This window comes from Anolis sagrei, chromosome 5 (genome assembly GCF_037176765.1).
Source record: "Anolis sagrei isolate rAnoSag1 chromosome 5, rAnoSag1.mat, whole genome shotgun sequence".
Lineage (NCBI taxonomy): Eukaryota > Metazoa > Chordata > Lepidosauria > Squamata > Dactyloidae > Anolis > Anolis sagrei.
In genome coordinates this window covers 1,323,469-1,395,557 of record NC_090025.1, presented here as the reverse complement: position 1 = coordinate 1,395,557, position 72,089 = coordinate 1,323,469, and the positions used below count along the sequence as shown (strand labels likewise).

The 72,089-nt window shown below is 42.8% G+C and overlaps 2 protein-coding genes and 1 pseudogene across 2 annotated transcripts in view; 2 read left to right on the top strand and 1 right to left on the bottom strand.

The window, feature by feature from the left end:
• The window catches only part of PAIP2B (poly(A) binding protein interacting protein 2B), a 52,819-nt gene extending 46,446 nt beyond the window's left edge, over positions 1 to 6,373 (top strand). The window contains exons 3-4 of the mRNA XM_060779527.2: positions 3,522 to 3,707; positions 6,262 to 6,373. Coding sequence (XP_060635510.1) covers positions 3,522 to 3,707; positions 6,262 to 6,318 — 243 coding nt within the window. The 3' untranslated portion in view covers positions 6,319 to 6,373. The remainder of the gene's footprint in view (positions 1 to 3,521; positions 3,708 to 6,261) is intronic.
• Positions 6,374 to 16,168: 9,795 nt separating this feature from the next.
• NAGK (N-acetylglucosamine kinase) lies at positions 16,169 to 50,317 on the bottom strand. The gene is made up of 10 exons (XM_067468428.1): positions 50,218 to 50,317; positions 42,409 to 42,493; positions 38,425 to 38,523; positions 34,620 to 34,761; positions 32,510 to 32,620; positions 31,371 to 31,483; positions 29,703 to 29,790; positions 27,331 to 27,428; positions 23,504 to 23,582; positions 16,169 to 18,799 (listed from the first exon to the last, which is right to left on the bottom strand). The coding sequence occupies exons 1-10, from the start codon at positions 50,244 to 50,246 to the stop codon at positions 18,600 to 18,602; spliced, it is 1,044 nt and encodes a 347-aa protein (XP_067324529.1). The 5' UTR covers positions 50,247 to 50,317; the 3' UTR covers positions 16,169 to 18,599.
• Positions 50,318 to 57,044: 6,727 nt separating this feature from the next.
• On the top strand, positions 57,045 to 69,018 carry LOC137097113 (zinc finger protein 420-like; annotated as a pseudogene).
• Positions 69,019 to 72,089: the final 3,071 nt, after the last annotated feature.

The window sequence follows — 72,089 nt, the reverse complement described above, 5'->3', positions numbered from 1 at the left end:
CCTCCACCACACTCCCTCCGGGGCAGAGAGTTCCACTGCTGAACGACTCTCACAGTCAGGAAGTTATAGAATCCTAGAGTTGGAAGAGACCTCATGGGCCATCCAGTCCAACCCCATTCTGCCAGCCTGTGTTTCAAAGCTTCCAAAGAAGGAGCCTCCACCACACTCCGGGGCAGAGAGTTCCACTGCTGAACGGCTCTCACAGTCAGGAAGTTCTTCCTCATGTTCAGGTGGAATCTCCTCTCTTGTAGTTTGAAGCCATTGTTCCATTGCGTCCTAGTCTCCAGGGAAGCAGAAAACAAGCTTGCTCCCTCCTCCTCCCTGTGGCTTCCTCTCACATATTTATACATGGCCCTCATCATATCTCCTCTCAGCCTTCTCTTCTTCAGGCTAAACATGCCCAGTTCCCTAAGCCGCTCCTCATAGGGCTTGTTCTCCAGACCCTTGATCATTTTAGTTGCCCTCCTCTGGACACATTCCAGCTTAGAGTCAATATCTCTCTTGAATTGTGGTGCCCAGAATTGGACACAGTATTCCAGGTAAAGTGGTCTAACCAAAGCAGAATAGAGCATGGGGAGCATTACTTCCTTAGATCTAGACACTATGCTCCTATTGATGCAGGACAAAATCCCATTGTTCCTTGCCTTGTTGCTTCCCCATCTCATCTAGGGCAGGTATTCTTTAACTGGCGCTATGTGTTTTTGCTGCCTGGGATCTGGGAAGTCTGGAATTATTTAAGGGCTTCCTCCAAGCTTTTGCTGACTGCTGGAGCAGCTTCTCCACTCATTTCCCAGACCTCTCTCTGGCTGCCAAACTTGGCATGCATGTGGCAGACCTTGTGGTCAGCGGGTGGGGGAACCTTTCCCGGCCAAAACAGAGCGGCCTTCTGGGTCTCCCTTTGCCTGAAGAGGCTTGGGCTGGAACACAGATTCTGGAGAGGAAAAGCCAGCCTCCTCCCACTGCCTCCCTGAATTGGCTTCTGCAGAGACCATTGGAACAGGGAACAGGGCCCCACTTCCCCTCCCAGAACGAAATCACCATAGGATCGGAGCAGAAGAGCACCCCAGCCATGCCTCCCTCGTTCCCAGACTCTTGGTTAGGATCTGAATCCCAAGTGGCCCCAAACTCCACTTGCTGACTCCTGGGAGGCTGAGAAGCCCCTGAATGGTAGTATTATTTCTCTAGGAAGGGCATTCCAGAGGCGAGGGGCCACCACCAAGAAGGCCCTCTCTCTTGTCCCCAACAACCATGCTTGAGATGGTGGTGGGAGCGAGAGGAGGGCCTCTCCGGAAGATTGATTTATTTATTTACTTTATTTATTTATTTACTTTGCTTCTATACGGCTGTATCTCAAGCCCGAAGGCGACTCACGGCGGTTCACAAACAGTAAAAACAGTAGAAACAGCAGTGGTTCCATACAAGATATAACAATTGACTTAACACATTATCCATAAATTACCAATAAGCCATTACAATGCACAATTATTGCAAAAAACAACCGTACCCAACCTTCTCATCATCCAAGCGTAGTCCAGGTTCGTCGTCCATTGTTCCATTCCTATGTTCCATTACCAGATTGCACTAAATTACTCAAACGCCTGCACAAACATCCAGGTCTTCACCTTTTTGCGGAAAACCATTAGAGATGGTGCTAGTCTAATGTCCGTAGGAAGGGCGTCCCACAGCCGAGGAGCCACCACCGAGAAGGCCCTATCTCTCGTCCCCGCCAGCCGAGCTTGAGAAGCAGGCGGGATCGAGAGCAGGGCCTCCCCGGAAGATCTCAAAGTCCTGGTGGGTTCATAGGCAGAGATGCGGTCAGATCTTCACGTTCACGCCGGTTCATACAGGGGGATGCGATCATGAAGATAGACGGGACCGAACCATTTAGGGCAGTGGTTCTCCACCTTCCTAATGCCACGACCCCTTAGTACAGGTCCTCATGTTGTGGTGACCCCCAACCATAATGGCTTACATGAGGCCAAGCCCAAATGACAATTACAATAAAGAAAAACCAACACAAACCGAAAAACGCAAACAATAAACAATAAACAATAACATCATAGTTACATAAAACATATGAATACATCTATATAAATAAAAATGTAATGTTCATTTGTGGTATTCACAGAACTCAAAAACCACTGGGGGAATTGACACCAAATTTGGACACGATACACCTAACAACCCAATTTATGTGCTTCACTCAAAAAATTGATGTTGTCATTTGGGAGTTGTAGTTGCTGGGATTTATAGTTCACCTAGAATCAAAGAGCATTCTGAACCCCCCCCCCCCCCCAAACGATGGAATTGGATGAAACTTGGCACACAGTTCTCCCATGACCAACAGAAAATACTGGAAGGGTTTGGTGGGCAGTGTCCTTGGGTTTTGGAGTTGTAGTTCACCTACATCCAGAGATGACTGTGGACTCAAACAATGATGGATTTGGACCAAACTCTACATGAAGACTCAGTATGCCCAAATGTGAACACTGGTGGAGTTTGGGGGAAATAGAATCTTGACATTTTGGAGTTGTAGTTGTTGGAATTTATAGTTCATCTACAATCACAGAGCATTCTGAACCCCACCAACGATAGAATTGGGCCAAACCTCCCACACAGAACCCCCATGTGTGCCACAGCAACGTGTGGCAGGGGACGGCTAGTAACCAAATAAAAATTACAATATGCACAGGCACAGTAATAATGGGTGGGCTACATGAAATGATTAAAAGACAAACTGATTAAAACTAATTAAAAACTCGGGCGAGATAAAGGAGAGAAGCAGGTAATTTACGGAGGAGGGAGTTGTGGAATCAAGCTTTCCCATGTGGGGAGGACATATACTTCAATGACAAGTAAATGTTTACCTTTTTAAACCTTACCCGAGCCTTATCCTGTGTATTTTCTCTCCTGCTTCGTACCATGAGCTCATCCATAGCACTGGCTGCACTACACTCATAGAATTAAAAATCCTAGAGTTGGAAAAGACCTGGTGGGCCATCCAATCCAACCCCATTCTGCCAAGAAGCAGGTCAATCGCATTCAAAGCACCCCCAACAGATGGCCACTCAGCCTCTGTTTAAAAGTCTCCATAGAATGAGTTTCCACCACACTTCGGGGTAGAGAGTTCCACTGGTGAACAGCGCTCACAGTCAGGAAATTTTTCCTAATGTTTATTTATTTGTTTATTTATTTGGGGTTCTTTTACCCCGCCTTTCTCACCCCGAAGGGGACTCAGGGCGGCTTACAAAAGCAAAGGCACAATTTGATACCTGCATCATAAAAACAATGTTTAGGTGAAATCTCTTTTCCTATACTTTCCTCAATTCTGCCAAACCTGTGCCAAGTATTCCTACTCCCTTCTTGTGAGCAAGCGAAGGGGCTCCTGGCTCTGGATTCCTGGCTAGACCCAAGGGCGTTGGAGGCCAGTGACCCCTACTTTGCATGCCGCAGGAGCTTTCTTTCCTGCCTCAGGAGGCTGGTCTGAATGACACACGGATTCCCCTCTTTTTCTCTCCCAGGTGGAGGAAGAGCTGCAGGAGCAAGAGTTCCTGGACCGCTGCTTCCAGGAGATGTTGGACGAGGAGGACCAGGACTGGTTCATTCCCTCCCGCGACCTGCCCCAGGGCATCGGGCAGCTCCAGCAGCAGCTGAACGGGCTCTCGGTCAGCGACGGCACCCACAGCCACGTTTCGGAAGACATTTTGGTAAGCGGAAGGGCAAGGGGGCAGAAAGAGAACCTGGAGCTAAGCATCTCCCATTGGGGGAGGGAGGCAGGCACCTTGGGGTGGTATTCATTCACTTTGGTTTTAATAATAATAATAATAATAATAATAATAACAACAACACTTCATTTGTACCCTGCTAACATCTCCCCAAGGGACTCGGTGCGGCTTACATGAGGCCGAGCCCAAACACAACAATACAAGCAATAATCACAACAATACAAGCAATAATCACAACAATACAAGCAATTAAAATAAAAACATGGACAATAAAATATTATGTTATCCCTTTGCATTGCAGGTCTTATAACTGTTTGGTTCCATTTTTCACCTCTTTTACACAAAACACTCCCCTGAATCCTCTAAGGGGGCCATAATATTAAAACAGAGTTTATACAAATTATTGGAAAGATATTATTTGTGTTAGTAAAGAATCCAAATCTTGTGGCTCCTGGGTTCCACGGGGGGTGACTATCGAAATGGGAGGCCGCTGTATTCAGTAACCTTTCAGGACACCTTTTTACAAGTCAGAGGTTAAATAGCAATCAAAAGGAATGGCTTCAAGTCAGGGTAGAAACAAACATTGAATCCATTTTCCTTAGCTGAGGGAATTTTGTCTTGAACACAGTGAGCCCCTTGCCAGGTTTATTTATTTATCGTGTCAGGAGCAAGCCAAACAGTTGTATTGCATTTTTTAACAAACAAACAAACAAAACACAAAGTTTGCAAGCTTGGTAGCTGATTAAGTGTCCTTTGACCAGTATCTGGCCCCTTGGAGTGCCTCTGGTGTTGCCGCAAGGAAGTCCTCCCTTGTGCACGTGGCAGGGCTCAGGGTTCATTGCAGCAGGTGGTCAGTGGTTTGCCCTTCTCCTCACTCGCATGTCGTGGATTCCACTTTGTAGCCCCATTTCTTGAGGTTGGCTCTGCATCTCATGGTGCCAGAGCGCAGTCTGTTCAGCACCTTCCAAGTCGCCCCGTCTTCTGTGTTCCCAGGGGAGAGTCTCTCATTTGCCATCAGCCATTGATTGAGGTTCCAGGTTTGAGCCTGCCACTTTTGGACTCTCGCTTGCTGAGGTGTTCCAGCGAGTGTCTCTGTAGATCTTAGAAAACTATTTCTTGCTTTCAGTTGTTGACATGCTGGCTGATACCCAAACAGGGGATGGGCTGGAGATGTCTCTGCCTTGGTCCTTTCACTATTGGCTGCCACTTCCTGGCGGATGTCAGGTGGTGCAATGCCGGCTAGACAGTGCAATTTCTCCAGTGGTGTAGGGCGCAGACACCCTGTGAGAATGAGGCATGTCTCATTCAGAGCCACATCTACTGCATAGCATGTCACCCTGGGAATGAGTATGTGTTAAATGGGGTGCCCTGGCCAAGGGGGCCTTATAACTGTGTGGCACCATAACCTCATTGCTACCTGTCTAGTAGAGAGGAAACCCTGGGAACAGGAAAAGGAATGGAAAGAGGTCTCAAGGGGCTCACTGGGCTCACTGGAAATGGCTGTTTTATTACAGAAAAATCCCAATGCTCTTTGGGGTGTGTGTACACATACACACACACACACAAACATATATATATATATGAACACAGACACACACACACACATATATATATATGCACACATATACACATATACACATGTTAATTTTCCTTATTATATGTGTTTTGTTGTTATGTTTGAGTACTAAATGTTGGCCTTTTATGATTGGAATCTGCCCTAAATCCCTTTGGGGGAGATAGGGCGGAATATAAATAATATACACACACACCTTATTTATCTGGTTCTAAGATTGTGAGACACACACTACTTTCAGTATTGCCAACAGGAAGGTGTGAACACTTTATTAAGGTTTCACACCACCTCTGAAGAAAAGTCATAAATACATCCCACCATTTCTTTGTGGCAGGCAGATGGTATTATTATTATTAATAATAATAATAATATTATAGAGGGGGTCTGTGTAATTTCCTCCCCTTATGAACCATCGAGGACTTTAAGATCGTCTGGGGAGGCCCTGCTCTCGGACCCGTCTTTGTCACAAGTACATTTGGTGGGGACGAGAGACAGGGCCTTCTCAGTGGTGGCCCCTCGGCTAGGGAGATCGGATCTTCTCCCTCTCTTAACATTTCGGAAGCAAGTTAAAACATGGCTGTTTGAGCAAGCGTTTACAAATGCAGAGTAGCTAATATAGGAAATCGAACGATTTGACAATGGAACTGGACAATGCTTGATAATAAGGAGACTCTAATGATGTTGTTTTTATTGCTCTTGTGGTGTTTTATACTGTTTAATGTTTTAATCTAAGAACTGTAAATAATAAATAAATCTATATTATGTTTTTATGTGTACTGATTTATTGGAAACTGCCTTGAGTTGCCGGTTGGCTGAGAAAGGCAGTATACAAATCTAGTACATAAATAAATAAATGCGCAAGAGAGGAGAGTTTGGGGGTAGAAGGAGAGGGGTTTGACTGTGGGTCTGTCCTGCCACCCAGGCCGCTCTGACTCTGCTTCTGTTCTCCTTCTCCTTTTCCAGAGCAAAAGCACCTTAAACCCGGACGCCAAGGAGTTTGTCCCCGGAGTGAAGTACTGAGCCTTCCAAGGGAGCTTCACAGAGACTCTTGTTTTCTGCCCTGGAGGGGCGGGCGGGCGGGTGGGGCGGGGTGGGTGATTTGGGCTGGGGTGGGGGGTCATTGCGGGTGAGTGGGGGGGGAGCGAGCGGTGCCTGCAATCCGCGGTGAGAAAGAGACGCTTTGGGGCAAACGGGCGGGCCTCCTAAGCTGCTACGCCGCCCCCCTCTTTTCTTGCCGCCGCATCGGGACATTTTTGGGGAAACAAGAACTGACACAACAAGAAGAACTCATACCCATCCCACCAGACCGGGGGAGGGCGCGCGTGGGGGGGGTGCTCCTCCTCCTCCTCATTTCCGTTTTTGTTCCGTTAGAGCGCAGAGTCCGGCCTGCCTCCTTTCCCTCCTTCCTTCCTCCCTTCCTTCCTTCCTTCTTCTGGGTGTGCTTTGGACACTTTGCCCAGCGGAAGCAGCGCTGCCGGATCTCCCATCTTCTCCTCCTCTTCCTTCTTCTCCAAGCTTGGCAGCCCCCGCTCTGCCCCCAGCCAGGCACCCACTGCTGCTGCTGCTTCTCCTCCTTCGTCTTCCTCTTCCTCCTCTTCCTGGCTCTGGAGCAGCGTTTCCCTTGTTCCTTCTGGTTGGGGACATGGGACACCTTGCAAGCGACTGCCTCCCCTTGATATGTATGGGAGGGAGAGCCTGCCTGGTCCACCAGCTCCTCCTTTCAGTTGCAAACTCAAGGCAGGGGTTGCTCTTCCTGGCTCTGGAGCAGCTTCTCCCCTGTTCCTTCTGGTTGGGGACATGGGACACCTTGCAAGTGACTGCCTCCCCTTGATATGTATGGGAGGGAGAGCCTGCTTGGTCCACCAGCTCCTCCTTCCAGAGGGCTCAATGGCAGCCAGGGCTTGTTTTGCAAGGAAGTGGGGTGCACAGCCATCTTGGGCATGAATAATCTCCTACCCATCCCTCCCCTCCCCTTTTGGTGCCCATTCCTCTCCTTTTTCGTTCTCCCATCACTACAATACCAAGGCCTTCCTCTGCATCTCTGCATGACAACAGCTTGATCGAAACCAAGTGAGCATCTCTCTCCTGGGAAGGAGTTGCACAAACATTATTGGGCTGCCTCTCCCTATGGGCTCCAGCCAGGGGTGAGCAAGGATGGGAGTTGAAGTCCAAGCCCTTTTGGCTGGGATGGAGGGAGGACACAGTCTCTCAGTCACGGCCTGTGCTCAGCATCCCAATCACGCTGATGGCTGCACCAGCCAAGGGAAGAAGGCAGAGAGAGGACCTCTCTGACGCAAAGAGAGCATGGAGCACCAGCCTCTGTGGCTTGGCCTCTCCTGGCTGAGGAGCATTTCCTCCCAAAGCTCCCAAACCCTTTGTTTCTTGCATGTTGGTTTTGGGTCCTGCTCAGTCCTTTCTTCTCTTTGCTTGGAGAAGAAAGGCCTTAACCGTACACGACCCTCCTCTCTTTGGCTTTCCAATCGGGGATTTAATTATCACCAGGGAAAGGGGTTGCTGGCATGGGGAGGGGGTTAGGTGGGAGAACATGGCCCCTAAAACACCTGGGGCCCGCTTTGGTGGCTCATCTGCCATCCCCGAGGGCATGATGCCTTGATGAGGTGGCCCTTCCCCGGGAATTGCATCAAGATCCCTCGGAATGGCGTGCAGAGGCACCACAAGCCTTGCTTAGGAAAAGAAAGACCCAAACTCTGCATTCTGGAGGGGAAAAGGGTCCTTTGGGCTTGCTGGGCTCCCATAACCGTCTCCGGTCTCCTTCCAGCGCCATTGGGGGCCAATTGGGGGTCTTTCCTTCCCGGAAGCAATGGCCCTTAAAGAGAAAGCATTGCAAGAACCCCGCTCTTTGCAGCCGCAGTTCACCCTTGGCCCCATTCCTGGGGGGCTTCCCCTTGGGCCAGCTGGGGGTCTTTTCCTTCCCGGAAGCAATTGCCCTTAAAGAGAAAGCATTGCAAGAACCCCGCTCTTTGCAGCCGCAGTTCACCCTTGGCCCCAGTCTTATCAGGAGGGCTTCCAAAGGCACCCTGCCTCCTTCCTGTCTTCCTTCCCGTAGTGTTGAAATCAGGACATGAGGCCTGAGGTGGTCCAGACCCAAGCCCTGCTCTTCCACCTGGAGAATGGGATGGTAGCAAATCCCTTAGGACAACTCGTGGGGCTTCCTCAAAAATGGCCCTTCCTTCCTTCCTTCCTTCCTTCCTTCCTTCCTTCCTTCCTTCCTTCCTTCCTTCCTTCCTTCTCTCTTCTCTTCCTGCAAAAGGGAAGAGGAGCAGGAAGGACTCTCTTGGCTGGGACCTGGGATCTGCTACTTCCCATTCTCCTTTCTGAAACGAGAACCTGAGGTCCAGGTGTCTTCCTTCCTTCCTTTCCTTCCCTTTGGCCATGTTACAGTGCTTTCTCCTGGGTGTGTTGGGCCGCCCCTCCCATCATCCTGGATGCTTGGTGGGGGTGGGATTTGTAACTTTTGGGGGTTCTTCCCGGAGGGGTCCCGAGATGAAGGAGCCTGCCGGGGAGGTGGCCGGAGCGTCTTCCTTCCTCTCCTTCCCCTTCCCACCCCTCTTCTGCCATCTCTGGTTCCTTTGGGAGGAAGTCTTTGCAATTATGTGCTGTCCATTTTTACAACGATGCATTCTTAAATAAATGAGTTTTGAGCTGGGTAGAGATTCGCAGCGTGGAGTTCTGGAGCCCACAAGCGCACCTGGCATTGGTTAAGCGAACGAACCCAGAGGGTGATTCTCCCCAAGGCTTCCTCCTCTGCATCCTGGAAAGAAGTCATCATCATCATCATATTTAATTACCTATTAACCACCCTCCATCTGAGATGCTCTAGGCAATTTACAAGCTAAATTGTAAAAGATAAAAATACATACATACAAAAATGAATAGTGACGAGTGGAGTGCCATCCGCAGGGTTCCGTCCTGAGACCGGTCCTGGTCAGGATCTCCATTCATGACTCTTAGACGAAGGGTTCAAAGGCAGGATCATCGTTTGCAGACAACAACAAATTGGGAGGGATAGCCAGGACTCTAGAAGTTAAAATGAAGTTCAGCAATGACAAACACAAGAGGCTCCACTTAGGCAGAAAAAAGGAAATGCATTTTTTTTTTCATGTCAGGAGCAACTTGTGAAACCGCAGGTTGTTTCTGGTGTGAGAGAATTGGCCATCTGCAAGGACGTTGCCCAGGGGACACCTAGATGTGTTGCCATCCTGTGGGAAGCTTTTCTCATGTCACTCCACGAGAAGCTTCGTTCTTCGCCAAAGCTGACAAATGGGAGCTCCCCCCACTCCCCGGATTTGAACCGCTGACCTTTTGGTCAGCAGTCCTGCTGGCACAGGAGTAACCCTTTGCGCCACCAGAGGCTCCAGGGCATAGCACTGAACTGTGCTCATTAAATTAGAGGTGACATTCATAGAATCCTAGAATCCAAGAGTTGGAAGAGACCTCATGGGACATCCAGTCCAACCCCATTCTGCCAAGAAGCAGGAATATTGCATTCAAATCACCCTTGACAGGTGACCTCTGTTTAAAAGCTTCCAAAGAAGGAGCTTCCACCACACTCCGGGGCAGAGAGTTCCACTGCTGAACGGCTCTCACAGTCAGGAAGTTCTTCCTAATGTTCAGATGGAATCTCCTTTCCTGTAGAATCCTAGAATCCAAGAGTTGGAAGAGACCTCATGGGACATCCAGTCCAACCCCATTCTGCCAAGAAGCAGGAATATTGCATTCAAATCACCCTTGACAGGTGACCTCTGTTTAAAAGCTTCCAAAGAAGGAGCTTCCACCACACTCCGGGGCAGAGAGTTCCACTGCTGAACGGCTCTCACAGTCAGGAAGTTCTTCCTAATGTTCAGATGGAATCTCCTTTCCTGTAGAATCCTAGAATCCAAGAGTTGGAAGAGACCTCATGGGCCATCCAGTCCAACCCCATTCTGCCAAGAAGCAGGAATATTGCATTCAAATCACCCTTGACAGATGGCCATCCAGCCTCTGTTTAAAAGCTTCCAAAGAAGGAGCCTCCACCACACTCCGGGGCAGAGAGTTCCACTGCTGAACGGCTCTCACAATCAGGAAGTTCTTCCTCATGTTCAGGTGGAATCTCCTCTCTTGTAGTTTGAAGCCATTGTTCCATTGCGTCCTAGTCTCCAAGGAAGCAGAAAACAAGCTTGCTCCCTCCTCCTCTCTGTGGCTGCCTCTCACATATTTATACATGGCTATCATATCTCCTCTCATCCTTCTCTTCTTCAGGCTAAACATGCTCAGCTCCTTAAGCCGCTCCTCATAGGGCTTGTTCTCCAGACCCTTGATCATTTTAGTCTCCCTCCTCTGGACACAGTATTCCAGCTTAGAGTCAATATCTCTCTTGAATTGTGGTGCCCAGAATTGGACACAATATTCCAGGTGTGGTCTAACCAAAGCAGAACAGAGCATGAGGAGCATGACTTCCTTAGATCTAGACACTAGGCTCCTATTGATGCAAAAGGTCAGTGGTTCAATTCCTCAAAGAGGAGCTTCAGGTGTTGCTGAAGTTGCTTCCCTTTTAGCTTTGGCTAGAACTAAGATGACTATATGGCACACCTTAATTTTAGCAAGGTAATTAAGCCAAAAACAGGTGAGCAATAGAGTAAATACAATATTTTATTGGAGAGGAGGTCCCATTCAGGAGACGTGATGGTGAGCTGCTGAGCAGTGGAATACAAGCTGCCTTGGAGTGCAGCAGAACCTCCTTCTCTGGAGGTTTTGAAGCAGAGGGTGGATGGCTGTCTGTTGATGGTGCTTTGATGGTGCCCTGCCTGGGAGAGAGGGGTTCAACTGGGTGGTTGTCCCTTGACCCAAGGCGCTTGTTTACATCTTGAGATGTTCTGGACACCACCCCACCCTTGGCTGTCTCACCATTGTTTATCTTGCACCTGTCTCCAGAGTCAGACCCCTGGTGTGTTATCTCAGGTAGCTGGCAACCAAACCAAGGAGACGGTGGTGCAGTTAAACCACTGATCTGCTGAGCTTTTTGACCAAGAGGTTGTAGGTTTGAATCCGGGGAGTGGGGTGAGCTTCCGCTGTTAGCCCCAGCTTCTGCCAACCTAGCAGTTCAAAAACATGCAATGGTGAATAGATCAATAGGTACCACTCTGACGGGAAGATGACAGCACTCCATGAAGCCATGCTGGCCACATGATCTTGTAGACGTCTATGGACAACGCCGTCTCCACTTAGACATGGAGATGAGCTCCACAGTCCCAGAGTCAGACACGATTAGACTTACTGTCAGGGGAAAACCTTTACTAGCATCTTATAAAGAAGAGAAGGCTGAGAGGAGACATGATAGCCATATATAAATATGTGAGAGGGAGCTATAGGGAGGAGGGAGCAAGCTTGTTTTCTGCTTCCCTGGAGACTTGGACGTGGAACAATGGCTTCAAACTACAAGAGAGGAGATTCCATCTGAACATGAGGAAGAACTTCCTGACTGTGAGAGCCATTCAGCATTGGAACTCTCTGCCCCGGAGTGTGGTGGAGGCTCCTTCTTTGGAAGCTTTTAAGCAGAGGCTGGATGGCCATCTGTCAGGGGTGCTTTGAATGCAATATTCCTGCTTCTTGGCAGAATGAGGTTGGACTGGATGGCCCAGGAGGTCTCTTCCAACTTTTTGATTCTATGATTTTATGAATACAATATTCCTGCTTCTTGGCAGAATGAGGTTGGACTGGATGGCCCAGGAGGTCTCTTCCAACTTTTTGATTCTATGATTTTATGAATACAATATTCCTGCTTCTTGGCAGAATGGGGTTGGACTGGATGTCCCATAAGGTCTCTTCTCAACTCTAGGATTCTATGCAGCGTGGCCTTGAACTCAATGTCCTGACAAACAAAAATACTCGAGTCTGTTGTGCTTTTTTAAAATAATAATGATAACAGTAGGTTCAAATCTGGAGAGTAGGGTGAGCTTCTGCTGTCAGCCCCAGCTCCTGCCAACTTAGCAATTCGAAAACATGCAAATGTGAGTAGATCAATAGGTACCACTCTGGCAGGAAGGTAACAGCGCTCCATAAAGCCATGCTAGCCACATGATCTTGGAGATGCCTATGGACAACGCCGTCTCTTCAGCTTAAACTGTCCCAGAGTCGGACACAATTAGACTTAAATGTCAGTGGAAAACCTTTACCTTTTCCTATGAAGGGATCTGTAAACAGCTCAGAGAGACATGGAAGAATATTGAGTAGAGATCTGCAATCCATTTTAAAAGATGGCTCAAAAGTCATTACAAAACTGGGGGCGCCGGCATTTCATTTCTAACATGTTGTCATATTTTGGTGGTGGATGCTGCTGGTTTTCCCCCACTTCTTGATTCTTGTTGGAGTCTTGGAGCTCCTCCAGCCTGTTGTTGTTCATTCGTTCAGTCGCCTCCGACTCTTCATGACCTCATGGACCAGCCCACGCCAGAGCTCCCTGTCGGCCGTCACCACCCCCAGCTCCTTCAAGGTCAGTCCAGTCACTTCAAGGATGCCATCCATGCCTCCAGCCTAGCTTCTATTTTATTCAAAGCCTCACGTACGCTTTGCAGTTTTTTCTGCATCTCATCTTCCCCTGGATTACATTTTATCTTGCAAGCCTCCCAAAACAAACACAAGCAGAACTGGGTGAGTTTGACTCTGTGGGCGAGAAAAGTATTCTGTCACGTTGCCAGGGCTCTGCCTTATTTAGGTAGAGATGAACCAAACTCCCGGTTTTATCAAACAGTTTAATAAAAACAGCACTTGCTGGCTGTTTTAATAGACCAAAATATAAAACATAAAGATAGCCACAGAATAAACAAAAACTGATAGCAAAAACTCCTCAGTCAAAAGGGTCCAGTCCAGTGGTCAAACGCCAAGAGTTCAATAAGAGAGTCCAGGGATCAAGAGTCTATACCATAGTCAAAAGCCGTTCCAAGATTACAAGAGACAGATCAGGATACTGAAAATCCAACAGACCTGGGGGAAAAACCAGCAGCATCCACCACCAAAATATGACACGTGCTTCTAAAGTATACCTTCGAAACACGTGTCATATTTTGGTGGTGGACGCTGCTGGTTTTCCCCCCAGGTCTGTTGGATTTTCAGTATCCTGATCCGTGAAAAATCCAGGAGTAACAAAATGTCATTACTATTTCGATACAGTAATTGGGCATAATTACTATTAATTGGGGAAACTTCAGGGCATTTCTGCCTCATTTTTAAAGCTATTGGAGTGAAACTTGCTACAATGGTAGAATGCACTGACCACTGTGAGCCCACCAAATTTCAGAACATTTCACTTATCCATGGATTTTGGGGGAGTTTTCAATTTTTATAAACGACATTTTAGAAAAAGTACAAGAGCGATCTCCTTGGATTTTATACACAATGCACAGGATAACCAGGGCATCCATTCCCAGAAGTTTCAGAAAGACCCACATATCGATTTTTAGGGATTTTTAAAGACAAAAACAATGTATTCCCCCCCCACCACCACCACCACCACAAAAAAAAAACAGCAATTCCCTTAAATGCCTGTCTTAGTGTGTGTTAGGCATGCGCAATCCATGGTTCCAAAGTACTTACAAAACTAAAGTTCTGGTGGTGAAAACTAGGGGGCGCTGGTGCTTTGCTTCTACAGTTCTGGTGGTGAAAATTTCAGAACTCGTAACAAAACTTTTAAAATTTTGTTATAAATGGCAGTTCCTAATTGGTTCTGTTATAGAAATCATCAATAATGAAATAATAATGAAATTTTGAAAGTTTTGTTAGAGTTCTGAAATTTTCACCACCAGAACTTTAGTAACACTGTAGAAGCAAAGCACCAGCTCCCCCTAGTTTTGTAAGTAATTTAGAACCATGGTTCTGTCAAAAAATTGCCAATAATGAAATAGCAATGAAATTTTGAACGCTTTTTAGAGTTCTGAAATTTTCACCACCAGAACTTTAGCAACACTGTAGAAGCAAAGCACCAGCTCCCCCTAGTTTTGTAAGTACTTTAGAACCATTTAGAACCATGGTTCTGTCAAAAAATTGCCAATGATGAAATAGCAATGTAATTTTGAAAGTTTTGTTAAAGTTCTGAAATTTTCACCACCAGAACTTTCAAAATTTTGTTATAAACGGCAGTTTCTAATTGGTTTGCTCATAAAAATTGCCAATAATGAAATAGTAATGAAATTTTGAAAGTTTTGTTAGAGTTCTGAAATTTTCACCACCAGAACTTTAGCAACACTGTAGAAGGAAAGCACCAGCTCCCCCTAGTTTTGTAAGTACTTTAGAACCTTTTAGAACCATGGTTCTGTCAAAAATTTGCCAATAATGAAATAGTAATGAAATTTTGAAAGTTTTGTTAGCGTTCTGAAATTTTCACCACCAGAACTTTCAAAATTTTGTTATAAATGGCAGTTTCTAATTGGTTTGCTCATAAAAAATGCCAATAATGAAATAGTAATGAAATTTTGAAAGTTTTGTTAAGAGTTCTGAAATTTTCACCACCAGAACTTTAGCAAGACTGTAGAAGCAAAGCACCGGCACCCCCTAGTTTTATAAGTACTTTAGAACCATGGATTGCCCATGCCTAGTGTGTGTAGATAACACACAATTAACCACATGATTTCAACTCAGCACATGTTTATACTATGACTTACATACTTTGCAGATTCAATCATTTTATTTATTATTATTAGACTGATGCTGAGCACTGCATTCTGGGAAATGTAGTTGACAGTAGTTGGCCTTTTCCATTCTCTGCCTCCCAAATTCCTTTTCCCAGAATGCTGTTCTCAGTCTACTGCCCATTAACTTTACGAGTCTCGCCCCCAGCGCCTTTGCTTATGCCGATCGGGCCAAACAAAAAGGATTCGTTTCTCAAGCACTTGATGTTCTCTTGGCTTGAACAAAGTTGCACACTGAAAATTAAACTGACCTTGGGAGGCTACAGAATCTTAACGAAATCTTAACGAATCTTAACGAAATCTTAATGAATCTTACAGAATGCTACAGAACCTTAACGAAAATGATTGGGGAGTGTTTTGATTCTTCAGTGTGGTCACTGTGAAATCCACACCTGTGGTATTTCCTGCGTCCACACAGCTGATTCGGATCCTTATTGAAAAGCTTTTGCCAAATCAGGGACTCCAGCCCCGCCCATCCACTCCATTAATAAAGCCAGGCAGCGGAGCTTGAGGCCTTAGTTCCTTTTGTCCGCGAAAGCAGCAACAACTCGGTATTCTCTCCTAAAACAACTATTGATTTGACTCAAGGACTCCAGTTTGACTATGCTCATTCCACTCAAGCAGTGGCAGCCTCTGTGGCATTTTTGCATGGGGTGCCACTGGATGACATTTGTCGGCTGTTGTAGGTTTCTCGAGCTATTTGGCCATGTTCAGGAAGCATTCTCTCCTGACCTTTTGCCTCCTCACAATCTCTGAGGATGCTTGTCATAGATGCAGGTGAATTTAACTTTTCTGGCCGCCGGGGCACTGTCGCTTTCATCATCCATCTGCGACACTGATGATGTACTTCCACATTGGGTTGTTGTAGGTTTTTTCGGGCTATATGGCCATGTTCTAGAGGCATTCTCTCCTGATGTTTCGCCTGCATCTATGGCAAGCATCCTCAGAGGTAGTGAGGTCTGTTTTTCGTGTGTCTTGGAATAGTTTCACCCCGCAGAGATGTTCAATGTATTATCGAAGGCTTTCATGCAGGCGAAACATCAGGGGGGAATGCCTCTAGAACATGGCCATATAACCCAAAAAAACCTACAACAACCCAGTGATTTCAGCCATGAAAGCCTTCGACAATACATTTGTTGCAACCCAGAGCAGGAAACTGGACCCTCACACAGCAATCCACCACATTTGACTTCAGGAAGAACAATCCTTTTTTATTGATAAAAGATGAATACAAAATAGAAGAAATATGCAAATGTAAAAAGTCATAGTAAAAATCAGGAACAAGAAATGTCCACAAACAAGATCATGAAATCCACAGCAAAACTGCTGAATCCTGGAACCTGTTAGCAATCTACTAACCATACTAGAAACAACTAGAAAACCTCCGAGGAACAAAGCCACTTGAATCAGGAGACCTGGAAAAGCTTGCACATGAATCTGGAACGATGCCTGGTCTGAAGTTGCATTCAGGCCAGGCATATTTAAGGCCAAGAAATCTATTGTGAGACATGCCTGAAGTTTTTGTTTGCATTTCTTTCAATCTGGCTGACCTACGTAAACTTTGTGCTTCACCCCGGCTCTGCCAAATCTGCCCCCGCTTATCCTCATTAGGGAGACCAGGTGTCAGATTCTCTGGAGAACTAAGACTGGGAGGAAAAGGGAGTGAAACGTCTCCATTCGGCTCGGAATGCATGTTCTCATGGGAATTCTGACTTTCACTTTCCAAGGCTGTAGGATTTTCACTACTCAAACCATCATAATCTAAATTGGCCTCAGAATTCACATTGACATCTACATTGGCATCAGGAAATACAATCAGAACCCCAAAAACACTGAACATCTCTATGGGGAGAAACTGTTCTAAGACACACAAAAAACAGACCTCACTACCTCTGAGGATGCTTGCCATAGATGCAGGCAAAACGTCAGGAGAGAATGCCTCTAGAACAGTGGTTCTCAACCTGGGGGTCGGGACCCCTGAAGGGGTCACGAGGGAGTGTCAGAGGGGTCACTAGAGACCACCAAAAAACACAGTATTTTCTGTTGGTCATGGGGGTTCTATGTGGGAAGTTTGGCCAATTCTGTTGGTGGGGTTCAGAATGCTCTTAGATTGTAGGTGAACTACAAATCCCAGCAACTACAACTCCCAAAATGTCAAGGACTATTTTCCCCAAACTCCACCAGTGTTGAAATTTGGGCATATAGAGTATTCGTGCCAAGTTTCATCCAGATCCATCATCGTTTGAGTCCACTCTCTGGATGTAGGTGAACTACAACTTCAAAACTCAAGGTCATGCCCACCAATGCCCACCCTTCCAGTATACACCCACATTTGAATACTGGTAGGGTTGAGGGAAGGATTGATTTTGTCATTTGGGAGTTATGGTTGCTGGGATTTATAGTTCACCTGCAATCAAAGAGCATTCTGAACTTCACCGATGATGAAATTGAACCAATTTTGCCACACAGAACTCCCATGACCAACAGAAAATACTGGAAGGGTTTGGTGGGCATTGACCTTGAGTTTGGGAGTTGTAGTTCGCCTACATCCAGAGAGCACTGTGGACTCAAACAATGATAGATCTGGACCAAACTTGGCACAAATACTCAATATGCCCAAATTTCAACACTGGTGGAGTTTGGGGAAAATAGTCCTTGAGATTTTGGGAGTTGTAGTTGCTGGGATTTGTGCCAAATTTGGTCCAGTGAATGAAAATACATCCTGCATATCAGATATTTACATTACGATTGATAACAGGAGCAAAATGATAGTTATGAAGAAGGGAGGAAAATAATTTTATGGTTGGGGGTCACCACCACATGAGGAATTGTATAAATATGTGAGAGGAAGCCACAGGAAGGAGGAGGGAGCAAGCTTCCTTTCTGCTTCCTTGGAGACTAGGATGTGGAACAATGGCTTCAAACTACAAGAGAGGAGATTCCATCTGAACATTAGGAAGAACTTCCTGACTGTGAGAGCCGTTCAGCAGTGGAACTCTCTGCCCCGGAGTGTGGTGGAGGCTCCTTCTTTGGAGGCTTTTAAACAGAGGCTGGATGGCCATCTGTCAGGGGTGATTTGAATGCAATATTCCTGCTTCTTGGCAGAATGGGGTTGGACTGGATGGCCCAGGAGGTCTCTTCCAACTCTTGGATTCTAGGATTCTATGATTCTATGATTCTATGAATTGTATTAAGGGGTCGCAGCATGAGGAAGGTTGAGAACCACTGCTCTAGAACATGGCCATATAGCCCGAAAAAACCTACAACAACCCAGTGATTCCGGCCATGAAAGCCTTCGACAATTGTGCATAATGTCGTTTTTAGTTCGTATTTCGGATAAAATTCGTAGAATTCGTGCATACGAATCAATATTCAAAATGTGCAGGAAAAACCTACAACATCCCAGAAATTATGCACACCCCTCATAACTAGTCCTCGAACCACCATCTTTTTGAGATGATCAAAGGTTGCTCCAGTTCTACGGTTCTCCCTTGTTCCGGAACAGAGCGGAGTGTTGTGGTGTGATTTCGATTCGCGAACGAATGCTACAAAACATACAAAAAGTCCAAGACTAAAAAGCGCCTTGCGATGGCGGTACAAAATGCCAGGAAAGAGGGCCATCTAGATCCCGGGGAGGAAGGAGTGTGTGTAGAAGGCTTCCACGTTGGCCGCATAGTCGAGGGGCAGGGCTTGCCCGATGTGCCTGGCCCCCAGGCTGGCTCCCCCCAGTGCCGAGGACTGCTTCAGCTTCAGGAGGCTGAACCGCGAGAAGGCGCTGACCGGGCGCTCGCTCTGAGCCTGGTCGAGAACCCCGAGGAACCCTGCAAGGGAAGGAGAAGGGAGAAAAGAAAGAAAAAAAGCATGTCATCTTGCAATGTTGTGTGTTTTGACTGTCCTGTCACCCACCCCCATTATTATTATTATTCACATTGGGGTGTTGTGCGTTGACTGTATGGCCAAAGTCTTCCAGCAGCATTTTCTCCTGACGTTTCGCCTGCAAATGCTGCTAGGAGTAAACGCTGCTCGTACACAGCCATACATAATGGCCATATATAATCTATATAAATAAAAACGTCATGTTCGTTTGTGCGTTGACTGTATGGCTAAAGTCTTCCGGCAGCATTTTCTCCTGACGTTTCGCCAGTGGATGCTGCTAGGAGAAAACGCTGCTAGAACACAGCCATACGTAATGGCCATACATAATAAATGCATCAAATAAATAAATAAAAGAAATACATAATCTATATAAATAAAAACGTCATGTTCGTTTGTGCGTTGACTGTATGGCTAAAGTCTTCCAGCAGCATTTTCTCCTTACGTTTCGCCTGCAAATGCTGCTAGGAGAAAACGCTGCTCGTACACAGCCATACATAATGGCCATACATAATCTATATAAATAAAAACGTCATGTTCGTTTGTGCGTTGACCGTATGGCTAAAGTCTTCCGGCAGCATTTTCTCCTGACGTTTCGCCAGTGGATGCTGCTAGGAGAAAACGCTGCTAGAACACAGCCATACATAATGGCCATACATAATAAATGCATCAAATAAATAAATAAAAGAAATACATAATCTATATAAATAAAAACGTCATGTTCGTTTGTGCGTTGACTGTATGGCTAAAGTCTTCCGGCAGCATTTTCTCCTGACGTTTCGCCAGTGGATGCTGCTAGGAGAAAACGCTGCTAGAACACAGCCATACGTAATGGCCATACATAATAAATGCATCAAATAAATAAATAAAAGAAATACATAATCTATATAAATAAAAAGTCATGTTCGTTTGTGCGTTGACTGTATGGCTAAAGTCTTCCAGCAGCATTTTCTCCTTACGTTTCGCCTGCAAATGCTGCTAGGAGAAAACGCTGCTCGTACACAGCCATACATAATGGCCATACATAATCTATATAAATAAAAACGTCATGTTCGTTTGTGCGTTGACCGTATGGCTAAAGTCTTCCGGCAGCATTTTCTCCTGACGTTTCGCCAGTGGATGCTGCTAGGAGAAAACGCTGCTAGAACACAGCCATACGTAATGGCCATACATAATAAATGCATCAAATAAATAAATAAAAGAAATACATAATCTATATAAATAAAAACGTCATGTTCGTTTGTGCGTTGACTGTATGGCTAAAGTCTTCCAGCAGCATTTTCTCCTTACGTTTCGCCTGCAAATGCTGCTAGGAGAAAACGCTGCTCGTACACAGCCATACATAATGGCCATACATAATCTATATAAATAAAAACGTCATGTTCGTTTGTGCGTTGACCGTATGGCTAAAGTCTTCCGGCAGCATTTTCTCCTGACGTTTCGCCAGTGGATGCTGCTAGGAGAAAACGCTGCTAGAACACAGCCATACGTAATGGCCATACATAATAAATGCATCAAATAAATAAATAAAAGAAATACATAATCTATATAAATAAAAACGTCATGTTCGTTTGTGCGTTGACTGTATGGCTAAAGTCTTCCAGCAGCATTTTCTCCTTACGTTTCGCCTGCAAATGCTGCTAGGAGAAAACGCTGCTCGTACACAGCCATACATAATGGCCATACATAATCTATATAAATAAAAACGTCATGTTCGTTTGTGCGTTGACCGTATGGCTAAAGTCTTCCGGCAGCATTTTCTCCTGACGTTTCGCCAGTGGATGCTGCTAGGAGAAAACGCTGCTAGAACACAGCCATACGTAATGGCCATACATAATAAATGCATCAAATAAATAAATAAAAGAAATACATAATCTATATAAATAAAAACGTCATGTTCGTTTGTGCGTTGACTGTATGGCTAAAGTCTTCCAGCAGCATTTTCTCCTTACGTTTTGCCTGCAAATGCTGCTAGGAGAAAACGCTGCTCGTACACAGCCATACATAATGGCCATACATAATCTATATAAATAAAAACGTCATGTTCGTTTGTGCGTTGACCGTATGGCTAAAGTCTTCCAGCAGCATTTTCTCCTGACGTTTTGCCAATGGATGCTGCTAGGAGAAAACGCTGCTAGAACACAGCCATACATAATGGCCATACATAATCTATATAAATAAAAATGTCATGTTCATTTGTGGGATTCACAGAACTCAAAAACCACTGGGGGAATTGACACCAAATTTGGACACAAGGCACCTCTCAGGCCAACAAGTGACCATCATTCATAAAAATACTGAAAAACACAGAAGGGACTTAAAAAATAAATATATTAGAATGCATGCATGTGTATACATGTGGTTTTGCTGTACCCGCCACACGTTGCTGTGGCCAACCTTCCCTCCTTCTTTCTCTCCTTCTTTCCCTCCTTCCCTTTTCTTCTTTCCTTTTCTCCTTCCTTCCTTCCTTCTCTACCTCTTTCCTTCCTCCCTTTTTCTTTTCCTTCCCTTTCTCTTTCTTTCTTCTCTGCCTCTTTCCTTCCTTCGCTTTTTGCTTCCATCCTTCCTTTTGTCTTTCCTTCCCTCCCTCTTTCTCTTTCTTCTTCTTCCTTCGCTCCCTTTCCTTTTTTTCTTTCCTTCCTTCTCTACCCATTTCTTTCCATCTCCCCCGCTTCTTTTCCCCTTTCTCTCCTTTCTTCCTTCTCTACCGCTTTCCTTCCTTCGCTCGTTGCTTCCATGCTTCCTTCTCTTTCCTTCCTTCTTTCTTTTTTTTCTCCTTCCTTCCCTCCCTTTTTTCTGTATGTAATTTATCTTTTCGTCATTTATCTTTTGGGGGAGGGGGTTAAATTCATTTCCATTTTCTTTTGGAGGGTTTTTATGAGGGATGCTCATTCATTGGTCTGTTAGGAGTGTTGAGCCCACATTTCGTGTCATTTTGCCCAGTGGTTTTTGAGTTCTGCTAATCCCACAAACTAACATTACATTTTTATTTATATGGATACTACCCGTCCCCTGCCACGCGTTGCTGTGGCCCACTCTGGTGGTCATGGGGGTTCTGTGTGGGAGGTTTGGCCCAATTCTATTGTTGGTGGGGTTCAGAATGCTCTTTGATTGTAGATGAACTATAAATCCCAGCAACTGCAACTCCCAAATGTCAAGATTCTATTTTCCCCAAACTCCACCAGTGTTCACATTTGGGCATATTGAGTATTCGTGTAGAGTTTGGTCCAGATCCATCATTGTTTGAGTCCAGTGATCTCTGAATGTAGGTGAACTACAACTCCAAAACCAAAGGACACTGCCCACCAAACCTTTTCAGTATTTTCTGTTGGTTGTGGGAGTTCTGTGTGCCACATCTGGTTCAATTCCATCGTTGGTGGGGTTCAGAATGCTCTTTGATTGTTTTTGAGTTGTGTTAATCCCACAAACGAACATTACATTTTTATTTATATAGACTAGCCGTCCCCTGCCACGTGTTGCTGTGGCCCACATGGGGGTTCTGTGTGGGAGGTTTGGCCCAATTCTATTGTTGGTGGGGTTCAGAATGCTCTGTGATTGTAGATGAACTATAAATCCCAACAACTGCAACTCCCAAATGTCAAGATTCTATTTCCCCCAAGCCCCACTAGTGTTTACATTTGGGTGTATTGAGAATTCGTGCCAAGTTTGGTCCAGATCCATCATTGTTTGAGTCCACAGTGCTCTCTGGATGTAGGTGAACTACAACTCCCAAACTCAAGGTCAATGCCCACCAAACCCTTCCAGTATTTTCTGTTGGTCATGGAAGAAATGTTTGCCAAGTTTGGTTCAGTTCCATTGTTGGTGGGGTTCAGAATGCTCTTTGATTGTAAGTGAACTATAAATCCCAGGAACTACAACTCCCAAATGACAAAATCAATTTCTTTGAATGAAGGATATACATTGGGTTGTTATGTGTCTTGTGTCCAAATTTGGTGTCCATTCGCCCAGTGGTTTTTGAGTTCTGTTAATCCCACAAACGAACATTACATTTTTATTTATATTGATACAGAAATATATACTCACAACACATACACAGACTGGGCCACAGCAACGCGTGGCAGGGGATGGCTAGTATATAATAACACAATAAATAAATATATAACAATAATATATAATATGTAGGAATATATAATAACTATACCTATAAAGAATGTATTATAATAATATTTAATTTATTATTCATTTTATTTATTTATTTACTTTATTTGTATACCGCTCTTCTCAGCCTTTAGGCGACTCAGAGCGGTTAAGCAGTTATATATTAGGTTTGTCATATTTATTAAGCAGGATACAGAGCTGTTTGGCCAAAACTTTAACAGGTTGAACTCCCCATTGAGTACAACACTTTGGTGCAAACACGGAAGGTCAAGAAAAGCCACGAAAGCCACGTTTGAAGACGTGAAAGGGTGTTTTCTGCGGCTCCAAAGACCAGGACTCGACGGAGCAAGAGATTCCATCTCAACATTAGGAAGAACTTCCTGACCATAAGAGCTGTTTCATAGCGGAATAGATGGCTATGGAGCCTCCTCCTCTGGAGGTTTCCAAGTAGAGGAGCCTGGCTGGCTGGCCATCTGTCTGGAGGGCTTAGGCCACATTTCCTCCAACCCCTGGCTCTCAAACCTGCCACTCACCTTCTTTCATAATTTCCCAGCTGTTCCAGACGGATCCAACACACACAATGGGCAAGCCCAGCTCCCCTTGGAAGAGGCTCTGCAAGAATAACAACAACAACAAGAATAACAACAACAAGGCTCTGCAAGAATTACAGCAAGTAGCAGTTAAAACAATACCTAAAGGCACAGAGAAGAGATGTAGTTGTCATGGGCAATTTCAACTATCCCGATATTTGCTGGAAAACAAACTCAGCCAAGAGTACAAAGTCCAACAAATTCCTCGCTTGCCTTTGCAAATAGTGCCAACAAAGAGAAAAAAGAGAAAAAAAAGGACAAGTGCAAAGAAGCCAGAATGGATGTCCAAAGAACTTTTAACTGTGCTAAGACACAAAAGAGACATGCACAAGAAGTGGAAAAAGGGAGAAATCACCAAAGAAGAATTCAAACAAATAGCCAACACCTGTAGGGAAAAGGTCCGCAAGAATAACAACAACAACAACAACAACAACAAGTTTTATTCGTGTCCCATCCCCTCTCCTCTCCTAGAAGGGTCTCGGGGCAGCTTACAGCAAGTAGCAGTTAAAACAATACCTAAAGGCACAGAGAAGAGATGTAGTAGTTATGGGCGATTTCAACTATCCCGATTATTTGCTGGAAAACAAACTCGGCCAAGAGTACAAAGTCCAACAAACTCCTCGCTTGCCTTGCAGACAATTTCATGGTCCAGAAGGTAGAAGAGGCAACAAGGGGATTGGCTACTCTTGATCTCATCCTAACAAATGCGGAGGACCTGATCGATGCGGTCGAAGTGGTAGGATCCTTAGGGGCAAGTGACCATGTGCTCCTGCAATTTGAGGTACAAAGGAAGGCCGAAACTAAGACAAGTCAAACCCGCATTTTGGACTTTAGGAGAGCTGATTTCCAAAAAATGAAGGAAACGCTGAGCAGCATTCCGTGGACACAGATACTAAAAGACAAGGGAGTTAGGGATGGATGAGAATTTCTCAAGAGTGAAATACTCAAGGCGCAATTGCAAACCGTGCCAACAAAGAGAAAAAATAGGACAAGTGCAAAGAAGCCAGAATGGATGTCCAAAGAACTTCTAACTGTGCTAAGACACAAAAGAGACATGCACAAGAAGTGGAAAAAGGGAGAAATCACCAAAGAAGAATTCAAACAAATATGCAACACCTGTAGGGAAAAGGTCCGCAAGAATAACAGCAGCAGCAGCAACAACAAGTTTTATTCATGTTCCGTCCCCTCTCCTCTCCTAGAAGGGTCTCGGGGCAGCTTACAGCAAGTAGCAGTTAAAACAATACCTAAAGGCACAGAGAAGAGACGTAGTAGTCATGGGCGATTTCAACTATCCCGATATTTGCTGGAAAGCAAACTCGGCCAAGAGTACAAGGTCCAACAAATTCCTCGCTTGCCTTGCAGACAATTTCATGGTCCAGAAGGTAGAAGAGGCAACAAGGGGATTGGCTACTCTTGATCTCATCCTAACAAATGCGGAGGACCTGATCGATGCGGTCGAAGTGGTAGGATCCTTAGGGGCAAGTGACCATGTGCTCCTGCAATTTGAGGTACAAAGGAAGGCCGAAACTAAGACAAGTCAAACCCGCATTTTGGACTTTAGGAGAGCTGGTTTCCGAAAAATGAAGGAAACGCTGAGCAGCATTCCATGGACACAGATACTAAAAGACAAGGGAGTTACGGATGGATGGGAGTTTCTCAAGAGTGAAATACTCAAGGTACAATTGCAATAGTTATGAAGTAGCAATGGAAATAATTTTATGGTTGGGGGTCAACACAACATGAGCAACTGTATTAAGGGGTCGCGGCATTAGGAAGGTTGAGAACCACTGGCCTAAAGAGAACTAAACTAGATCCACACAGTGAAGGAACAACCTGCAAGAGAAAAAGAAGGCAACTGGACTTCCCTGGCTTGATACACACTTCTCGAGTTGGGTTGTTGTAGGTTTTTTCGGGCTATATGGCCATGTTCCCAAGGTGCAATTGCAAACCGTGCCAACAAAGAGAAAAAATAGGATAAGTGCAAAGAAGCCAGAATGGATGTCCAAAGAACTTCTAACTGTGCTAAGACACAAAAGAGACATGCACAAGAAGTGGAAAAAGGGAGAAATCACCAAAGAAGAATTCAAACAAATAGCCAACACCTGTAGGGAAAAGGTCCGCAAGAATAACAACAACAACAACAACAAGTTTTATTCATGTCCTGTCCCCTCTCCTCTCCTAGAAGGGTCTCGGGGCAGCTTACAGCAAGTAACAGTTAAAACAATACATAAAGATTGGGTTGTTGTAGGTTTTTTGGAGGGGGAGAAGGAGAAGGAGAAGGAGAGGAATAAGTAGTTTATTTTTCTACCCCGCCTCCATCTCTCCGAAGGGACTCGGGGCAGTTTACATGGGGCCCAGGCTCAAGGCAGAATGCAATTAAAAACAAAGCAAAAACAATGAAGACAGCATAAAACAACGTAAAACAACATAGCAATAATAGCTAGCAACAACAATAACAGCAGACTAATTTTGGAGGGGAGGAGGAAGGACCATATACATGAACTAGTTAAAGGATTAGTGGTTTAGTAAGGTGGACAACAATGCATTCCAACAGCCATCTCTTCTCCTGACACACAAGCAGAGAGAGATCTCAAAGCACACAGCACACACTCTCCATAACTAAAGTGTAAGAAGGCAAGTACCCATTTTTCAACAACCAATCAGAATGCAAGCAGAAACCGCGAGGAGAGAAGAAATTAAATACAATGCAACTGTCATATAAAAGACATAGGAGAAGGAAAACCCTAGCCTATTCTAAGCTAACTAAACTGTTCCTCATTGAAGACTTGAGATTTAGGCAATGTGGGGTTGAATCCCAACACCGGAAACAAACAGGACCCAAGTTGGCCCATGCCTGCTTCATAAGGCAGAGAAAAGCTCCCCCCTCGCCTCCATGCGCTTCTGTCTCCGCTCAATGCGCCACCATTGTTGGGACTCAGCCTGTGTTTGAGCCTGAATCTGTTCTAGTGTTTCCCCATTCTGAGTCTGACTTGGATAGTGAACCTGATGTGATCAATGGCAATGAGGATGAGGTGCAAAATGGAGACATTCTGGACAATAAGGTTACTACAGACTCTTATCAAGAAGAGTCAGTGGAAAGGTTAAGTTCTCATGAGAAAGTTCCTGCCACAGGAAGGCAGGAAAGTTTACTCCCTTCTCCAGGCTCGAGTCTGCAAGATAGTTCCACACCTGCTGCAGCTAATGAGGAGATAGAAAGGACCAGTCACCGTCTGGAAATCAGCCAGAACCGTAGAGAGGCCCAAAGTTTACATAGGTCAGAAAGAATTCAGCAGTTAAGGTCAAAGACTGGGGGGAGTAGGAACCAGTTTCTGGGACTTAAATTGAGCTTTTAGGGAATTTCCTTTAGACCAGGCATTGTTTGGTTTCAAGTCAAGTCTCCTGGATATTCTTGTTTCGTGTGGCCTCGTCTCCAAGGTTTCCTGGCTTTTCAAGTGGATTAGCAGTGGCTAAGTTCATGGTTTTATATTGAAGGCTTTTGGTATGTCATTGCATCTGGATTCTTACAGCAAGCTTTTGGGACTTTGCTATTATTCCTGTGTTTGGATACTGTTTATGTTTGCTGCTTATTTGGCTTTTTGCTTTTGGACGTTTATCAACTTTATATTCGTCTCCAATTATTCTTTATATAAAGACAACTCTTCTTTCATCCAAGGTGTGGTGTAACTAATGATTAGAGGGTCCTGTTCCTGCTCTAGGGTGCAACAACCATCACCTTCAACAGAGCAGATTCACCTGGATCCAGGTCTTACCTTGTCGACTTTGGGCAACACGGCAAGGATGTGCCTGGCCAGGACTTCCCCAGCCCTGTTGAACACGTAGCGGCAAAGGGGGTCCCCTGCGTCGGCTCCTGCGGGGAGGAAAGATGGAAGGAGATGACATTTCTATTTCTATGGGGCTTTCAAGTCAAGAAGGCAATGCTCTCGGGGGGCTTCTCCTCCTGTCCTGTGACAACATACTGCAGTTTGATGCACATGGACTCAAGTTGTTAGGTTTGAGAAATACAGTGTTCCCTCACTTATCGCGGGTGTTACATTCCAGGACCACCCGCGAAAAGTGAAAATCCACAAAGTAGGGATGCAAGAGCCTGGAAGAGGTGGCCAGGCTCCTGCCCCCACTGTTGCCTTTCCGGCCCTCCCTCGCTTGCTCACCTGTCCTTCCTCGCTCACTCACTACTCACCAGGCCGGGTCCCGGTGGCAGAACCAGGACTTGGCCCGGTGAGTAGCAAGGAAGGAAAACCACGAAACAGCGAGTCTGCAACAAGCGAACCGCGAAGTAGCAAGGGAACACTGTACACATATATAGGCAAACATTCCATGCCTTGTATACAGTGAACAATGACATACAATACACAAGCAAAGGCAAAGATTTCCCTTTCCATCTCTGGCATCTGGAGGTGATGCTCAACTCTGGCCATGGGGAGATTTATTTACTGTATTTGTATACCGCCCCTCTCAGTCTGCCGGAGCTGTCTTCATAGACCTGTCAGCAGCCTATGATACTGTGAACCACCGCCTCCTCCTGAGAAAAATGTATAGTATCACAAAGGACGACCACCTCACCCGCCTCATAGGAAACCTGCTACAAAACAGGAGCTTCTTTGTTGAGTTCCAGGGCCAGAGAAGCAGATGGCGGAAACAGAAGAACGGCCTGCCTCAGGGGAGCGTGCTTGCTCCATCCATGTTCAGCATCTACACAAATGACCAGCCACTGCCAGAAGGCACAGAGGGCTTCATCTATGCTGATGATCATGCCATCACCGCTCAAGCAGGGAGCTTTGAGGTGGTTGAACAGAAGCTCTCCAAAGCTCTAGGTGCTCTTACTGCCTATGACAGGGAAAACCAGCGGATCCCCAACCCATCTAAAACACAGGCGTGTGCTTTTCATTTCAAGAACAGACAGGCATCCCGACCTCTGAGGATTATTACCTGGGAAGGAACCTCACTGGAGCATTGCAGCAGACCCAAATACCTGGGAGTCTCTCTGGACCGTGCTCTGACGTACAAGAAGCACTGCCTGAACATCAAGCAAAAAGTGGGTGCTAGAACGACAACTTCGACAACTGAACCGCGAAGTAGCAAGGGAACACTGTACACATATATAGGCAAACATTCAATGCCTTGTATACAGTGAACAATGACATACAATACACAAGCAAAGGCAAAGATTTCCCTTTCCATCTCTGGCGTCTGGAGGTGATGCTCAACTCTGGCCATGGGGAGATTTATTTAGTTATATCTATCCGAACGCATCTCTTCCTATGAACCCTCCAGGAATTTGAGATCGTCCGAGGAGACCCTGCTCTCGATACCGCCTGCTTTGCAAGCATGTCTGGCGAGGACGAGAGACAGGGCCTTCTCTGTGGTGGCCCCTCGGCTGTGGAACTCCCTGCCTAGGGATATTAGATCAGCCCCCTCCCTCCTGACCTTTCAGAAAAGAGTAAAAACTTGTTAAGCATTTGGAACCTCCGAATAAATAGACAAACTTGAATTGGAAAATGACCCAGGAGAGACCCAAGACGATGGAACGGATGAGGACTTGAATGAGAGGATATAGTTTTTAGCTTTTAATATCGTTATTATGCACTGTCTTATGTCTAATTCCACTATGATGGGTCTTTTGCTTATCAATGTATGTATTTTTATGGCATCGAATTGTGCCGATTGTGTATGTCGCTCTAAGTCGCCTCCGGGCTGATATGAGCGAGGTAGAAATAATGCAAATAAATAAATATTTATTTATTTATATTTATTTACTGTATTTGTAAACCGCGTTGAGTCGCCTACAAGGCTGAGAAATTGCGGTATACAAGCAAAGTAAATAAATATAAATAAATAAATAAATAAATAAAATATACCGCCCCTCTCAGTCTGCCGGTGACTCGAGGCGGTTTACAAGGCAAGATTCAATGCCACCAAAAACACAAGTACAATATAAAACATAACATCATTAAAATCATAATTGTCGGTAGGCTGTTAGGAATGGTGGGAGTTGGAGTCCAAAACACCTGGAGGGCCAAAGTTAGCCTGTATCTGGTTGAAAGGCAGAGTGAGCCAAAGCCTTGCCCCACCTTCCCAAGTGTCTTCCACTCAAAAACCCGCCTCTCGTCCTCCCTCGACTCACCTGCAGCCACCTTCCGACAAAACCCTGCAAACTTGGACTTCTCGAAGGTGCGGTAGAGGTGCGTCAGGAGCCCCATCCGGCCAGAGACCTGCAGAAACAGAGGGCAGAAGAGAAGCCTTTGGGAGGCCGCGAGAGGGAGAGGCCGGCACAACGCAGGGCTCCTCTCCCCAAAACATCGCTGTTCTCATCCTCTGTTTAGGAAGCACAAATCTACACCACGCTGTGGATTTAATGCAGCTTCACACCACTTTGGGTGCCATAGCCTTGTACTCGAAAAGTTAGTGGAAGCTCCTTCCTTGGAGGCTTGCACGCAGAGGCTGGATGGCCATCTGTCGGGGTGGTTTTTGTTGGAGTTTTAAAATATACTGACCTATTCTGAAGATAAAATGCTGGGTTACTTTGAGTATTGTAAGTCCAGAGTCATAGTTACAGGGATTAAGTACAGTGTTGTTGTTCATTTGTTCAGTCGTCTCCGACTCTTCATGACCTCATGGACCAGCGCACGCCAGAGCTCCCTGTCGGCCGTCACCACCCCCAGCTCCTTCAAGGTCAGTACAGTAGAGTCTCGCTTATCCGACATAAACGGGCCGGCAGAATGTCGGATAAACAAAAATGCCGGATAATATGGAGTCTCCTTCTTCTACCTGTCCGACGCAGCGCTAGACACTTAGAATACTAACCACAGGGACTCAAAGAGTTAAGGCAAGGCAACGCCTCTGGGCTAGAGGGCCCAGCAGGACGTGCCTGGATGTGGAAGCGGAGCATGGAAATCACAGAGGGAAGGAGGGAGGATACTTCCACTTCTGGTCCTGCCTCTTTTCCCTCTTCCTTCCCTCCTCTTCCTGCCTTTTTCACTTATTAGGAATGGAGAGACAGTTGGGGAGATGCGCCCCTTTAATTGAAAGGGAAATGCTGGAGGAAAAGGGGAGCGTCGGATAAGACGGAATGTCGGATAAGCGAAGGTCGGATAAGCGAGACTCTACTGTATGAGGATAATGGAATCCTGAAGTTGAACCTGCATGGAAGATGAGGGTTGGACTGGATGGCCTTTGGAGGTCCCTTCCAATTCTGGGATTCTATTATTATTATTATTATTATTATTATTATTATTATTATTATTAGACAGAGGCTGGGTGGCCATCTTTCAGAAGGAGCTTTGGTTCTGCTTTTCATGCATGGAAAAAAGAATAGGGTTGGACTGGATGGCCTTTGTGGGTCCCTTCCAACTCTAGGATTCTATCATTATTATTATTATTATTATTATTATTATTATTATTATTATTCAGAGGCTGGTTGGTCATCTTTCAGAGAGAGCTTTTGTTGTGCTTTTCATGCATGGAAGAAAGAATAGGGTTGGGCTGGATGGCCTTTGTGGGTCCCTTCCAACTCTAGGATTCTATTATTATTATTATTATTATTATTATTCAGAGGCTGGTTGGTCATCTTTCAGAAGGAGCTTTGGTTGTGCTTTTCATGCATGAAAGAAAGAATGGAGTTGGACTGGATGGCCTTTGGGGGTCCCTTCCAACTTTAGGATTCTATTATTATTATTATTATTATTATTTGATTATTAATTCTGGCCCTTAACTGCTGCCAAGTCGTATTGGATGGTCCTAGACAGAGGGAGCCACAGCCCCGCTCTTCTCTTCCGCTCGAGGAGAAACGTACCTGGAAGTAGTCGCACATGGCCTGGTGGACATAGGTAATGTCGTGGGGCGGGGCCTCCAGGTTGTCCAAGGCGTCAAACACCACCTTGATGGCCAGGTGGGAGATCCAATAGGCTGCGAGGGACCAAAAGACAGCTGAGGCCATTTTGCCCACGGCCCCGAGGAACACCCCAATCCCAGCCCCAAACCCAATAAAGCTTCCAAGGAGGTGTTAGGTAGGATTGCATTGACTGTAACCCCATTGTGTAATAATATTGGAAAATACAGTTCTAAAGGACATGTGGTCACACACCCACCGAAGGATTAAGTGGGTGGTGATGTGTAACTGGAGGGGCATGCAAAAGGAGGTGAGTCATGACCCTGTGACACGCGTGACAAGAGTTGCATCATTCACTGTTGACCCTATTTGATGACGAGAAGCGACAGGTCTAAAAGAGGGCAGCAAGCATGAGTTCTCTCTCTTGCCATGATTCCCTCACTTCTCGCTGTACATCCATTATTGATACTTGTGAGTATATCTACATGAAACTGCTTGGTGAGGTTATCTGGAGTTTTGGAGTTGGGTGCCATCTGTACGCAGATGACACCCAACTCTACTCCTCATTTCCACCGAATTCCAAGGAAGCCTCCCAGATGACTGCTGTGATGGACTGGATGAGGCTAACAGGTTGAAGCTTAATCCAGACAAGACAGAGGCCCTCCTGGTCACTCGCGGGGTCGACCGGGATATTGGGTGGCAACCTGTGCTCGACGGGGTCACACTCCCCCTGAAGGCGCAGGTCCGTAGCTTGGGGGTTCATCCGGGATTCAACGTTGTCCGCAGACACCTCCAAAGTCATGTGGCCAGTGGCATGACTGCATGGAGCGCCGTTATCTTCCCACCGGAGCGATACCTACTGATCTACTCACATTTGCATGTTTTCGAACTGCTAGGTTGGCAGAAGCTAGAGCTAACAGTAGGAGCTCACCCTGCTCCCCGGATTTGAACTGGCAACCTTTCAATAAGCAAGTTCAGCAGTTCAGCGGTTTAACCCACTGTGTCACCAGAGGCTCCTAAGAAGGATATGTGCTCATACACTTCCACACTCTGCCAGTCAAGCAAAATTGTTGAAGCACTAACACTGGTTGGAGCGTCCTCACCTGACCCCTCGTCCCCCATCATGTGGCCCCATCCTCCGCAGCTGACCTGGGAGCCGTCCGGGTTGATCAGCTTGCAGTTGGAGCCCGTTCCGGAGATGAGCACCACTCCGCCTGGAAGACGAGAGGAGAGAAGAGAAGAGGAGGGAAGAAAGGAAGAAGTGTGAGGCCTTGCGGGACAAAGGACAAGATACACCCATGCCCATTTCAATATATATTTAGTTAGTTAATGTCAAAAGCACTGCATAAATCAATAAGCCCCGTTGTTGATGCACAGTGCCCCAATATCTCTAATCTCCTTTAATGCCCAAAAGCTGGAAACTATAAGATTAAAATTAAAATAGTGTAATTTGGTTGTTGTAGGTTTTTCCGGGCTATATGGCCATGTTCTAGAGGCATTCTCTCCTGACGTTTCGCCTGCATCTATGGCAAGCATCCTCAGAGGGAGTGAGGTCTGTTGGAAACAGGACAATGGGTTCATATATCTGTGGAATGACCAGGGTGGGGCAAAGGACTCTTGTCTGCTGGAGCTAGGGGTAAATGTTTCAACTGACCACCTTGATTAGTATTTGGTGGCTTGGCAGTGCCTGGAGCAAACTTTTGTTGAGAGGTGATTAGGGCACTGCAGAGTATTTCAACCAGAGAAGCCAGCCATTTGTACCAGAAGAGTTTAAGCCTGTTAAATAAACGTTTCATTATAGTTGACACTTTACAAAAGCCTGTGTGTGAACATCATTGGTATCATTGGTGTGGTGGAGGCTCCTTCTTTGGAAGCTTTGAAGCAGAGGCTGGATGGCCATCTGTCAGGGGTGATTTGAATGCAATATTCCTGCTTCTTGGCAGAATGGGGTTGGACTGGATGGCCCATGGGGTCTCTTCCAACTCTTTAGATTCTAGGATTCTATTTAAACCCTCTGAAGAAAATAAACACTATCGTAACACAAAAGGGTGTTACTAAGTATCCTCTCCACACATATAATCCAGCCTGAGTACTGAACCATAAGGTGGCAGCGTAGCCAATTGAAGAAGCCTTTTAAAAACCTCTCAGAACTGACCACCTTGATTAGCATTTGATGGCCTGACAGTGCCTGGAGCAACCTTTTGTTGAGAGGTGATTAGAAGTCCTTGTTTGTTTCCTCTCTCTTGTTTTGCTGTTGTAATTTTAGAGTTTTTTAATACCAGTAGCCAGATTTTGTTCATTTTCATGGTTTCCTCCTTTCTGTTGAAATTGTCCACTTGCTTCTTGTGTATTTCAATGGCTTCTTTGTGTAGTCTGACATGGTGGTTGTGAGAGTGGTCCCGCATTTCTGTGTTCTCAAATAATAATCTGCTGTGTCCAGGTTAGTTCCTCAGGTGCTCTGCTATGGCTGACTTCTCTGGTTGGAGTAGTCTGCCGTGCCTTCCATGTTCCTTGATTCGTGTCTGGGCAAGGCTGCTGCTGTGTTTGGTGGCCATCTGTCAGGGGTGATTTGAATGCAATATTCCTGCTTCTTGGCAGAATGGGGTTGGACTGGATGGCCCATGAGGTCTCTTCCAACTCTTTGATTCTATGATTCTATGATTCTATTTAAACACTCTGAAGAAAATAAACACTATCGTAACACAAAAGGGTGTTACTAAGTATCCTCTCCACACATATAATCCAGCCTGAGTACTAAACCATAAGGTGGCAGCATAGCCAATTGAAGAAGCCTTTTAAAAACCTCTCGGTTCGGACGTCATTCAAATATATCTATACACAGTTATATCTTTCCCTGTTTTATCAATTTCCCCCTGTGATTCTTAGTGTGAAGTTCCTTATAATAGCTGGTAGCTTGTGGGATTCACTATTTTAGGAATTCCCTGTTCCTTCTACCTGCTAAAAGAAGCTCCTTGGTGAGACATTCGTTATAGATGGGGAGTATGAATGTTGAAGGTATGTGGAAAAAACGCTGAGAATATGTGATGCTTCTCCTTTGTCTGTGTAACCAACGTAACTATCACAAAACCACTACTCGAGTCTGTGTATTTACTTCTTTCTCTGAAAGGGACTGCTGCACTCTGTCCCACCGAAAACGGATTAGAGAACATTCTGAGGGTTCAAAAAGTATTCATGATGGGCCGGGGCTCTTACCACGATCGGTGGCGGTGGCCATGGCCCCGACGGCATCGGTGGTGATGTAGTAGTTCTCACTCAGGTGTGGGAAGCGGGTCTTCATCTCCTCAATCAGCCTTTGGATGGCTTCCTCTTGCTCCCCTCCGCTCAGAGAGAGGCCCTGTGGAAACAGATCCATTCCCCATCAACATCAAGCAATATAATCATGTATTGTCGAAGGCTTTCATGGCCGGAATCACTGGGTTGTTGTAGGTTTTTTCAGGCTATATGGCCATGGTCTAGAAGCATTTTCTCCTGACATTTCACCTGCATCTATGGCAAGCATCCTCAGAGGTTGTGAGGTCTGTTGGAACTAGGAAAAAGGGTTTATATATCTGTGGAATGACCAGGGTGGGACAAAGGACTCTTGTCTGCTGGAGCTAAGTGTGAATGGGTTGTTGTAGGTTTTTTCGGGCTATATGGCCATGGTCTAGAAGCATTTTCTCCTGACATTTCGCCTGCATCTATGGCAAGCATCCTCAGAGGTTGTGAGGTCTGTTGGAACTGAGAAAAAGGGTTTATATATCAGTGGAATGACCAGGATGGGACAAAGGACTCTTGTCTGCTGGAGCTAGGTGTGAATGGGTTGTTGTAGGTTTTTTCGGGCTATATGGCCATGTTCTAGAGGCATTCTCTCCTGACATTTCGCCTGCATCTATGGCAAGCATCCTCAGAGGTAGTGAGGTCTGTTGGAAGTAGGACAATGGGTTTATATATCTGTGGAATGATCTCTCAACAAAAGATTGCTCCAGGCACTGCCAGGCAATCAAATGCTAATCAAGGTGGTCAGTTGAAACATTCCCACCTAGCTCCAGCAGACAAGAGTCCTTTGTCCCACCCTGGTCATTATTCCACAGATATATAAACCCACAGATATATAAAAGGGAGCCATGACAGAGGAGGAGGAGGAGGACGAAGAAGAAGAAAAGGGAAAGGAGGAAGAGGAGGAAGAAGAGGATAAGAAGGAGAAGAAAGAACAGGAAGAAGAGGAGGAAGAGGAAATAGAGAAGTGGAGGAGAAAGTAGAGGAAGACGAAGAAGAAGTAAAGGAAGAAGAAGATGAGCAGGAGGAGGATGAAATAGAGAAGTAAGAAGAGGAGGAAAAGGAGAAGAAGAGAAAGAATGGAAAGAAGAGGAGGAGGAGGAGGAGGAAGATGAAGAAGTAAAGGAAGAAGAGGAAGAGGAAGAGGAAGAAAAGGAGGAGAAGTAAGCAGAGGAGGAAGAAGAGGAGGAGGAGAAAATGAACAGGAAGAAAAGGAGTAAGAGGAAGAGGAGAAAGAGAAGGAGAAAAAATAAGAAGAGCAGGAAAAGGAGGAGGAGGAAGAAAAAGAAGAGGAGGAAGAAGACGAGGAGGAGGGGAAAGTAGAGGAGGAAGAAAAGGAAGAAAAAGAGAAGAAAAGAAATAACAGGAGGAAGAAGAGGAGGAGGAAGAAGAGGAAGAGAAGAAGTAGAGGAAGAAGAAGAAAAGGAGGAGGAGGAGGAAGTAGAGGAGGAAGAAGAGGAGGAAGAAGAAGAGGAGAAAGAGAAGGAGGAAAAAATAAGAAGAGCAGGAAAAGGAGGAGGGAGGAAGAAAAAGAAGACGAGGAAGAAGACAAGGAGGAAGAGAAGTAGAGGAGGAAGAAAAAGAGAAGAAAAGAAATAACAGGAAGAAGAAGAGGAGGAGGAAGATGAAGTAGAAATAAAGGAGGAGGAGGAAAAGGAAAGGGAGGAAGAAGAGGAGGAGGAGGAAGTGGAAGAAGAAGAGGAGGAGGAGGAGGAGGATGAAGGAGAAATAAAGGAGGAGGAAGAAAAGGGAAGGGAGGAAGAAGAAGAGGAGGAGGAAGTGGAAGAAGAAGAAGAGGAGGAGGAAGAAAAGGAAAGGGACGAAGAAGAGGAGGAGGAAGTGGAAGAGAAAGAAGAGGAGGAGGAGGAGGATGAAGGAGAAATAAAGGAGGAGGAAGAAAAGGAAAGGGAGGAAGAAGAAGAGGAGGAAGAAGAAAAGGAAAGGGACGAAGAAGAAGAGGAGGCGGAAGTGGAAGAGAAAGAAGAAGAGGAGGAGGATGAAGGAGAAATAAAGGAGGAAGAAGGAAAGGAAAGGGAGGAAGAAGAGCAGAAGGAAGATGGAGAAATAAAGGAGGAGGAAGAAAAGGAAAGGGAGGAAGAAGAAGAGGAGGAAGAAGTGGAAGAAGAAGAAGAGGAGGAGGAGGATGAAGGAGAAATAAAGGAGGAGGAAGAAAAGGAAAGGGGGGAAGAAGAAGAGGAGGAAGAAGTGGAAGAAGAAGAGGAGGAGGAGGAGGATGAAGGAGAAATAAAGGAGGAGGAAGAAAAGGAAAGGGAGGAAGAAGAGGAGGAGGAGGAAGTGGAAGAAGAAGAAGAGGAGGAGGAGGATGAAGGAGAAATAAAGGAGGAGGAAGAAAAGGAAAGGGGGGAAGAAGAAGAGGAGGAAGAAGTGGAAGAAGAAGAGGAGGAGGAGGAGGATGAAGGAGAAATAAAGGAGGAGGAAGAAAAGGAAAGGGGGGAAGAAGAGGAGGAGGAGGAAGTGGAAGAAGAAGAAGAGGAGGAGGAGGATGAAGGAGAAATAAAGGAGGAGGAAGAAAAGGAAAGGGGGGAAGAAGAAGAGGAGGAAGAAGTGGAAGAAGAAGAGGAGGAGGAGGAGGATGAAGGAGAAATAAAGGAGGAGGAAGAAAAGGAAAGGGGGGAAGAAGAAGAGGAGGATGAAGGAGAAATAAAGGAGGAAGAAGAAAAGGAAAGGGAGGAAGAAGAGGAGGAGAAGGAAGATGGAGAAATAAAGGAGGAGGAAGAAAAGGAAAGGGAGGAAGAAGAAGAGGAGAAGGAAGATGGAGAAATAAAGGAGGAGGAAGAAAAGGAAAGGGGGGAAGAAGAAGAGGAGGAAGAAGTGGAAGAAGAAGAAGAGGAGGAGGAGGATGAAGGAGAAATAAAGGAGGAGGAAGAAAAGGAAAGGGGGGAAGAAGAAGAGGAGGAGGAAGTGGAAGAAGAAGAAGAGGAGGAGGAGGATGAAGGAGAAATAAAGGAGGAGGAAGAAAAGGAAAGGGGGGAAGAAGAAGAGGAGGAGGAAGTGGAAGAAGAAGAAGAGGAGGAGGAGGATGAAGGAGAAATAAAGGAGGAGGAAGGAAAGGAAAGGGAGGAAGAAGAAGAGGAGGAGGAAGAAAAGGAAAGGGAGGAAGAAGAAGAGGAGGAGGAAGTGGAAGAAGAAGAAGAAGAGGAGGAGGATGAAGGAGAAATAAAGGAGGAAGAAGAAAAGGAAAGGGAGGAAGAAGAAGAGGAGAAGGAAATGGAGGAAGGAGAGGAAGAAGAGAAAGAAAAAGAAGAAAAGGAAAGGGAGGAAGAAGAAGAGGAGAAGGAAGATGGAGAAATAAAGGAGGAGGAAGAAGAAGAGGAGAAGGAAAAGGAGGAAGGAGAGGAAGAAGAGAAAGGAGAAGAAGAAAAGGAAAGGGAGGAAGAAGAAGAGAAGGAAGATGGAGAAATAAAGGAGGAGGAAGAAAAGGAAAGGGAGGAAGAAGAGGAGGATGAGGAAGAGAAGGAAGAAGAAAAGGAAAGGGAGGAAGAAGAAGAGGAGAAGGAAAAGGAGGAAGAAGAGAAAGAAAAAGAAGAAGAAGAAAAGGAAAGGGAGGAAGAAGAAGAGGAGAAGGAAGATGGAGAAATAAAGGAGGAGGAAGAAAAGGAAAGAGAGGAAGGAGAAGAGGAGAAGGAAAAGGAGGAAGGAGAGGAAGAAAAGAGAAAGAAGAAGAAGAAAAGGAAGGGGAGGGGAGGAAGAAGAGGAGGAGGCAGAGGAGGGGTCCACTCACCAGGGAGCGCAGAGGGACCCCCGGATCGGCGCCCGCCTTCCCCTTGGCTTCGCTGACCATGGCGTTGATCCTCTCCAGGCATTTGTCCAAACCAACCAGCTGTCCGTCAAGACAAAGGAAGAGAATGGGGATTAGAGACAGACAGAAAAGTACAAGAGAGGAGATTCCACCTGAACATGAGGAAGAACTTCCTGACTGTGAGAGCCGTTCAGCAGTGGAACTCTCTGCCCCGGAGGGAGTGTGGTGGAGGCTCCTTCTTTGGAAGTTTTTAACCAGAGGCTGGATGGCCATCTGTCAGGGGTGATTTGAGTGCAATTTTCCTGCTTCTTGGCAGAATGGGGTTGGACTGGATGATGACCCAGGAGGTCTCTTCAAACTCTTTGATTCTAGGATTCTATGACTGTGAGAGCCGTTCAGCAGTGGAACTCTCTGCCCCGGAGGGAGTGTGGTGGAGGCTCCTTCTTTGGAAGCTTTGAAGCAGAGGCTGGATGGCCATCTGTCAGGGGTGATTTGAATGCAATTTTCCTGCTTCTTGGCAGAAATGCAGCCTGGCACCACCTGAACTGGCATGGCTCCATGATATGGAACATAGTTTGCTAAGGTCTTGACCCGAACTACAACTCCCAGGACTCCATAGCCTTAAGCCAGGACAGGTAAACTGGGGCCCAATGGCACTCATTCTCTTCAGTGATATGAAATCATGGGATTTGTAGTTTGGGTAGACAGCAGCGCCCTTTGGCGGCGAAAGCCTTGCAAGACTACAACTCCCATCATCCCATAGCATTAATAGTAATAGTAATAGTAATAATAATAATAAGTCCCAGGGGGACTCGGGGTGGCTTACATCAGGCCACACCCAACAATACAGTAAACAATACAGTAAACACAATCCATATAAATAAAAATGTAATGTTCGTTTGTGGGATTAGCATAACTCAAAAACCACTGGACGAATGGACACCAAATTTGGACACAAGACACCTCTCAGGCCAACGAGTGACCGTCACTCATAAAAACACTGAAAAAACACAGCAGAAGAGACTTAAAAAGCCAAATATTAAAAAATACACTACAACACATGTTCAAAACCACACACACACACATATATCTGCAAACATACACATATACACAAATATACACACACACAAAGCACATATACACAGACAGCCACATCAACGTGTGGCAGGGGACGGCTAGTATAACACAAAAACACAACAGAAAATCAGAAAATAAAATACATAAGATGCAAAAACCAATATAAATAAGCGACCCAGCAGCATAAAAATCAAACATTAAAACACAAATGACCCTGTGGCAGTTAAAGTGGTTAAAAAGTGTGTCAATTCTGCACTGTAGACGCATCCGTAGTGAATATAGTTGGGATTCGTCACAATTCAGGAAGCCGCTCGCTGGTCCTGTTGCGAAATTAATTGAAATTTTGTGCTAAGAAACAAAAGAGACATGCACAAGAAGTGGAAAAAGGGAGAAATCACCAAAGAAGAATTCAAACAAATAGCCAACACCTGTAGGGAAAAGGTCCGCAAGGCTAAAGCAAAAAACGAGCTCAGACTTGCCAGGGACATTTAAAACAGTAAAAAGGGATTCTTTTCTTATGTCAGGAGAAAAAGGAAAAACAAGGAGGCGATAGGACCTTTTCGCGGAGAAGATGGGGCAATGCTGACAGACAGGGGATGATAGGGAAAAGGCAGAACTACTTTGATTCTATGATTCTATCAAATACACTGACTTATTTATTTATTTCATGTCAAAAGCACGGCATAAATAAATAAGTATAAAACTGATAAAATAAAGAGAGCAGTATCATAATTTCATATATTAGTATTACTATATCACAACATTATTATTATATACTATATAGTAATAATAATATTGTGATATAGTAATACAAATACATAAAATTACTAGCCGTCCCCTGCCACGTGTTGCTGTGGCCCAGTCTGTGTATGTGTGTTTTGTGTGTGTATATATCTGTGTTTGCATATATATATGTGGGTGTATATATGTGTGTGTACATGCGTATTGCGTATATGTGTGTATATATTTGTGTATATGTGTGTGTATATATGTGTGTTTATATGTGTACATGCATATTGTGTATATGTGTGTATATATTTGTGTATATATGTGTGTGTGTATATATGTGTGTTTATATGTGTACATGCATATTGTGTATATGTGTGTATATATTTATTTATTTATGTATATATGTGTGTGTGTATATGTGTGTGTTTATATGTGTACATCCGTATTGTGTATATGTGTGTATATATTTGTGTATATATGTATATATATTTATTTATGTATATATGTGTGTGTATATATGTGTAAGTGTATTTGTGTGTTTATATGTATACATACATATTGTGTATATGTGTATATATATTTATTTATGTATATGTGTGTGTGTGTGTGTATTTGTGTGTATATTTGTGTGTTTATATGTGTACAGGCATATTGTGTATATATTTATTTATGTATATATGTGTGTGTATATGTGTGTGTGTATATGTGTGTGTTTATATGCGTACATGCATACTGTGTATATGTGTGTATATATCTGTGTATATATCTGTGTGTATAAATGTGTGTTTATATGTATACATGCATATTGTGTATATGTGTGTATTTATTTATTTATTTATGTATATATGTGTGTATATATGTGTATGTGTATTTATTTATGTGTTTATATGTGTACATGCATATTGTGTATATGTGTGTATATATTTATTTATTTATGTATATGTGTGTGTGTATATTTGTGTGTTTATGTGTACATGCGTATTGTGTATATGTGTGTATATATTTGTGTCTATATGTGTGTATATATATGTGTGTATATATTTGTGTGTTTATATGTGTAAATGCATATTGTGTATATCTGTGTATATATTTATTTGTGTATATATGTTTGTATATATATGTGTGTGTACATTTGTGTGTTTATATGTGTACATGCATATTGTGTATATGTGTGTGCTTGTCTATATGCATATTTGTGTGTATATATGTATGTATGTGGATATGTATGTGTATATGTATATGTGTGTATTTGTGTTTGTGCATATATATACCTGTGTGTGTATGAATGTGTGCATATGTATATGAGTGTATGTATATATGATGTATTTTGGGATGGTTTAAGTCTGGTCTGCTGGGGTTTTGTGTGTGCATGTGTGTGTTTATGGTTGATGGATACTCATTGGACTGTTAGGTATGTTGTGTCCAAATTTCGTGTCAATTTGTCCAGTGGTTTTTGAGTTATGTCAATCCCACAAACGAACATTACAGTTTTATTTATATAGAAAATACTGCTCCCTCTATTTTATCAAATTTATACTAACACAATACTAATAATAATACTATATAATATAGAGTATTATTAGTAGTACTGTATTACATTACAATATATTGATTCCGGTGAGTTGGGGGCGTAAAATAGAAATCAATAATATTGATAGGGAAACGTACAAACAAAGCGCAACAGGCCAAATGCAAAACAATGCATTGCTAGGTTCTTGTGGGTTTTTTCGGGCTATAGGGCCATGTTCTAGAGGCATTCTCTCCTGACGTTTCGCCTGCATCTATGGCAAGCATCCTCAGAGGGAGTGAGGTCTGTTGGAAGTAGGAAAAATGGGTTTATATATCTGTGGAATGACCAGGGTGGGACAAAGGACTCTTGTCTGCTGGAGCTAGGTGGGAATGTTTCAGCTGATCACCTTCATTAGCATTTGAAGGCCTGCCTGAGCCTGGGAAAATCTCTTGCTGGGAGGTGTTAATCTGTGCCTGTGCATTGCTACTTGCGTTGTGCGGAAACTAGCACTCTTCAGCAGAGAAGGCTAAAGGGCTTCCAAAGCTACGGCTGCCACGACTGCATTGCATGCAACCATGGCAGGGAAGAGTGGTTCCAAAACTGTGTTAAGTCCCCAGTGCGGATGGGGAGAAAGGGAAAGCCGGACTCACCCAATGGTTGGTGCAAGGACCTTCCGCTTCGGCCAAGATGGTGCCCTTTTCGGAGAGAAGCACCACGTTGGAGTGGGTCCCTCCCCTGCAAGAAAGAACGAAAGAAAGACAGCAAAAATGAGTCCACGCAGAACCCAAAATCTTCATCATCTTGTTGTTGTTGTTGTTAGATACACAACAAGATGACTCCACAGCAAACAAGATCATTCTGGTCATATGTCGGACCCATGTGTCTCTGACTGTGTGATGTATCGGCGAATAATGCGTGCAGATCTGAGTAAGGTGGCTTTTTGCAGATGACAAGTGGTGATTTTGTCAGCGCCGATTGTTTTTAAGTGCAGGCCAAGTCTTGAGGCGCTGCACCCAGTGTGCCGACCACCCCGCAGTGTGGGGCTACCTTGCCTGGCTTGGAAATAAATAAATGATATTAAAACATATTTCTACAAAATGTGTTATGTTTGAACAAAGAACAAGCCGATTGTTTTTAAGTGCAGGCCAAGGTCTTGAGGTGCTGCACCCAGTGTGCCGACCACCCCGCAGTGTGGGGCTACCTTGCCTGGCTTGGAAATAAATGCATAATATTAAAACATGTTTCTACAAATTCATCATGTTTGAACAAAGAAAAAGCCAATTGCTTTTAAGTGCAGGCCAAGGTCTTGAGGCGCTGCACCCAGTGTGCCAATCACCATTGAGACGCCCTTGCCTGGCTTGGAAAAAAACAAATAATATTAAAACATATTTCTACAAAATGCGTTATGTCTGAACAAAGAACGAGCCGATTGCTTTTAAGTGCAGGCCAAGGTCTTGAAGCGCTGCACCCAGTGTGCCGATCACCCCGCACTGTGGGGCTACCTTGCCTGGCTTGGAAATAAATAAATAAACAAACAAATAAATAATATTATAACGTATTTCTACAACATGCATTATGTTTGAACAAAGAACAAGCCGATTGCTTTTAAGTGCAGGCCAAGGTCTTGAGGCGCTGCACCCAGTGTGCCGACCACTCTGCAGTGTGGGGCTACCTTGCCTGGCTTGGAAATAAATAAATAATATTAAAACATATTTCTACAAAATGTGTTATGTTTGAACAAACAAGCCAATTGCTTTTAAGTGCAGGCCAAGGTCTTGAGGCGCTGCACCCAGTGTGCCAATCACCATTGAGACCCTTTTTGCCTGGCTTGGAAATAAACAAATAATATTAAAACGCATTTCTACAAAATATGTATTAAAATACACAGAACAAAGATTATCAAGTATAATAAGGCGCAAGTTTTAAAATTCGTGATTAAAACCGTCTGCAAAAAGAGAGAGATTTTCAAAAAAATTTCAAAAAGTTACTTTTTTCTGCATTATGAGTCAGTTTCTGTACTATGGCCCCTGGGTAAGGGATTCCGGGAATAAGGTGTGTCTATATGGCTCGCTTAATGCACTTTAACCCCGCTTTAATTGCCAATGTGCAATGCAATGGGGTGCCTTTTTAAGAAGCTAAAGGCCTTGCAAAACTATGTCTCCCAGGATCGTGGCGGCTAAAGTGGCACAAAATCACATCCATTCCCACAGTTCCCTCGTGTCCAAGATGATGGTCCTCCAAGTGTTGAGTCTTGGTGGTGGGTCCATTGGTGGCTGTAGAGACCTATTCTTGACCAGCACGTTCTTTTGTATTGAGGACATCGGTTTGCAGGTGGAAGGCGATCCCAACAAGGGCCCTCCTCCTCCTGACATGAGTTTCCCTTTCGCCCTCCATTCGTGTCTCGTTGAATTCCACAGCACTCTTGGTCACAGCTGACCTCCAGGTCTTCCCAGTTCTCTCTCAGTGACCCTGCCACAGTTTTTAAGGTTGGGGTTGGCTTGACGCGCCTTCCTCTTGGCACGTTTCTCTCTTTCGCCCTCCATTCGTGCCTCTTGAAATTCCGCAGCACTGCTGGTCACAGCTGACCTCCAGCTGGAGCGCTCAAGGGCCAGGGCTTCCCAGTTCTCAGTGTCTATGCCACAGATTTTAAGGTTGGCTTTGAGACCATCTTTAAATCTCTTTTCCTGCCCTCCAACATTCCGTTTTCCATTCTTGAGTTGGAAGTAGAGTAACTGTGATCTTTGGGCCTTCTGACACGTGGCATTCAGTCCAGTGGAATTGATGGTGGAGGACCATTGCTTCAATGCTGGTGGTCTTTGCTTCTTCTTCCAGGACACTTGTCCTCCTGCCTTCCCAAGAGATTTGCAGGTTTCTTCGGAGGCAACACTGATGGAATCAGTCCAGGAATTGAGTGCAACATCTGTAGACAGTCCATGTTTCGTTTTTTCATTTCCACATTTCTATTATTATTGTTATTGTTCAATGTATTGTCAAAGGCTTTCATGGCCAAAATCACTGGGTTGTTGTAGGATTTTTCAGGCTATATGGCCATGTTCTAGAGGCATTCTCTCCTGACGTTTCGCCTGCATCTACGGCAAGCATCCTCAGTGGTAGTGAGGTCTGTTGGAACTAGGAAACAAACAAGGGCATCTAATCACCTCTCAACAATAGTTTGCTCCAGGCACTGTCAGGCCATTATATGCTAATCAAGGGGGTCAGTTGAAACATTTCCACCTAGCTCCAGCAGACAAGAGTCCTTTGTCCCACCCTGGTCATTCCACAGATGTATAAACCCCTTTTCCTAGTTCCAACAGACCTCACTACCTCTGAGGATGCTTGCCATAGATGCAGGCGAAATGTCAGGAGAGAATGCCTCTAGACCATGGCCATACAGCCCGAAAAAACCTACAACAACCCATTGTTATTGTTATTATGTTATTGTTGCAGTTTCATTCATACAGAAGGTTAGAAGATCATGGGAATTACTCCCAAAAAATAAGTCCATGGGATATGTGTTTGACTTTCCTTTTATTATTAGGAGGACTGTGGAGCCCTATTCTTGATCTGCATCTTCTTCCTTCCGCAGTGAGGGCATCAGTTTCCAGGTGGAAGGCGGTCCCAGTCTGGGTTGGCTTGACGCGCCTTCCTCTTGGTACGTTTCTCACTTCGCCCTCCATTTGTGCCTCTTCAAAATCTGCAGCACTGCTGGTCACAGCTGACTTCCAGCTGGAGTGCTCAAGGGCCAGGGATTCCCAGTTCTTAGTGTCTATGCCATATCATTGCTATGATACTTCACCTTGTTGATGGGAAGTTTCCCACTGGAGTGGAAATAATCTATTGGACTGAAAGCCAAAACCAAGGTTACAACAACATCTGTTATAGAACTCCAGTATGCTGATGACAACATCGTCTGTGTGCATTCAGAAGAAGACCCACAAGCCACTCTAAACACCTTCGCAGAAGCATACGAGAAGCTCGGCCTGTCATTGAACATTGAAAAAACCAAAATGCTCTTCCAGCAGTCACCAGCCAACCCCTCTCCAATGCCAGAGATACAACTTAATGGTGTCACATTAGAAAACGTTGATCATTTCCGCTCGCTTGGCAGCCACCTCTCCACCAAAGTCAACATCGACGCCGAAATACAACACCGCCTGAGCTCTGCAAGTGCAGCATTTTCCCGAATGAAGCAGAGAGTGTTTGAGAAACCAGGACATCCATAGGGAGACCAAGGGGCTTGTTGAGAAAGCAAAATCCTCCCAACCCTGCTATACGCCTGCGAAACGTGGACTGCCTACAGATGTCAACACTGAGACTGAAATACAACACCACCTGAGCTTTGCGAGTGCAGCATTCTTCCGAATGAAGCAGATAGTGTTTGAGGACCGGGCCGTTCATAGGGAGACGAAGGGGCTTGTTTATAAAGCTATTGTCTTCCCAACCCTGCTATACGCCTGCGAAACGTGGACTGTCTACAGATGTCAACACTGAGACTGAAATACAACACCACCTGAGCTCTGCGAGTGCAGCATTCTTCCGAATGAAGCAGATAGTGTTTGAGGACCGGGCCATTCATAGGGAGACGAAGGGGCTTGTTTATAAAGCTATTGTCTTCCCAACCCTGCTATACGCCTGCGAAACGTGGACTGTCTACAGATGTCAACACTGAGACTGAAATACAACACCACCTGAGCTCTGCAAGTGCAGCATTTTTCCGAACAAAGGAGAGAGTGTTTGAGAAACCAGGACATCCATAGGGAGATCAAGGGGCTTGTTGAGAAAGCAAAATCCTCCCAACCCTGCTCTATGCCTGCGAAACGTGGACTGTCTACAGATGTCAACACTGAGACTGAAATACAGCACCACCTGAGCTTTGCGAGTGCAGCATTCTTCTGAATGAAGCAGATAGTGTTTGAGGACCGGGCCATTCATAGGGAGACGAAGGGGCTTGTTTATAAAGCTATTGTCTTCCCAACCCTGCTATATGCCTGCGAAACGTGGACTGTCTACAGATGTCAACACTGAGACTGAAATACAACACCACCTGAGCTCTGCAAGTGCAGCATTTTTCTGAACAAAACAGAGAGTGTTTGAGAAACCAGGACATCCATAGGGAGACCAAGGGGCTTGTTGAGAAAGCAAAATCCTCCCAACCCTGCTCTACGCCTGCGAAACGTGGACTGTCTACAGATGTCAACACTGAGACTGAAATACAACACCACCTGAGCTCTGCAAGTGCAGCATTCGTCCGAATGAAGCAGAGAGTGTTTGAGGACCGGGACATCCGGAGGGAGACAAAGAGGCTTGTTGATAAAGCAAAATCCTCCCAACCCTGCTCTATGCCTGTGAGACGTGGACTGTCTACAGACGTCACATGCAACTCTTGGAACGATTCCATCAGCGCTGCCTCCGGAAAATCCTGCAAATCTCTTGGGAAGACAAGCGGACAAACGTCAGCGTGCTGGAAGAAGAAGCAGAGACCACCAGCATTGAAGCCATGTTCTTCTGCCATCAACTCCACTGGACCGGCCACACTGGCCACATGCCCCATCGTCTCTCCCATCCATTCTCATGTAAACAACTTTGGAGATGCCAGATTTCGGGATGAGAAACACTCAGTTCCCAAGTTCTGCTCAAAGGCGTGCTTGCTTGCTTGCTTGTTTTCTGTCTCTTTTGCAAAGGTCTCTCCAGAAAGGCCATCCCTCTCTCTCTTTGGGAAGAAAGGCCAAACTGTTCTCTCTCAAGAATGCATGGCTCCCAAATACACGGTTGCGTCAGAGGATGCAGAAAATTCCCCCAAATTAAAAATATACTGCTTTTCGGGAAGTGGCAAAAGCAAGGCTCCCCCGTGACTTGGGTGGGGACCGGCTCTTGCAAAAAGCGGGGAAGCCAAGGCACATCCGCACTGGATAACTAACGCAGTTTTGCACCGCTTTAATGAATGTGACTCCGTGCCATGGTTTTGCAAGGCTAAAAAGGTGCATCCACCCGGGAGGATTAGTTCAATTTCCCACCTGCCCTTGGCTAATATATATTTTATAGTATTGTGATTATTATTTATATGTATTATTATTATATTTATATTTTATAGTATTATGATTATGAAGTGTGGTTCATATATATCTTATAGTATTGTTATTATTATTTATATGTATTACTAATATATTATTATTTATATTTTATAGTATTATAATTATGAGGTTGTGGCTCATATATATTTTATAGTATTGCTATTAGCATTGTTTATATGTATTATTAATATATTATTATTTATATTTTATAATATTATGATTATAAGGTTGTGGCTCAAATATATTTTATAGTATTGTTATTATTATTTATATGTATTATTAATATATTATTATTTATATTTTATAGTATTATGATTATGAGGTTGTGGCTCATATATTTTATAGTATTGTTATTATTATTTATATGTATTATTAGCATATTATTATTTATATTTTATCATTTTATGATGATTATTATAATCACCAATAATAATATGTAATATTGTATATTATTATTGTTATTATTATTATTATTATTTTGAGGTTATTGTCATCATGTAGTATTATGATGATGAGATGATGATTATCAATATTATTATTATTATGTTATTATAATAAATAATAATATTTAATATTTTATAGTATTATTATTATGAGGTCATTATCATCACCAACAATAACATGTAATATTTTATATTATTATTATTATTTTGAGGTTATTGTCATCATGTGGTATTATTATGAGATGATGATTATCAATATTATTATTATATTATCATCAATAATATTTAATATTTTATAGTATTATTATTATGAGGCCATTATCATCACCAACAATAATATGTAATATTGTACATTATTATTATTATTATTATTATTTGGACTTATTATCATCATCAATATTATTATAATTACTATTTTGAAGTTATTATCACCAATAATATGTAATATTTATATTATTATTATTATTATCATGAGGTTATTATCATTATTATTATTGAGTTTATTATCATCATCATTATTATTATGAAGCTATTATCACCAATAATAATATGTAATATTTTATATTATTATTATTTTGTGGTTATTATCATCATGTAGTATTATTGTTATGAGATGATTATCATCAATAATAATAATAATAATATATTACTAGGTTATTATCGTCAATAATAATATGTAATATTTTATAGTATTATTATTATTATTATTTTGAGGTTATTATCATCATGTAATATTATTGTTATGAGATGATTACTACTATTATTATTTTGAACTTATTATCATCATATATTATTATTATTATTTTGAAGCTATCATCATCAATAATAATATTTAATATTTTATAGTATTATTATTTTATTATTTTGAGGTTATTATCATCATGTAGTATTATTGTTATGAGATGATTATAATCAATAATAATAATATATTACTAGGTTATTATCGTCAATAATAATATGTAATATTTTATAGTATTATTATTATTATTTTGAGGTTATTATCATGTAATATTATTGTTATGAGATGATTATTTTCATCAATAATATATTATTATTATTATTATTATGAGGTTATTATCATCAATTATAATATTTAATATTTTGTAGTATTTTATTTTACATTAATACTATTATTATTTTGAACTTATTATCATCATATATTATTATTATTTTGAAGCTATCATCATCAATAATAATATTTAATATTTTATAGTATTATTATTATTATTTTGAGGTTATTATCATCATGTAATATTATTGTTATGAGATTATTATTTTCATCAATAATATATTATTATTATTATTATTATTATTATTATGAGGTTATTATCATCAATTATAATATTTAATATTTTGTAGTATTTTATTTTACATTAATACTATTATTATTTTGAACTTATTATCATCATATATTATTATTATTTTGAAGCTATCATCATCAATAATAATATTTAATATTTTATAGTATTATTATTATTATTTTGAGGTTATTATCATCATGTAATATTATTGTTATGAGGTTATTATTTTCATCAATAATATATTATTATTATTATTATGAGGTTATTATCATCAATTATAATATTTAATATTTTATAGTATTATTATTATTGTGAAGTTATTATCATCATCAATAATAACAATAATTATATAATATTTTACATTCCCATTATTGCAATTTTGAGGTTATTCTACTCATCATCCTAACAAACCACAATGTTTTTGCAGTTCAATAAACTTTCCCCATGTTTTTAATGAGAGACCCAATTAGGAAACCCAGCATCACACTGTTTGCAGAGTGCAATCAAGGCAGAGAATAATGCACGTTGCCTTTGGATAGGCATTTTGTAGAAATAGGCTGTAAGCATGTGCATTTGGTAGAATTATGGTGCATTTCCGGCTGCATTGCATTGCCTTGCCTTGCCTTGCCTTGCCTGGGACTCACCCTTCAACGCCTCCAAAGAGCGACGCCATGCCTGCACAGGGAGTGGGCGGAGCTTGCCCGGGACTTCCGCGTACAAGCCACGCCCTCCTTTTGGGTCACGCCCCCTTGTGGGCGTGGCTTAAGCCTGCAAGAAGAATAGGAGGAAAGGAATTGCATCCTCAAAGTTGCTTATTATTATTACTACTACTACTATCATATTATTATTATTATTATTTATTCTCCATTAGGAGACTAAAAGAGGCTTATTATTATTATTGTATATTAGTAATAATAATAATATTAATAATAATGTTTTAATAATTATTTATATCCCAATTTTTTTCTCCATTAGGAGACTAAAAGAGGCTTATTATTATAATTGTATATTACTATCATATTATTATTATTAATAATATTTTAATTATGACTTATTCTCCATTAGGAAACTTATTTATTTATTTGTCGTGTCAGAGCAATCAGTCCAATTATATTACATTTGTAACACAAACAAAGCAAACAAACAGACAAATACAAAATTTGTGAGTTCGATAGTGGATTAAATGTCTTTTGACCAGTCTCTGGCCCCTTGGAGTGCCTCTGGTGTTGCCACAAGAAGGTCCTCCCTTGTGCATCATGTGGCAGGGCTCAGGTTGCATTGCAGCAGGTGGTCAGTGGTTTGCTCCTCTCCGCACTCGCATGTCGTGGACTCCACGTTGGGGCCCCATTTCTGAAGGTTGGCTCTGCATCTCGTGGTGCCAAAGCGCAGTCTGTTCAGCACCTTCCAAGTCGCCCTGTCTTCTGTGTGCCCAGGGGGGAGTCCCTTATTTGGTATCAGTTCTGGGTTTGAGCCTGCCACTTTTGGACTCTCGCTTGCTGAGGTGTTCCAGCGAGTGACTCTGTAGATCTTAGAAAACTATGTCTGGATTTAAGTCGTGGATGTGCTGGCTGATACCCAAACAAGGGATGAGCTGGAGATGTCTCTGCCTTGGTCCTTTCACTGTTGGCTGCTACTTCCCGGCGGATGTCAGGTGGTGCAATGCCGGCTAAGCAGTGTAATTTCTCCATTGGTGTAGGGCGCAGACACCCCGTGATAATGCAGCATGTCTCATTAAGAGCCACATCCACTGTTTTAGCGTGGTGAGATGTGTTCCACACCGGGCATGCGTACTCAGCAGCAGAGTAGCATAGCACAAGGGCAGATGTCTTCACTGTGTCTGGTTGTGATCCCCAGGTTGTGCCAGTCAGCTTTCGTATGATATTGTTTCTAGTACACACTTTTTGCTTGATGTTCAGGCAGTGCTTCTTGTAGGTCAGAGCACGGTCCAGAGTGACTCCTCCCAGGTACGTGGGTGTGCTGCAATGCTCCCGTGGGATTCCTTCCTTCCCAGGTAATCATCCTCAGAGCTCGGGATGCTTGCCTATTCTTAAGGTGAAAGGCACATGTCTGTGTTTTAGATGGATTAGGGATCAGTTGGTTTTCCCTGTAATAGGCAGTAAGAGCACCTAGAGCTTCGGAGAGCTTCTGTTCAACCACCTCAAAGTTCCCTGCTTGAGTGGTGATGGCACGATCATCAGCATAGATGAAGCTCTCTGTCCCTTCTGGCAGTGGCTGGTCATTTGTGTAGATGTGGAACATGGATGGAGCAAGCACGCTCCCCTGAGTCAGGCCGTTCTTCTGTTTCCGCCATCTGCTTCTTTGATCCTGGAACTCAACAAAGAAGCTCCTGTTTTGTAGCAGGTTTCCTATGAGGCAGGTGAGGTGGTCGTCCTTTGTGATATTATATATATAATATATGATTAGGGATCAGCTGTTTTTCCCTGTAATAGGCAGTAAGAGCACCTAGAGCTTCGGAGAGCTTCTGTTCAACCATCTCAAAGCTCCCTGCTTGAGCGGTGATGGCACTATCATCAGCATAGATGAAGCTCTCTGTCCCTTCTGGCAGTGGCTGGTCATTTGTGTAGATGTTGAACATGGATGGAGCAAGCACGCTCCCCTGAAGCAGGCCGTTCTTCTGTTTCCGCCATCTGCTTCTCTGGCCCTGGAACTCAACCAAAAAGCTCCTGTTTTGTAGCAGGTTTCCTATGAGGCGGGTGAGGTGGTCGTCCTTTGTGATATTATATATATGATATATGATATGGGATCAGCTGCTTTTCCCTGTAAATAGGCAGTAAGAGCACCTAGAGCTTCGGAGAGCTTCTGTTCAACCATCTCAAAGCTCCCTGCTTGAGCGGTGATGGCACGATCATCAGCATAGATGAAGCTCTCTGTCCCTTCTGGCAGTGGCTGGTCATTTGTGTAGATGTTGAACATGGATGGAGCAAGCATGCTCCCCTGATTCAGGCCGTTCTTCTGTTTCCGCCATCTGCTTCTCTGGCCCTGGAACTCAACCAAAAAGCTCCTGTTCTGTAGCAGGTTTCCTATGAGGCGGGTGAGGTGGTAGTCTCAACCCATCTCAAAGCTCCCTGCTTGAGCGGTGATGGCGCAATCATCAGCATAGATGAACCTCTCTGTCCCTTCTGGCAGTGGCTGGTCATTTGTGTCGATGTTGAACATGGATGGAGCAAGCACGCTCCCCTGAGGCAGGCCGTTCTTCTGTTTCCGCCATCTGCTTCTCTGGCCCTGGAACTCAACAAAAATGCTCCTGTTTTGTAGCAGGTTTCCTATGAGGCGGGTGAGGTGGTCGTCCTTTGTGATATTATATATATGATATATGATATGGGATCAGCTGGTTTTCCCTGCAATAGGCAATAAGAGCACCTAGAGCTTTGGAGAGCTTCTGTTCAACCATCTCAAAGCTCCCTGCTTGAGCGGTGATGGCACGATCATCAGCATAGATGAAGCTCTCTGTCCCTTCTGGCAGTGGCTGGTCATTTGTGTCGATGTTGAACATGGATGGAGCAAGCACGCTCCCCGGAGGCAGGCCGTCCTTCTGTTTCCGCCATCTGCTTCTCTGGCCCTGGAACTCAACAAAGAAGCTCCTGTTTGGTAGCTGATTTCCTTGAGTGGTGATGGCACGATCATCAGCATAGATGAAGCTCTCTGTCCCTTCTGGCAGCGGCTGGTCATTTGTGTAGATGTTGAACATGGATGGAGCAAGCACGCTCCCCGGAGGCAGGCCGTTCTTCTGTTTCCGCCATCGGCTTCTCTGGCCCTGGAACTCAACAAAGAAGCTCCTGTTCAGTAGCTGATTTCCTTGAGCGGTGATGGCACGATCATCAGCATAGATGAAGCTCTCTGTCCCTTCTGGCAGTGGCTGGTCATTTGTGTAGATGTTGAACATGGAAGGAGCAAGCACGCTCCCCTGAGGCAGGCCGTTCTTCTGTTTCCGCCATCTGCTTCTCTGGCCCTGGAACTCAACAAAGAAGCTCCTGTTTTGTAGCAGGTTTCCTATGAGGCGGGTGAGGTGGTCGGCCTTTGGGATACTATACATTTTTCTCAGGAGGAGGCGGCGGTGGTTCACAGTCTCATAGGCTGCTGACAGGTCTATGAAGACGACTCCTGTGATCTGCTGCCTTTCAAAGCCATCTTCTATGTGCTGAGTCAGGTTCAGCACTTGCGATGTGCAGCTTCTGCCTTTCCTGAAGCCAGCTTGGACTGTGGTAGAGATACACTGAACATGACTGCCATGGCAAGGGATGTCCAGCAGGGGGAGATCCAGGGTCAGGTTTGCAGCCTAGGAAGCCAAACAAAGGGTGTTCTCAAAAGCTTTCATGGCTGGAATCACTGGGTTGCTGTGAGTTTTCCGGGCTGTCTGGCAGGTTGTGAGGTCTGTTGGAAACTAGGCAAGTGTGGAATAATGTCCAGGATGGGAGAAAAAACTCTTGTCTGTTGGAGGCAAATGTGAATGTTCCCATTGGTCACCTTGATTAGCATTGGATAGCCTTGCAGCTTCAAGGCTTGGCTGCTTTTTGCCTGGGGGAATCCTTTGTTGGGAGGTGGTTAGCTGGCCCTGATTGTTTCTTGTCTGGAATTCCCCTGGTTTTGAGTGATGTTCTTTATTTACTGTCCTGATTTCAGACCTCGCAACCTCTGCCAATGCATATTATTATTATATTCTTTATTTTAAAATTGTTATATTATTACATTATATTACATTATTCTATCAATATATTTTCTATTATATTATACTATTATATTATTATATTACTATTTTATAATATATTATTATATTCTTCTATGTTATTATTATTCTATTATTGTTATATCCTATTATTATATTCTATTATTCTATTAATATATTTTCTATTCTTATATTCTTATTATATTCTTTCTTAGGTTATTATTTTATATTATATTATAATACTATTCTATTATTGTTATATCCTATTATTATATTCTACTATTCTATTAATATATTTTCTATTATTATATTACATTATTGTATGTTTTATTATATTATTATTATATTATTATTCTATTCTATTATCTCCTATTAATATATTCTACTATTCTATTAATATATTTTCTATTAATATATTTTATTGTTATTCTATTCTTTATTATATTACTATTTTATATTATATTATTCTATTATTCTTCTATTATTCTATTCTATTATTATTCTATTCTATTATATTTTACTATTCTGTTAATATATTTTCTATTATTATATTACATTATTATTATATTCTTTATTACCATTTTATATTGTATTATTATATTATTATTTTATTCTATTATTTGATTATTGTTATATCCTATTATTATAATCTACTTTTATATTAATGTATTTTATTATTATATTATTTTATATTACTATTTTATATTATATTATATTATATTATTATTCTATTCTATTATTATTCTATTAATGTTATATCTTATTATTATAATCTACTATTATATTAATGTATTTTATTATTATATTATTTTATATTACTATTTTATATTATATTATATTATATTATTATTCTATTCTATTATTCTATTAATGTTATATCTTATTATTATATTCTACTATTCTATTAATATATTTTCTATTATTATATTATATTAATTATTATATTACTATATTATATTATATTATTCCGCTATTCTATTATTATTCTATTATTGCTATATCCTATTATATTCTATTATTCTATTAATATTATATTATTATATTATTATATTAATTATTATATTACTATATTATTATATTCTACTATTCCATTAATATATTTTCTATTATTATATTATATTATTATATTAATTATTATATTACTATATTATATTATTATATTTTACTATTCTATTAATATATTTTCTATTATATTATACTATTATATTATTATATTACTATTTTATATTATATTATTATTCTATGCTATTATTATTCTATTGTTGCTATATCCTATTATTACATTCTATTATTCTATGAATATATTTTCTATTATTATATTAATTATTATACTACTATTTTATATTATTATATCCTTCTATTCCATTATATTCTATTATTGTTATATCCTATTAATTATTATATTCTACTATATTCTATAATTATTACATTATTTATTATATTACTATTTTCTATTCTATTATTATATTATTCTATTCTATTATTCTATTATTACTATATCCTATTATTATATTATTCTATTAATATATTTTCTATTCTATTATTATATTAATTTTTATATTCCTATCCTGTTATTATATTCTACTATTCTATTAATGTATTTTCTATTATTATATTACATTATTATTATATTCTTTATTATATTACTATTTATATTATATTATTATATTCTTCTATCCTATTATTACATTCTATTATTCTATGAATATATTTTCTATTATTATATTAATTATTATACTACTATTTTATATTGTTATATCCTATTCTATTATATTCTATTATTGTTATATCCTATTCTATTATTATTTATTTATTTATTTGCTTTATTTCTATACCGCATTTTTCAGCCCAAACAGGCGACTCAATGCGGTTTACAAGGTACAAATGATCATAACAGTGTCAGTGCAATTAAAAACACAACAAATGTAACAACAGGATCAACAACACCGATCCACAACAATTAACAAACAACATGAAACAAACATAGCGCCTCAATGAAATCAGATCCGAACTCATAATCCTTGTGTCAATTCCTATGTTCCATTATATTATATATAATATAATATTAATAATATTAATATTAATATTAATAATATAATATTAATAATATTAATATTATATTCTACTATATTCTATTTTTATTATATTATTTATTATATTACTATTTTTATATTCTGTTCTATTCTATTTTATATTATATTGTATATTATATATTTTATTATATTTTATATTTTATTATATTTTATATTATGTTATATTATATTATGTTATAGTATATTATATTATGTTATATTTTATTATATTTTATATTTTATATTATATTATTTTATTTTATATTATATTTTATATTATATTATATTATGTTATATTTTATTATATTTTATATTTTATTTTATATTTTATTATATTATATTATTTTATATTATATTTTATATTATATTATATTATGTTATATTTTATTATATTATATTATATTATTTTATATTATATTTTATATTATATTATATTATGTTATATTTTATTTTATTATATTATTTTATATTATATTTTATATTATATTATATTATGTTATATTTTATTATATTATTTTTTTATATTATATTTTATATTATATTATGTTATATTATATTATATTATATTATATTATATTATATTATATTATATTATATTATATTATATTATATTATATTATATTATATTATATTATATTATATTATATTATATTATATTATATTATATTATATTATATTATAGTGTATTCTTCTTCTCTGAAGGCAGAGTCCCAGCAGGAAGAGAGAGAGAGAGGAAGGGCGGAAGATTGCCCTCTCGCCTTCGGGCGCCATCTTGAGTCCGGGCGGAAGTTCGGCGAGAGCGGAAGCGGCGCTCACTTCCTGAAAGGGCGGGGCCACTTCCGGGGGAGGGAAGGAGAGCTCTTCAATGGCGGCGGAGAGGAGGAGGAGGTAACACAGAGTCACACAGGCTTCTCTCTCTATATATATTTCCCTATTTAGGATATAATAACAATAATAAAACAGCTTTATAATGGCCATAAAGGTGATCATCAATGAATTAAAATACTAAAATAAAGTAATAAGTAACAAAGAATAATAATATTATAATAAATAACATCAAGCAGTACTTACTTACTTAGGCGATCCCTCGTTGGACGAGTAAGATGGTCTTCCATCATGGGTTTCCCTGTGGGTCCGCATGTGGCTGTGGAGCCCTATTCTTGCTCTGCATCTTCTTCCGCAGTGAGGGGGGCATTGGTTTCCAGGTGGAAGGCGGTCCCGGTCGGGGTTGGCTTGACGCGCCTTCCTCCTGGCACGTTTCTCTCTTTCACCCTCCACTCGTGCCTCCTCGAATTCTGCAGCACTGCTGGTCACAGCTGACCTCCAGCTGGAGCGCTCAAGGGCCAGGGCTTCCCAGTTCTCGGTGTCTATGCCAGAGTTTTTAAGGTTGGCTTTCAGCCCATCTTTGAATCTCTTTTCCTGCCCACCAACGTTCCGTTTTCCGTTCTTAAGTTCGGAGTAGAGCAACTGCTTTGGGAGACGGTGGTCAGGCATCCGGACAACGTGGCCGGCCCAGCGGAGTTGATGTTGGAGGACCATCGCTTCAATGCTGGTGGTCTTTGCTTCCTCCAGCACGCTGACGTTTGTCCGCTTGTCTTCCCAGGAGATTTGCAGGATTTTCCGGAGGCAGCGCTGATGGAATCGTTCCAGGAGTTGCATATGACGTCTGTAGACTGTCCACGTCTCACAGGCATATAGCAGGGTTGGGAGGACAATGGCTTTATAGACAAGCACCTTGGTCTCCCTACGGATGTCCCGGTCCTCAAACACTCTTAGCTTCATTCTGGAAAATGCTGCACTTGCAGAGCTCAGGCGGTGTTGTATTTCGGCGTCGATGTTGACTTTGGTGGAGAGGTGGCTGCCAAGGTAGCGGAAATGGTCCACATTTTCTAATGTTACACCATTAAGCTGTATTACTGGCATTGGAGAGGGATTGGCTTGTGACTGCTGGAACAGCACCTTGGTTTTCTCGATGTTCAGTGACAGGCCGAGCTTCTCATATGCTTCTGCGAAGGTGTTTAGAGTGGCTTGTAGATCTTCTTCTGAATGCGCACAGACGACATTGTCATCAGCATACTGGAGTTCTATAACAGATGTTGTTGTAACCTTGGTTTTGGCTTTCAGTCTGCTGAGGTTGAATAGCTTGCCGTCTGTCCGATAGATTATTTCCACTCCGGTGGGAAGCTTCCCATCAACAAGGTGAAGTATCATAGCGATGAAGATGGAGAATAGAGTTGGGGCAATAACACATCCCTGTTTGACACCGGATTCCACCTTAAATGGGTCACTTTGGGAGCCACTGCTGTCCAAAACTGTTGCCATCATGTCATCATGGAGGAGCCGCAGGATGTTCACAAATTTGTTAGGGCACCCGATTTTGTGGAGGATGGTCCAGAGAGCGCTGCGATTCACTGTGTCAAATGCCTTTGCAAGGTCGATGAATGCCATGTACAGGGGTTGGTTTTGTTCCCTGCATTTTTCTTGGAGTTGTCGTGCAGTGAAGATCATGTCCACGGTTCCTCTGGAGGGGCGGAAGCCGTTCTGGGATTCTGGGAGGGTGTCTTCTGAGAGGGGTAGAAGGCGGTTTGCAAGGATTCTTGCGAGGATTTTCCCAGCGGAGGTTAGAAGGGAGATACCTCGATAGTTTCCGCAGTCTGTTCTTTCCCCTTTTTTGAAGAGGGTGATGATGGTGGCGTCCTTGAAATCTGCTGGGATTTTCTCGGTCACCCACACTTTTTCTATGAGCTGGTGGAGTTGCTGTGTTAGCTCAGGTCCTCCCTCTTTAAAGATTTCAGCAGGGATCCCATCTGGTCCACTGGCTTTGTTATTCTTCTGTTGGCTGATGGCATTGCTGACTTCTTCCAAACTAGGCAGTGCTGCAAGCTCATCCCTGGTTTGTTGTTGTGGGATTTGTGAGAGGACCTCGTCGGCCACATTGGAGCTGCGGTTCAGGAGGCTTTGGTAGTGTTCTTTCCAACGTAGTGCAATTGAGTTTTGGTCCTTCAGGAGTTTGGTTCCATCTGATGAGCGTAGAGGCTGTATGCCATGGTTTCTTGGTCCATAGATGACCTTTGTGGCTTTGAAGAATCCCTGAGCATTATGGGTATCTGCCAGGTGTTGGATTTCTTCGGCCTTCTTTGTCCACCAGATGTTCTTGAGTTCTCTTGTCCTTCTTTGGACCTCAGCTTTTGCACTAGCATAGATCTTTTTCTTAGCAGCACAGTTGATGTCTCTCTGCCATGCTTGGAAGGCTTTCCTTTTCTTGTCAATTAGCTGTTGGATCTCGATGTCATTTTCATCAAACCAGTCTTGATGTTTCTTGGCTTGGTATCCAATAGTTTCTTCGCAGGCTTGGATGATGGAGGTCTTCAGTTTGTTCCAATGTTCCTCAACATTTTCGGGGTGTTCTGTGGGTAGATGGTCCTTGAGTGCTGTTTGGAGATGGGCTCGTCTGGAGGGCTCCTGAAGGGCTTGAGTGTTCATTTTGCGCCTTGTCTTCCTTCCTTGGAGTCTGCGCTTGGGGGCGATCTTGATAGCCATCGAGGATCGAATTAGCCTGTGGTCAGTCCAGCAGTCGTCAGCACCTATCATGGCTCTTGTGAGGAGCACGTCACGGCGGTCTCTGGCGCGTGTGATTACATAGTCTAAGAGGTGCCAATGCTTTGACCGGGGGTGCTTCCATGATGTCTTGAACTTGTTTTTCTGGCGGAAGAGCGTGTTGGTGATGACAAGGTTGTGTTCCGCACATTTGGTGAGAAGCAGGATGCCATTCGGGTTGCTGTTTCCAACCCCGTCTTTTCCTATGGTCCCTGGCCACAGGTCGAAGTCTCGCCCGACTCTTGCATTGAAGTCCCCCAGGAGGATGATTTTGTCCTCCTTAGGTATCCCCGATAGGACGGTGTCCAGCTGACAGTAGAATTTCTCCTTGATGTCTTCGTCAGCATCTAGTGTTGGTGCATAGGCACTTATGATGGTTGCCCGTTGGTTTTTGGCAAGATTGATTCGGAGGGTTGAGAGACGTTCGTTGATGCCAGTGGGTGCTTCGGACAGATGTTTCACCAGGTCATTTCTGATGGCAAAGCCGACTCCGTGCATTCTTTGGTCTTCTTCAGGCAGTCCCTTCCAGAAGAAGGTGTAGCCTCCTTTTTCTTCCTTCAGCTGTCCCTCTCCTGCTCTCCGGGTCTCCTGAAGGGCTGCTATGTCGATGTTGAAGCGTCCCAGCTCCCTTGCAATGATGGCAGTTCTGCGTTCGGGGCGTTCACTGCCACTGTTGTCCATCAGAGTCCGTACGTTCCACGTACCGAAGTTCATTTTTCTTTTTTGGCCGCAGGGTGGTGACCCCACTGGACGCGGCAGTCCAGTCAGGGATGAGTGAGGCAGACTATGTTTAGGGCACCTTTTCTAGCCCCCTCCCCATGTGGGGTGAGCAGAGTGGGTCCTCAATAGGGCTGCTCAGTCGTGGATACAGCTGCCGAACTACTCAACTGCCTCGGACCTTGAGGTAGAACGACTGAGTCCGTACCCACCGCCCATGTGCCAGTCTGTGACTAGGGGCTTCCAGATTTCACAGTCCTGCCCCCGTCGCCACTCGCTGATCGCCATGGGACTTTGGTTGGTTGGTTTTTATTTTCTTTGGAAGACGCCTGTGCGTGGATTTTTTTAATGTGTGGAGGTCAGTGCACAACTGATCAACACACAGACTTCACAGAGTGAGGTTCCACTGGTGATGTAGTTTAACACAATGACCGTGGCTTCTCAGTCTGTTGCAGCCTTCTTCCGCCTTCGCAGCCGTTGTAACATGTGCCATGTTATCCTCCGCCTGCTCCGCCGTTGAGGTCTTTGGGTCTTCGGACTCTGCTTGGTCTGGAACCTCCCCCGCAGCCACTCCTGGGAGTGCACGACTCCAGTTGTTGTGCCTACAGGTTCATCGGAACACGCAAGCCCCCTCACCACGACAAGGTGACAGTCCATCGAGGGACTCAAGCAGTAATACTATAATGACATAATAATATAGCACTAATGACATATAATAATAATATAACAATTACATAATAATATTATATAATAATATAACAACAATATGACAATAATAAGATAAAATAATGACATAAAATAATATAAAATGGCATAAAATAATAAATAACATAATATAACAATAATATGACAATAATAAGATAAAATAATAATAAAATAGCTTTATAATTGCCATAAAGGTAGTCATAAATGACATAAAATAATAAAGTAATAAGTAACAAAGAGTAATAATATTATAATAAATAACATCAAGCAGTAATACTACAATGACATAATAATATAGCAGTAATGACATATAATAATATTTTTTATTTATTTTAATTTATTTGTCGTGTCAGGAGCAACATAATATAGCAATAATGACATAAAATAATAATATAACAATGACATAAAATATTAATATATAATATAACAGCAATATGACAATAAAAACATAAAATAATAATAAAAACAATAATAAAACAGCTTTATAATTGCCATAAATGTAGTCATAAATGGCATAAATAATAAAATAAAGTAATAAGTAATAAATAGTAATAATATTATAATAAAATCAAACAGTAATACTACAATGACATAATATAGCAATAATGACATAATAATAATAAAGTAATAAGTAATAAATAGTAATAATATTATAATAAAATCAAACAATAATACTACAATGACATAATAATGTAGCAATAATGACATAATAATAATATAACAATGACATAAAATAATAATAATATATAATAATATATACATTATGACAATAATAACATAAAATAATAATAAAAACAATAAGACAGCTTTATAATGGCCATAAAGGTAATCATAAATGACATAAAATAATAGAATAAAGTAATAAGTAACATATAGTAATAATAAGCCGCCCCGAGTCCCCTTGGGGAGATGGTGGCGGAGTATAAATAAAGTATTATTATTATTATTATTATTATTATATTTTAATAAATAACATAAAACAATGTTATAATGATGACATAAAATAATAATAATTTTGCAATAATGACATAAAATAATAATAATATAACAATGACATAAAATAATATGTAGTTATTGATTGTAATTGCTGCTTTAATGTTTTACTGTAATATGTATTACGATGTTTTATTGATTGTCTGTGATATTATGGTTGGAAACTGGTCTGAGTCCCTCAAGAGGGGTGAGAAGGCCGGGATACAAAACATCTAAATAAATAAATAAATAATAACATAATTAACAATTTAATAATAATATGACAATAATATCCTAAAATAATAAATGTTGCAAAATAACAAAATAATAATATAACAATATATATTGGCCACAGTGGTCCACGCTCTGGTTATATCCTGTATAGACTACTGCAACTCGTTCTACTTGGGGTTTCCTTGAAGGCTGTTCAGAAGCTTCAAGTTGTCCCAATGGGCAGCAGCCAGATTTCTCACTGGGACGGCGTACAGGGAGCATACAACTCCCATGTTGCACCAGCTCCGCTGGCTGCCAATCTGCTACTGGGCACAAAGCCCTAAAGCAGTGGTTCTCACCCTTCCGAATGCCGCGGCCCCTTATTACAGTTCCTCATGTGGTGGTGACCCTCAACCATCACATTATTTTCGTTGCTACTTTATAATTGTAACTTTGCTCCTGTTATGGATTGTCATGCAAATATCTGATATGCAGGATGGATTTTCATTCACTAGATCAGTTTTGGCACAAATACCCCATATGCCCAAATTTGAATACTGGTGGGGTTGGGGGCTAATTGATTTTTGTCATTTGGGAGTTGTAGTTGCTGGGATGTATAGTTCACCTACAATCAAAGAGCATTCTGAACTCACACCAATGATGGAATTGAACTAAACTTGGCACATAGAACTCCCATGACCAACAGAGAATACTGGAAAGGTTTGGTGGGCATTGACCTTGAGTTTGGGAGTTGTAGTTCACCTACATCCAGTGGACTCAAACAATGATAAATCTGGACCAAACTTGGCACGGATACTCAATATGCCCAAATGGAACACGGGTGGAATTTGGGGAAAACAGATTCATTAAGTAGTCAGCCATCTTGAATATTGGTAGAATTAAGAATACATTGATTGGATGGCCATCTTGGATACTGAGATAGGGATTCATTAAGTAGTCAGCCATCTTGAATATTAGTAGAATGAACTATATATTGAGAGGGCAACCATCTTGGATAATGGGAGATGGAGGGGTATTCAGATGTCAACCATCTTGGATACTGAGATAGGGATTCATTATGTAGTTGGATATGTTTAGGAAAGAGAATGAAATTGGGTTTGCTAAAAGGGAATTGGAGTTGGAGAATAATTTGGGAAAAGGAAACAAAGGACTGATTTCCAGATTAGGCAAATACGAGGGTTGAATGAAAAGTAATGCCTCCACCTTCGTAACTCCTCAACAGATGGCAGTACTGGTATGCACCAGGTACTAGTTTGACGTAAAGCTATTGGGGTGAAACTTGCTACAATAGCAAAGAGTGGTGAATGTGTTCTACAACTGTAGCAAGTTTCACCCCAATAGCTTTAAAAATGAGGGAGATAGGAGTCCCTGATGTCTCCCATGTGCAAACGTGGTTTGGGAAGCGAGTAGCCCACAACTGACCATTATAGTTATTGATTGTAATTGCTGTTTTAATGTTTTACTGTAATATGTATTATGATGTTTTATTGATTGTATGTGACTACAAAACCCTATACGGTTCCGGCCCAGTGTATCTGTCCGAACAGATCTCCCTTTACGTCCCACCCTGGAGTCTAAGATCTTCCGGGGAGGCCCTGCTCTCGACCCCGCCTCTATCACAAGTGAGGTTGGCGGGGACGAGGAGCAGGGCCTTCTCAGTGGTGGCCCCTCACCTGTGGAATTCACTCCCTGAGAAAATTAGATTTGCAACATTGCTCCTTTCCTTCAGGAAAAAACTGAAAACATGGATTTGGGACCAGGCATTTGGACAATCGGGCAGATGAAGAAAGAACTTTGACGATGATTAGGAAATGATTAATGGATTAGAACTATGGAACTCTGAAAGACGGAACGCTGAGCACGAGAATAGTTTTTATATGATTTTTGTATGATGTTTTATGTACTAGTTCTGGATTGTTTTTATTGTGATAACTGTTTTTAACTTTGGTTTTGTATATTTTGTGTAAAGTGTATAGGCATCGAATTGTGCCTCTTTTGTAAGCCGCCCTGAGTCCTCCCTCGGGGGTTGAGAAGGGCGGGGTAAAAGTACCTGTAATAAATAAATACATAATAAATAAATTATGGTTGGAAACAGGTCTGAGTCCCTCGAGAGAGGTGAGAAGGCCGGTAGACAAAACTTTTAAATAAATAAATAAATAAATATTGGTCAAATGAAGGATACCTTGGGAGGGCAGCCATCTTCAATACTGAGAGAGGAAGAGATACATTAATAAGTCAGCCATCTTGGATATTGCTCGAATGAAGAAGACATGAGTAAGTTGGTCATCTTGGATATTGGTAGATTGAAGGCTATATGGAGATGGCGGATATCTTGGATTTTGGGAGAGAGATTCATTACGAAGTTAGCCATCATGGATAGTGGGAGAGGGATACATTAATATCAGCCATGTTAAATATAGGTAGAACAAAGGATACATTGAGAAATCTGTTATTTTGGTTCGTGCGAAGTCTGCACGCACCAGTTGTACAATTGTACCAACCCACCCGCTGTCACCAATTGCACAGACTGTTCTTAAATTCTTCCACCGTTTATACAGGTGTGGATGATTATGGATGTAATTAATCTCAAGCCTTAATTGTTGATAAGAATTTGTTATAGGGGAGGCCAATTATTACTTGTAAATTAAGGTAACTGCCACCAACGTGAGGTTTTGCCGAAGTGATCTGGCTCCCCAGACGCAGATTAATGGAGATGAGACGGTCCTCAACAAAAGTTAATAAGTTTATTTTGTACAAAGCGTATGGTTGCAGGCTGTTAAATAACTTTGAATAACTTATAGAACTTCGAATGTAACTTGGTTTGCAATACAGTTCACTCTTCTAGATGACACAACTTGTGATTGACTTTTACTGAGGTGAAGCATTTGATCAAATCCCAGATCTCTAGTACTTCCCTGACTAGTGATCTAAACGAGCTTCCTTTAGTCCTCTCTGACTAAAGAAACTATTTAGGTTTCTCCCTTCAGCCTTCCTAGACTGAAGAAACCTCCGGCTATTCACACACACTGCTTCTCCACTCTCCACTCTCAACTGCTAACTCCGACTTTCAACTCTAAACTCCAACTGCCAACTGCCTTCTTTTCAAAGACGCAGATAACATTTTCTTGCTTGGCTCCGCCCACTTCTCACTCTCCTGCCTGGTCTCCTTGGCAACGCCACTGTGGATACAACCAGTTAACTCTAGTTTCAGCTACTGTTACCAACACAAACATATTCTAACAGTTGAACATATACATAGTATCAATGACTTCTGCACAGTTAGAATGAAAGATGCATCTTGGATAAAGGGAGATGGAGCGGTATTCAGATGTTTATCATCTTCGAAACTGAAGGTGATACATCAAGAAGTCTGCTATCTTGGATATTGAGAGAATGAAGATATATGGAAAGGGTGGCCATCTTGAATGTTGGGAGAGAAAGGGATCGATTAATAAGTCTGGTTTTCTTCTCCTTTGTCTGGCAGGTAACCTCTGTAAGGGATTTGTCCTAGAGATGCCTTAGGACTGAAATGAAGGCTCACTGCACTGGCAAGAACAAGGAATAAGTAAGAGAAAAACCTATTTCAAGCGACATCTTGGTAGGAAAGGGAGGCTTGTGCTGTTAAAAGAAAGGTTTGGGAAAAACACCAGAAGGCTACAGAAATACAAAGATTGAGGAGAGGAAATCCTGTGCTGTTTGCAAGTTCATATCTGTGAATTTCTGGAATAAAATTTAATCGTAAATTTAAAACAATGGAAAATCTTCATGCCGGTTTCACATCACATACGAGGGAAAAGCTACACAAGTGTATGGACTGTGGGAAATGTTTCATGGAGAAAAGAGGTCTTACTAAACATCAACAAACTCACACAGGAAAAAAGCCATATACATGTACAGAATGTGGAAAGAGCTTCAGTCAGAGTGGACATCTGCGTTCCCATCAAAGGACCCACACAGGGGAGAAACCACACCAATGCATAGAATGTGGCAAGAGCTTTAGCCAGAGTGGACAACTGCGTACCCATCAAAGGACCCACACAGGGGAGAAGCCACATCAATGCATAGAATGTGGAAAAAATTTCAGTCGTGGTGCACAGCTGCGTTCCCATCAAAGGACCCACACAGGGGAGAAGCCACATCAATGCATAGAATGTGGAAAGAGCTTCAGTTGGAGTGCACAACTGCGTTCCCATCAAAGCATCCACACAGGGGAGAAGCCATATCAATGCATAGAATGTGGAAAGAGCTTCAGTTGGAGTGCACAACTGCGTTCCCATAAAAGGATCCACTCAGGGGAGAAGCCACATCAATGCATGGAATGCGGAAAGAGCTTCATTCGGAGTGGACAACTGCGTTCCCATCAAAGGACCCACACAGGGGAGAAGCCATATCAATGCATGGAATGTGGAAAGAGCTTTAGTTGGAGTGAACAACTGCGTTCCCATAAAAGGATCCACTCAGGGGAGAAGCCACATCAATGCATAGAATGTGGAAAAAGTTTCAGTCGTGGTGCACAGCTGCGTTCCCATCAAAGGACCCATACAGGAGAGAAGCCACATCAATGCATAGAATGTGGAAAGAGCTTTAGTCATAGTGGAGATCTGCATTCCCATCAGAGGACCCACACAGGGGAGAAGCCATATCAATGCATGGAATGTGGAAAGAACTTCAGTCTGAGTGGACATCTGCGTTCCCATCAAAGGACCCACACAGGGGAGAAGCCACATCGATGCATAGAATGCGGAAAGAGCTTCAGTCGGAGCGAACACCTGCGTTACCATCAGAGGACCCACACAGGGGAGAAACCATATCAATGCATGGAATGTGGAAAGAACTTCAGTCTGAGTGGAGCTCTGCGTTCCCATCAAAGGACCCATACAGGAGAGAAGCCACACCAATGCATAGAATGTGGAAAGAGCTTCAGTCGGAGTGAACAACTGCGTTCCCATCAGAGGACCCACACAGGGGAGAAGCCTTATAAATGCATGGAATGTGGAAAGAACTTCAATCTGAGTGGAACTCTGCGTTCCCATCAAAGAACCCACACAGGGGAGAGGCCATATAAATGCATGGAATGTGGAAAGAGCTTCAGTCGGAGTGGAGCTCTTCATTTCCATCAGAGGACCCACACAGGGGAGAAGCCACATCAATGCTTGGAATGTGGAAAGAGCTTCAGTCGGATTAGAGCTCTGCGTTTCCATCAAGGGACCCACACAGGGGAGATGCCACATCAATGCATGGAATGCGGAAAGAGCTTCATTCAGAGTGGACAACTGCGATCCCATCAAAGGACCCACACAGGGGAGAAGCCATATCAATGCATGAAATGTGGAAAAAGCTTCAGTCTGAGTGGACACCTGCGTTCCCATAAAAGGATCCACTCAGGGGAGAAGCCACATCAATGCATGGAATGCGGAATGAGCTTCCGCCAGAGTGGACATCTGCGTACCCATCAGAGGACCCACACAGGAGAAAAGCCACATCAATGCATGGAATGTGGAAAAAGCTTCAGTCAGAGTGGAGCTCTGCGTTCCCATCAGAGGACCCACACAGGGGAGAAGCCACATCAATGCATGGAATGTGGAAAGAGCTTTAGTCTTCGTGGAGATCTGCATTCCCATCAAAGGACCCACACAGGGGAGAAGCCATATAAATGCATAGAATGTGGAAAGTGCTTCAGTAAGAGTGGACTTCTGCGTTCCCATCAGAGGACCCACACAGGGGAGAAGCCATATCAATGCATGGAATGTGGAAAGAGCTTCAGTCGGAATGGACATCTGCGTTCCCATCAAAGGACCCACACAGGAGAGAAGCCACATCAATGCATGGAATGTGGAGAGAGCTTTAGTCAGAGTGGAGATCTGCGTTCCCATCAAAGGACCCACACACTGCAAGAGGAAGAGACCTGCCTTTGAGTTTCCTAGTTCTGTTAAAGAAAATCCCCCAGACAAGGGTCACATCCCTCCACAGGCCAGCAAAGAATTGGAGACTAGAAGCAAAGAGGAAGGCCACCACCTTGTTATCTCTCTGTCATGGATAGCAGTCTGTGCGGCCTGGCTTGATTGCTACTGGGGTCGGGTCCCCCACAGAGGAGGACTCTTCTCAGTATTGCAGCCAATTTTGTAGGAGTTAACCTGATCTCTTCCTCCTCAAGGAAAGTATCACAGATTTCTGGGATGACCTGTGTAGGCTTGCTGAAATGAGAGGACCTGAGACCTCTCTTTGGGAGCAGTTAACGGCATACCTTCGTACTGTTGTCCTGGATCTTGGCTCTGCTGCCTCGATTTCAATTCTGGACTCTGGCCTTGAATTATAAATAAAATAATATACGCTTCATTTATATTCCCCTTTATCTCCCCGGAGAGACTCGGATGCGGATTACAGTAGATATGAGGCAAACATTCAGTGCCTTTTTACATTAACAACAACATTTTGTATCTTTGCATTTTGTTTTTCCTGCCAAAGTGGAGTATCTTGCATTTGTCACTGTTGAAAATGAAGTTCAACAGTGACAAATGCAAGATACTCCACTTTGGCAGGAAAAACAAAATGCAAAGAGACAGAATGGGGGACGATGAGGCCTGGCTCGAGAGCAGGACGTGTGGAAAAGATCTTGGAGTCCTCGTGGACAGGAAGGTGAACATGAGCCAGGAATGTGATGTGGCGGCAAAAAAAGCCAATGGGATTTTGGCCTGCATCAAGAGGAGCCTAGTGTCTAGGTCCAGGGAAGTCATGCTCCCCCCATGCTCTATTCCGCTTTGGTGAGACCACACCTGGAATATGGTGTCCCATTCTGGGCACCACAATTCAAGAGAGATATTGACTCTAAGCTGAAATACTGTATCCAAAGGAGGGCGACTCAAATGATCAAGGGTCTGGAGAACAAGCCCTATGAGGAGCGGCTTAAGGAGCTGGGCATGTTTAGCCTGAAGAAGAGAAGGCTGATAGGAGATATGATAGCCATGTATAAATATGTGAGAGGAAGCCACAGGGAGGAGGAGGGAGCAAGCTTGTTTTCCGCTTCCCTGGAGACTAGGACGCAAGGGAACAATGGCTTCAAACTACAAGAAAGGAGATTCCATCTGAACATGAGGAAGAACTTCCTGACTGCGAGAGCCATTCAGCAGTGGAACTCTCTGCCCCGGAGGGAGTGTGGTGGAGGCTCCTTCTTTGGAAGCTTTGAAACAGAGGCTGGATGGCCATCTGTCAGGGGTGATTTGAATGCAATATCCTGCTTCTTGGCAGAATGGGGTTGGACTGGATGGACCAGGAGGTCTCTTCCAACTCTTGGATTCTAGGATTCTATACAATACACATGTTGTATGTTAGCCTGTTCAGCCTGTGTTTGTGTCTGATGCTCATGATGGGAATGGTAGTAATGATGATGCTCATGTAGGGAATGATGTTCTGTTGGGTTTCATCCCTGACTGCACGAGTTTCCAGCTCTCGGTGAGTAATTAGCTTAGATAGACTGAGGGATTTCTCCCAATTTCCTTTAGCTAGTTTGTTTTAAGAAGGGGGTTTTCTTACTCGTCTTTGCATGGCACTAGCTCCTCCCCTTTTGAATGCCTAGGAATGTGATCTCTTCAGGGAAGTGTAACTTCATCTTTTAAAGGTATTTTTATTGCCCTGGCAGAAGGCATGTGGCCTATCCCCATTTTCTGGCCTCCTTTTGTCTTCTCTAGAGTGAGGAGGCATCTTGACATTGTCTAAGGCAGTGGTTCTCAACCTTTCTGATGCCGCGACCCCTTAATACAGTTCTATATGTTGTGCTGACCCCCAACCATGAAATTATTTTCGTTGCTACTTCATAACTGCAATTTTGTTACTGCTAGGAATCATCATGTAAACAACTGATATGTAAGATGTATTTTAATTCAGTGGATCAAATTTGGCACAAATACCCGATACGCCCACATTTGAATACAGGTGGAGTGGGGTAGGGGGACTGATTTTGTCATTTGGGAGTTGTAGTTGGTGGGATTTATAGTTCACCTACAATCAAAGAGCATTCTGAACTCCACCAGGAATGGAATTGAACCAAATTTGGCACACAGAACAATTGGAAGGGTTTGGTGGGCATTGACCTTGAGTTTGGGAGTTGTAGTTCACCTACATCCAGAGAGCACTGTGGACTCAAACAATGATGGATCTGGACCAAACTTGACATGAATACTCAATATGCCCAAATATGAACACTGGTGGACTTTGGGGAAAATAGACCTTGACATTTGGGAGTTGTAGTTGCTGGGATATATAGTTCACCTACACTCAAAGAGCATGTCAAGAGCATTCTGAACCCCACTAACAATTATTATTATTATTAAACTTTATTTGTACCCCGCTAGCATCTCCCAAAGGACTCAATGCGGCTTACACAGGCCGAGGCCTCAACACACAACATAACAATCTAAGCAAATCAAACAATTAAAAACAAAATAAAGCAAAATGAACAACAGGCAATAAACAATACACTAAAGCACAATAGAACTGGGCCGGCCAGAGTGATGGGTACAAGAATTAAAAGTGCTGATGTGACAGGAGGTGTATATGAAGCTTCTAAGGCAAGTGCAGTGTGCGATGTGCAGCAATCATTGGTTCTGGTAAGGTGCTTCTGGGACTTGGTAGTGGAGATTTCCTAATCTGGGAAGGCGCATTGGAAAAGCCAGGTCTTCAGGTTCTTTCTGAAGACTGCTAATGTAGGGGCCTGTCTAAGGTCTTTGGGGAGGGTGTTCCAGAGTCGGGGGGCCACCATGGAAAAGGCCCTGTCCCGCGTCCCCACCAAGCGCGCTTGTGACGCAGGCGGGATCACGAGCAGGGCCTCTCCAGATGACTGAAGTGAACGCGTGGGTTCACACAGAACCCCCAATGACCAACAGAAAATACTATGTTTTCTGATGGTCTTTGGTGACCCCTCTCACACTCACTGGCGACCCCTGCAAGGGTCCCGACCCCCAGGTTGAGAAACACTGGTCTAAGGCAAGATGTAGTAGACGTAGCTATTTTTATTATTTTTCCTTTTTTCTTTTCCTTAGAAGATAGTTGAGTGAAGCTAGTCAGCTCCAAGAACCCTTCCTATCTAGAATGGATTTCTTTTATCTTTAGTGAACGTTATTTTTGGTCCTATGAGTTGTGGATCGGCAATCCTGTGCCGTCTTATTGAATGGAAACCAATCCTTGCTCACTACACGTAAGTTTCTGCTGCTTCTGTACTGTGCATCCTGCACTCTGCTATATTTTTGGTGGAATCACCCCTAGAGAGGGTTATTTTTTTTAATTTATTTATTGTAGCTTTAACATATTCAGTGGTTAAACATTCGTATACTTATCACTTCCCATTAACAATTGTACAGAACATGTATGTCTTGATACCTATAATATTTCATTCTCCTCCTTCATTACATCCAATCACCCAGTGCTAACCTTTCAGGGGTTTGGCGGTGACTTCCTGCCAGTCTTCCGGAGTCTTTATTTGCTGTTGTGTTCTACTTTCTTCTTGCAAGCTCCGACTTCTATACTTTTCCTTGTTCACAAG

Coding starts and splice junctions, on each gene's coding strand:
- NAGK (XM_067468428.1), bottom strand. CDS start 50,246: ATGGCGTCGCTCTTTGGAGGCGTTGAAGG. Junction 42,494..50,217: donor CTCTTTGGAGGCGTTGAAGG/GTGAGTCCCAGG, acceptor TCTTTCTTGCAG/GGGAGGGACCCACTCCAACG. Junction 32,621..34,619: donor GGCCACCGCCACCGATCGTG/GTAAGAGCCCCG, acceptor CTCGTCTTCCAG/GCGGAGTGGTGCTCATCTCC.